At 43.2% G+C, this 60,948-nt stretch overlaps 1 protein-coding gene across 1 annotated transcript; it reads left to right on the top strand.

The window, feature by feature from the left end:
- Positions 1-3,546: 3,546 nt before the first annotated feature.
- Positions 3,547-53,639, top strand: WIF1 (WNT inhibitory factor 1). Its single transcript, XM_068402203.1, has 10 exons — positions 3,547-3,679; positions 3,784-3,923; positions 28,202-28,310; positions 39,350-39,490; positions 43,157-43,252; positions 44,906-45,001; positions 46,383-46,478; positions 50,381-50,476; positions 51,095-51,190; positions 53,518-53,639. The coding sequence occupies exons 1-10, from the start codon at positions 3,547-3,549 to the stop codon at positions 53,637-53,639; spliced, it is 1,125 nt and encodes a 374-aa protein (XP_068258304.1).
- Positions 53,640-60,948: the final 7,309 nt, after the last annotated feature.

Below are 60,948 nucleotides of genomic sequence, written 5' to 3'. Positions count from 1 at the left end.
TAGATTCCGTTCTTTTGGTAGATCTTAAGAAAGCTACTTTAAGTGATAAATAACAATGTAAATAATCGTATTAGAATATACAAAATTCTTACCTATGTTAAGGTCCCATTTTAACCTCTTTCTAAAAGTTTTATAGTTCAGGTAGCATTTTTTCCCCACTACATTTCTTTTTAGTCGCAAACTTAAAATTGCTTGTATATTTTGAAGATAAGAAAAAAATAATCATATTTAATTCTTTAAATCAAAATATTTTTCTGCTTTCTGAAATCAAATCCATTAGTAGCAAACCCCAAAATGTTTAATAGCTGTTCTCTTACACATATGTCAAATCTCCACACGACATAACTTTATTTGGCACGGGTTTTTTCTTTTTAACATCAATTAAAAGCTAATCTCTCTACCTGTTTGTCAGATTATTCAAGGAGGCCCTTGACAGCCCAGCCTGCGGGAGAAGACCCCCGTAACGCTGCCGGAGCGGGGGTGAGCAGGGCCCCGCCCCGGGGCTTGCAGGGGGCGGCTGAGGCCAGCAGAGGGCGCCCTCGCGCCGGCAGCTCCCGGTGTCCCCGCGGCCGGGGGAGCCGCTGCCCCGGAGCGGGCGGGGGGAGGTGGCAGCACCGGCTGGGTGCTTTCGGCAGGCGGGAGGCGTGAATGCGAGAGCAGCCTCGCCCGCGGTTCTCCTTCTGATCGTAGGTACAGTCAGTTAGGGGGAAGCACAGGGGAGTGTGTATGATAAAACACATTTTACACAAAATAAATAATAAAAATAAAAAATAATCACCCTTATCTAATAAGAATCTAAGGGTGGGGTATTTCTGTATATATGTATATTTATATATATACAGAAATATATATATATGTATATATACAGAAATAATATATATATATTTCAGTATATATGCTGACTCCAGCTTTTGGAGCCTAAGCTTTTCTGGCTGGGCAAGTTACTGCGAAACCACCTGAGGATTTAGGAGAACTGTGTTCCCGCCTACATTTATGCAGAATGGTTTTTTTTTTGCTGAATATGAGCCAGCAGTGTGCCCAGGTGGCCAGGAAGGCCAACAGCATCCTAGCCTGTATCAGAAATAGTGCAGCCAGCAGAACTAGGGAAGTGATCGTCCCCCTGTACTCAGCACTGATGAGGCCGCACCTCGAATACTGTGTTCAGTTTTGGGCCCCTCACTGCAAGAAAGACATTGAGGTGCTGGAGAGACTCCAAAGAAGGGCAACAAAGCTGGTGAAGGGTCTAGAGCACAAGTCTTACGAGGAGCGGCTGAGGAAACTGAGGCTGTTCAGTCTGGAGAAAAGGAGGCTCAGGGGAGACCTTATCGCTCTCTACAACTACTTGAAAGGAGGTTGTAGCATGGCAGGTGTCGGCCTCTTCTCCCAAGTAACAAGCGATAGGACAAGAGGAAACAGCCTCAAGTTGTGCCAGGGGAGGTTTAGGTTGGACATCAGGAAAAATTTCTTCACAGAAAGGGTTATCAAACATTGGAACAGGCTGCCCAGGGAAGTGGTGAAGTCACCATCTCTGGAGGTTTTTAAAGAAGGAGTAGATGTGGTGCTTAGGGACATGGTTTAGTGGTGGACTTGGCAGTGTTAGGTTAATGGTTGGACTTGATGATCTTAAAGGTCCTTTCCAACCAAAATGACTCTATGATTCTGTGATTCTACATTTGCCCACAAATGTGCTCCTCGGGTAAACTGGGCAAGTCACTCCCTCCCCCTGTCCCAGCTCCCCACCCCTAAAATGCAGTGAAGCTGGGAGGAAGAGTGTTTGAAAGTGCTGGGAGGTGCACGGGTGCCTTAGGTGTACTTGTGTACGGAAAATGTAGAGATGTCGTTTTAATGTTGTGCTTCATAATTACAGTTTATTTATGAATGTATACATGTATATATACATACACCCTATATGTAAGCATGCATGTTTCTCTCTGGCACGCATGTGTGCTGTTCTGGGGAACTGGACAATAAAATCCTGAGCAGAGAGAACGGCAGAAGTGAGGGAGAGGTACCTGCTCGGGGACAGAAACAGCCGTACAGGATTAGGGAAGTGATCAGTCGATAGCGGCAGAAGATTCCCCAGAAGGAGATGCAGGAAAACTCACAGTACAGCATGTCAGCAGGAGGGTGAGGTTATTTCATGTGATGAACCATAAATGTTTTCCTTAAAAAAATCGCTATTACCAGTTTGGCTATGCTTTTTGGACGTGAAAGTGAAAAATAATGACACAGCTCGGTATCTTTTCCCCGTGTGGAAGCTGACATGGCAAACTCCACTCGAATAGATCTGTCTGGAAGAGCAAGACCAACTTCATGTTGTTTCCCATGACCTGAAGAATTCCGTTTCAGGCAGTTAATCCAGAGGTAACTTTTGCAGTCATACTAACAGGACGGGATAGAGGACAGCACCATCCAAGGCAGCATTCCCAGGCAGAAAATACCCTTCAGCTCCACACAGACAGAAACTTCACTCAAACTTTATCTATCCTGGTTAGTTTTAGCTGAAAAAAAAAAAAAAAAAAAAAAAAAAAAAAAAAAAAAGGCTTGTTTTTTTCTTATCTAAGAAAATAGCAAATTGATAAACAATTTTTTCCTTTAAAAGGCACAACTCCGCTTAAATAACTTTTTGAATAGAAAATTCTTTCAGCGTTACTAAGTTTCTATATTGAGTCAGTTCAAGTTTCTGTGTAAATGGCAACATTTCAGTGTTTTTCAGAGTCTCCACTGCTCTTGAGACCTTTGGACAAACACAAGGGGAAAGCCTTTTCTCTCTTTAGCATGTTGTCACATTCACCGTGCAGTTCCCCAGAGCTGGGAAGAGCTGTCACCGCTGCACCGTCCGGCTGATGGCTCGCTCTGCGGCCTGTCCCACCAGCGCAGGTGGGTGCCTCACCCAGCTTTGCTGGATCCCACTGAGAGCGAAGCCCCTGCCCAACTGCACCCAGGTGCCATTTTGGTGATGCTTCCCCAACGCCTAACTCAAACACCGTGTGTACCAGGTGACCGTTATGGACAAACTTAGTTTCTTCAAGTGGGCATGAGTTTCTTCAACGATGCTCTTGTGACTGCAGTGGTGCCATCTTCATTGCCAGGGTGCCGATGGTGCCCCTGCGGGGTGAACACCGGGAGAGGGGCGGGACACGTGGCACCTCATGCACAGCATGTGGTGGGCACGGCGACCCTGTGGCACGTCTCCCGTGGCAGAGGAGGCGTGGGTCACTCACCGTGTCCCGGCACTCGGCGGTGCCCGTGCAGGAGCGGAGGGCTGACTGCCTCACCGCACCGTCGCTACACGTCGCACCGCCGCGCAGCCGCCGCCGCCGGCGGGGGAAGCAGCGCGCCCGAAGCACTCCGCCCGCACCGAGCCCTTCGCCGCCTGCGACACCGCCCGCCGCTCTCCCCGCGCCCGCCCCGCCCCGCGCCCCCCTCCCGCCGCCGCCGGGGCCACCCCGCGCCTGTGGGCGCGCAGCGGCAGAGGGCAGGCGCGGCCGCAGCGGCAGCGGCAGCCGGCGGGCCCCGGCGCGGCGGGCGGTGGGTGCGCGGAGCATGGCCCCAGCGGGGCGGCTGTGCGCCGCGCTGCTCTGCGGCGCCCTCAGCCTGTGCAGCCTGCGGGCCGCGCCGCGGCAGCCCGACACGCTCTACATGTGGATCGACGCCCAGCAAGCGCGGGTCCTCATCGGTAAGCGGGGCCGCTCCCCCAGCCGGCGGCCGAGCGGGCGCCCGTGCGGAGCGGAGCCCGGCCCGGCGGGGCTGCCGCCCATCGCGTCCCTTTCCCTTTCGCAGGCTTCGAGGAGGATATTCTGATCGTGTCCGAGGGGAAGATGGCCCCGTTCACCCACGACTTCAGGAAAGCCCAGCAGAGGATGCCCGCCATCCCCGTCAGCATCCACGCCCTGAACTTCACCTGGCAGGCAACGGGACGGGTAGGTGCGGAGATGGGGCCGCGGCGAGGGGCAGCTCTTTGAACGCAGGCAGGTGGTTTGGCTTTGGAATAGTTGAGGAACCCCTCTCCGAGGGGGTCGGCTGTGGGTCGCGTGCCGTCGTGCCCCTCGCCGGGCCCGCGGGGGCAGTGCCTTGAAGCCCCGCGGCCGGGGCAGGCGCGGGCAGCGGGAGGCGGAGGGCGGTGGGGGCAGCCGGGACGGCGGGCAGATCGCGGGGAAAGCGTGTCTGAACGTGGGGTTGTGGGGTGCACGGGAGAGGGGATGTCCCGGGCGCTGGAGGACCCGCCGGCAGGCTGGCGCGGCGTGAGCAGCCAGGCAGCGTTCACGGGGACGACCCCCGGTGCCTTTAGTTTAAATAAAATTTTACCTGACAGTCGTTACGTGGATGCAGTTTTCTTTCAACTTTATTTAGTTTGTCGACATATACTACAGGTTATTCATTGATCTCTGTTTACTAAATGTGCACACCTAATGTGTAGTCCTGGTAAATAATAATTCTCTTCTGTAGACTTAATTTTACCAAGTTTGATTGCAAAACAAGGTAAATCTGCAGTGTATTGAATCCCTTTGGATTCTTTTGTTGAAAAGATAAGAATGTGTGACATATTTTCATGAAGAAACATATGGACGATTTGACACACTGACGAACGTATGTTAAATTGCATAAAGCTGAAACACGTTCATGTACGCTATCATGGATACAGAAAAAAAATCTTTGTAACATAAAAACGATGGATAAAATGAATTCATTTTTACAATGATGAACGTTTGACTTTATACAATAAAGAGCTTGATAAAGATGAGGTAGTATTGACCTTCAAATATGCAGTGAAAATTGGTTGTATAATTCAGCTAATTGCAGCTTCACAAATTTGGTTGTGGTTTTGGTTGTTTTAAAATACTCTTCTTAACTACAGAACTTGTTTGGCCTTGAGGTGTTGTCTGTGGCCCTTGTAATTTTTGCTATCCTCGCAAAGCCTTTAAGTTCAGGAAACACTTTACCTCTTCTTTTAGAGAGGGAGGGGAATGTGGAGAGACAAAACTTATTCACAAAGGCTAAGTGACTTGCTCAAGGTCTTTGGCGTGCCAGTCCAGCTTTACAGAGAAAACAACTTCTTACGCCAAGGCTTGGCACTTAAGTAACTAGAAATAATGAGTGTGGTTTGAGACTGTATTTCCTGCTTCATTTCTCTGTCAGCTTCAGTTGCTGTCCATGATAGAACTACCTCTTTGTGGAAAGGACGATTGAGATGTTAGACTGAACCCTGTCCTTCTTCTCTTGTCCTTCTTTCTTGTGCTCTCCTCTCCCTCCTTGGCTGCCTACAGGTAGCTCATTAGGAAAAGATGATTGTAGCACTGATTTCAGTGAGAAGAGTCCCAGACTTAAAGGCAGCACAGGCAAGTGTTCCCCTTGATGCAAATTCCAGGACAAAATCCCTTCTGAGCCGTGGCAAAGCTGTTTAACCCATTATTCTTCCTCCTCTTTGCTGAATTACTGAATTCCTGTTAGACAAAACATAATTAGTAAGTGAAATACCTAAATGGTTAAAGTAACATCATTGCACTACTCAGTTCCTAGAACACTATGTTAACTTTCAGGTATTTATGGGTCAAACTGAGAGATTCTGCATTTGGAGATTTTATAATCCCATATAGCTACTCCTTACAAGTTCATCTGTGTGTACAGTTAATATAAACATTGGCACTCCAGTCTTATGGCTGTGGATATTTAAATACTTATGCAGGTCTGCAGATGAAGAGCAGGATTTCAAACAGCAGCCTGAGCTAAGGAAGGAACTCTCTGGTGTTTCAGGAGTGGGGTAAAAAAATGGGCATACTTAACATCCTAGAGAAAATGTCTAATTTTTGGTAGCACAAACTGTTGTATGGGTTTTTGCATCCCTTAGAGGTGTTTGAGTACAGCTGTCTGTTACTCACAGTTCTTGTCATCGTCTGTGGAAACCAGGGCAGTTATTGCCCTATGCCACCCAGCCCTTTTCCTGATGAGAAGGAACCAGAAAAAACATGAGTGTTTCTCCTGTAGCCCATAGGGCAACAACATCATTGGCATACCTTTTTTATATGTCTTAATTGAGAAATGCCCACAATAGTGTTGCAAATAGAGTGGGGTAAAAGTTATTTGTGGCAAAAGAACACAGTTTCTTTTTCACAGAATTTCCAATATTTTATGAGGGGAAGAAATGAGTAAATTTCAACCTTTTTTTTCAGTGTTCTGTTTTGATTTGAAGTATACAGGTTCTTAGAAGTTTTCACTGACAAGTCCAGGAAAGTACTAAATACTTGTTACCTTTATTCTGGCAGAATACTTTTGTCTGGGAATTTCCTGAGTCAGGGAAGGGGAAGTGGGAAGGGGAAGTAGAGGAGAAGGAGAGGAAAAGGGAGACAAGAGGAGACGTGGGGAAAGGGAGAAGAGAGGCAAGAAAGGAAGTAGGAAAAGAAAAGGAAAAAATACTAGTATCTTTGAAAGAAGAAAGGCATTCAAGATATTAAAGTACTATGCTGATTTCTGTGAAACAACTTTTAACTAGCATACAGTCTGGTAAAACTGAAATAATTTCCTCTCTGAGTCTTGTATCTTGTGCCTTATAGACCTCTTACCCTTGTGTCCCACCTGAGAGCTGAAGATGTTTCTCTAGAGCTCCAAGGTTTTGGGACCTGTCAGTAGCGTATGCCATGGCCTTTAGCAGTAGCTAGACCCCTTTTGGGTCTATCGATATAAGACTTCTCCTGAGCAGATACAGGAGATCCTATCTATGTCATTACATGGTTCCTAGCCCTGATAGCAACAAGACAGGGGAATGAGAGAGTGGCTGGTGGGTGCCTGGCACCCAGCCAAGGTCAACCCACCACACCTGGGATCTTCAACAGGGTAGTACTTAATCTCTCCTCTCATGCATCCCTGTTTACACCTGTGCAAAGTGGGTATAAATATCCTGTGGGTAGATTCCATCTACCTGCTCCTGAGATAAATAATGATCCAAGTTGTGAGTAAATAATCTAACTCAGGGAGTGGCAATAATTCTCAGTCCTGCACTGCTGTGTATGTCCATATTCTTGTTCAAAAATGTCTGTTGAAAGGAACGTTTTAAGGACTAGATTATACCTGTATTCTGTGTAAACTGAAGTGGTAAAAACCCACTACATTTAGATGTTATGTTTCTAATACAGTGGCCTTTGTGCCCTGCATCCATTTTATGTGGAAAAGATTTTGTATGGTAAACAAACAATTGAAGCCATTTTCACTAGAAAACATTAACCAAAGAAAAGTATTCATTGCTTTTAGTCCTTAGTCCATTAGTTCTAATTAATTATTAGGAAATATTGGGGGAAACCCAAAATTTACGGGTCTGAAGGTGCTGAGTACCTACTTTTTCTGGTGAAGTCAGGATGAGCCAGGGGTTATGAGAAGGCTGGAGTACTGCAGAATAGGATTGTTATGTTTTTATGCAGCTTATGTTTTTACCTATGAATTTAAACATAAGATTACAGATGTTATGTTCTCTTTAGAAAAAATGTAATCTGGATAAATTGGTTGTTACAAAGATTGCTCCTTGATTTGAAAGGTTTAAAAAAGCAAAAATCAGTGGTGACACATAGCATACAGTAGGCTTCTGTGTAACCACTAGAGCTCGCTGGTGTGCTTCCTGCTCTTACTCTGTATGGGTTTTGCAAAAGAAAGAATAATTAATTTTGGGGGTCTTGTCCTCTGGGGAAGATTGCACTTAAAGACTTCCCAATGAGAGAGGAATAGACCCTATTATGCCAACTAGTGCTGCAGCATGTTTCACTATGTTCACCAGTGGAAGGTACCAAAGACTGCGGTGATAACATCATCTCTACAGTGTTTAGAAAATTATGACAGGTATTTAAGCTCCAAATCCACAAACACCAATATGTGTGCTTAACTTTCAGTGAGACTTCTGACAGCAAAAGAATTAAGTTCACATGTGAGTGAGTATTGGTGGGAGAGAACCGTATCAAAAAAAAAGGTTGATCAGTGCAGAGGAAGCAAGTGCTCAGCGACAGAGCAGCAGTCAGGTTGATTTAATAGATGGGACGTGAAGAAAGGAACCAAAAAGCAAGCTGGAATTTTTGTTCTGTAGCAGTCTCTGGTTTGATCCACAAAAACAATCAGTCTGGGCCACAGCCTGCCCAGGCTGCTTTCTTCCTTTCAGATATGGGAGAAGTATGTGGGGTCTGATAAACTAATGTAGCAGCTTGCTTCCTGCTCCCAGCTGTCATGAGTACCCCAGGGCTCCTCTCCTGTTGCACAGTTGAATGCGTGCCCATGATGTGACATGGGAATACTCAGTCCTGTGCTGGTGCATGAATGGGATTTGGCCCATGTGACTGGAGGACGCATGTATATATCTCATGGTGCATGGATATTGCACGTGTATTACGTGCTAAAGATGTATCCAGCCTTGTGCTGCTGGATGCGTGCCTTTTTGTGATATGACAGTGGTGGCCCTGCCCTGTGACAGGACAGGTGCATGGGTGCACAAGTGGACCAAGTGCTGGAGAAAGAAAGGCCTTTGGTCTGGGAGAGCTTTTGGTCACAGGAGCACAAGTGTCAGGAGATAAGGAGACATCCCAGCATGTAGTCCTTGGGACCCTTAAAAGAGGCAATTGAACCTGTCCCTGCTGGAAAGGCTGGGTTAATTCTGATCAAAGAGGTATTGATAACCATGAGTAAAGCAGAAAGATGCCCACCTCTTAGGAAGAGGGGATATATGTCATCAGTACATTTTCTAGCATCATTTCTATATTGTAAAGTGGAGCTTAGGAATGGTATATAATTACAGTTCCTGGAGGCTCGTTCTGATCTCAGTAATGTCACCATCAACCCTGAACAGCTCAGTTACTTTCTCTGTCATTACCTTATGTTGCTGAGACGTAGCCTGACCGTGAAGTTAAAATGGAATATCCAGCTATGCCAGGAGAATTTTTGTTTCCTTGTCCAGAGGAAAGCTAACAGACTCCTAATTTTAAGGCGTTGTTGTTGCAATAGGGTGCTCCATTCAAACGTTACTATTTCCTTGATAAACTGAAAGAAAACAAAACCCGTTGAATTTCAACACTAATTCTTCAAAGGAAACTTTTCTTCGAAGAAACTGCTGAACTTTTTGTAAATATCTTATTCATACCCAGTGATTACAGTGATGCTCTTCAGCTTAAAAAATGTCTCATATGCACAATTCAGGTTTTTTTTTCCAATAAAAGTATGGCTGTTCTGGAAGTTTGGTTAAGGCAATCGCATAAACTCGCACTCTTGGGATTTACAGTAGTACCTTCACTGTGGTTTCATGTCACCAAATAGAGGAAATACTTTGTTTTCTGACCTCTGTACCAAAATTTCCATGTGGAATGTGAAGGTGTTTACATACTGTGAGCATGATTTTTACACAGGGGGTTCTCATATCGAGAGCACAGCTCCAAACCTTTAATATTTAGATTCTGCTCAGCTGTGGTATTTTGCGTCTCAGTGTTGTAGACATGCCACCAGGGATCAAAGTAATGCTGTAGAGATCCCACTTTCTTAGTAAAGCAGGCATGTGCCAGCCATCTGTTGTATCTGCTGATAGAAAACAGCAGTAAAGTTTCTCAAAGTTTTGCCAAGAAAAGGGGGGGGGATCTATTGCTCAGCAGAGATGAGTTACAAGGCACCTTGTAGTGTAAGCTACATCTGGTTTCCATAGTAATTTACATGGTGTATGTGCAAACTACACAATTATTCTTTTTACACAGCAGTGTAAAGCTGTGTTAAATAAGCCATTCTTCAAGATTTTCATTGTTTATCCTTTCTATAAATATTCTAATAAATTTTTAACAAAAAAAGCTTAAGTAATAAAATATTTTCACTACTTTTACAGTAGTAGCTGCATTGTACAGCATAACTGTTGAAAAGCACTGGAACTAACAGACACCCTGAGCTTCAAGACTACATTTTGTGAAAACATACAGGTTTTTCTCCCTGTGTTACTAACAGCTTTTCTGACGTATAAAATCCGGGCTGTGTTGCTTTCCTCTTCTTTGTGGAAATGAAAATGTTTTCTGTCCCCATCACCTCTTTTTTGCAGACAGTTTCGTAAGTATGTTTGTAGTGTTCTAAAGTTAATGCCGTTACAAGTAATGGCATGGAGTAAAAAGGAAGAACTAACTGTAACGAGAACTAACTGGAAGAATTTTTAATGTATTTAACTTCTTCTGTTGGTGTCATGCTTTCCAAAGAGTGTGTTTTTTTGGGTAGTTATGAATATGAATGACTTGCTTCTAGCCAAGTGAATTATGTGCATATAAAACAAATGTAAGAAACGACACTCTTCCTAGGGCACGCACGCGTATACGTAAGGAATATGGTGTGACCCAGAGCTTTCAGAACAGTGATACGTGGTAGATATTTGCATCATGTTGAACAGAATTTTAAGTATTTTATACCTTAGCTCAGAGCAGTGAGTTCCTGATTAGTATTTTTAAAGCTTTCCAGAAAATGCATCTCAAAACCTTTTTTGTTTTGCCTTCCTGTGGCTTTACACTTGGCTTGACAGGGTTTGTTCTTTTTTTATTTTCCTTTTTGTGTACAAATTCCACCTTTTGAAAGATGCTGCTTTACTTCTATTAGTCTCTTTTATTCTGCTGTTTAACCATGTTGGATTTTTTGTTTTGCTGGGGTTTTTTTGTTTTCTTTTTAACTGTTTATTTGTGGCCAGACTCTTCACTACATCAGACTGTAGCCCAGACATGGTGGAAAGTGCAGTCACCTGAAATGCAGAGCAAAGAATGGACAGTTACATTGCAGTACTTAGTCTTTCCATAACAAAACACACGGTGCTCTTAGCAGTGCATTTTATGTATAAAATGTAGTAGATGTCTGTTGCTGCAGGTGTATGTTTCAGTAAAATTAGAAGATAGCTTTATTGGTATTTTCTGTTACGTAAATGGCTTTTTTGAAAGTGGTAAATGGAAGAAACACAAAATCAATCACATTTTGGATACGCTGTTGAATGCACAGGTAACTTTGCATTGTTTCCCTTGTGTTTGGTTTGTGGAGACTGACATTCTGAAATCTTAGATGTAATAAACTGTGATTGTAATAAAATATATGTAATAGTGTATGCAATAATATAATGAAAGACTGGTTCTTACACAAAATAAAGTTGAGATCCATGTACAAAAAGCACCTGGGCTATCTGTGACACTTTGAGCTGAGCTAATAGAAGTCCTGCTCAATGGGTACACGTGTGTTGAGATCAGATGTGTTTTCCCCTTAGGTGGCACCCTGGCAGATGATGTGTGTGAGCTGACAGTGCTACAGGGCCTCTGCCTGTGTCACTGGTCCTCCCAATCTCTAGTGAGACCTGTCAGCCTGTAGAAAAACCTGCAAAAGATTCATCTCTTCCCTTACACTTAATTCATAGAAGAAAGAGCTAGATAGGGAAGAAAAGACATGTCCTCAAACTTCTGTGAAGCATGTTCCCGTCCCTTCATGCCCCTTCGCGGGACTCACTCCACTATGTCCGTGTCTCTCTTGCACTGGGGAGCTCAGGACTGGACCCAGCACTCCATGTGTGTCTCACCAGTGCTGAGCACAGGGTAAGGATGAACTCCCTCGACCTGCTGGCAACGCTCTGCCTGATGCAGCCCAGGAGGCTGTTGCTCTTCTTTGCCACAAGGGCACATTGCTGCCTCATGGTCAACTTAGTGTCCACCAGAAACCCCAGGTACTTTTCTGCCAAGCTGTTTTGCAGCTGCTTGGCCCCCAGCATGTACTGGTGCCTGGGGTTGTTCCTCCCCACATGCAGGACTTTGCACTTCCCTTTACTGAACTTCATGAGGTTCCTGTCAGCCCATTCCTCCAGCCTGTTGAGGTCCCTTTGGATGGCAGCACGATGTTCTGCTGTATCAGCCACTCCTCCCAGTCTTGTATCATCTGCAAACTTGCTGAGGGTCACAACGTCCAAGTAATAAAGATGTTAAACAGTATGAGACCTAGTATCAACCCCTGAGGTACACTGTTAGCGACTGGCCTCCAGCTGGACTTTGTGCTGCTGCTGACAACCCACTGAGCCTGGCAGTGCAGCAGTCCACCTCACTTATGTAAATTCTGCTTCCTCACTTCTTCTGTGGGGGTGTTGTGGGAGACAGTGCTTAAAGTCTTGCTAAAGTCAAGGTAAACAAAATCCACTGCTCTCCTCTCATCCCCCAAGCCAGCCATTAACACAAAATGGGCCAGGCAGGAACACAAAACACAGGCTGGCTTGTACAATCACAGCAAAGCAGCAAACCAAAATCTGCCTCAGAAAAAGTAATATAAATAAAGCAAAGACAGTGATACCATTGTACAGAGAAGACTTTATCCAGCTATGATACCTGAAATCCACCATAGTATGTGGATTCATAGTCCATTCATAGAAGACCACTTAGCTGCACAAAAATGCTGAGGAGGAGTTACCCAACAAGTCTGTCTGACTAGGAGAAGAGGCACATGTGGGATAGAAATGCCTTAGTAAAGGCTTACAGAGATTTGGGGTGGATTTGTTTCAACCAAACAACAAGAAAACCCCTGGATTTTTTGCATCTATGTATGAAAGTTTGCTTTGTTTTGCAACCAAGTGGTGGAATCCGGCTTGTTTGGCCATAGAAGGAAAAGTGGGCAATTACCTTCCAGCCGCTTCAACGCTTGCTGCCATCACTGCCAAATACTTTAATAAATAACTTCAAGACCAAACACCGCTTTCAGAGCTGGTCCCACAAATCCTCTGAAGTTACACCTTAGCCTGGATAAACAGCTAGCTAAACCCCACCGATCCTAAAGGAAATAAATATGCCTGACATCAAACCTGGCAATCTCCCAGCCTCAGGTTTTGGCCCATCACCAGGGAAAACAAAATCCCCAAACAGCAGCCCACTAATGAGAAGACCTGTCACCATCTCACAGAAACCAGTAGCAAGAGCAGCAGAGCCAGCCTTGGCAACGATGGCTGGCCAGAGGAAGAGAGGGCAGGCTCTTGGGCCATCCTGACCATCACAACAGAGAATAAGTTCAGAGTTTTCAGTACTGCGATTATGAACCAATTTTTTCTGAGAACATGAGGAAGACATGGAGAGATCACAACTTGTTGATGAGCAGGAGAATATGGGCTGTACCTGCAATGTTTTCTACTTGCTCTCAACTTGCAAATGTGTGAATATTGATATAGTCAATGGGAATCAGATTAAAAACCACACAGGCAAATAATCAAGTCCACTAAACACCTTCAGTAAGGAGTACAAGTACCACCTTCAGCCTGTTCCTTTTAAACTGCAGTAAACATTGCTTTCTTTTTTCCAAGGTTGAGCCTTAGCCAGTTCTCTTTCTTGCAGAGGTTCTGGGGAATAAATTGAACTGTTGAAACAGAGTCCATTTGAGTGACCAGGTTGAAAGAAATTTATTTTTTCCTTGTGAAGCCACAGATATATCAAATAGCTGCAAACAGCTACGTGCCTGCAGTATTCCACCCAGGGACCTTCAGGGAAAACAGGCAGGTTGCACAGCAGAGCACATCGGCATCTGCCAGAGAGGACGGAGAGGCAAAATAAAGTTACCCGGGTCTGTAATCACACACAACAGATGAAATGCATAGCCATATTAAGAGTTGGGAAATAAGTTGCTAGCAGGGCATGTCAACCATTACCTTGGTTGACTTTTTTTTTGTTTGTGCTGGGGTTTTTTCCCCTCTGTCCTTCCAGTTTTGCACAGGAACTTCTATTCAGTGTGCGTAGGCGTGATCAGATTTCTGTATTGGCAAAGGACCGTCACTGAAAGCTTATGACCCAACATGTTACTCCCCTCCAGTCAGAGCTGTGACATGTCAGTATTAGGTACAGGGTGGAGAAGCTTACACTGTCCCTCCCAGACAGAAATTAGAGGCCTTCATCACATCAAGAACCACTTGGGTTTCACATTTTTACTTGATGTAACAGTAGCTTTCTTTTGGTAGGACAAAGTCTGTGCCTTATCCTGCCCCCTAACAGAGTTCACATTTTAACTGTATCAGTATGAATATCCTGTTTAGGTAATGGACCCTTTTTAATTGCCCTGCCAAACATTTGCAGTCAAGTAAACTTCATAATTTATATAGTTGGTGCATGATGCCATTGTTACTATGATTTGTTTAGACAGCAATTAATTGAAACCTAACAGTAGAATTGCAAGATTTAAAACATTTCTAAGTATTTAACTTATAAGACCTTTATTAATCCAAAAGTAAGGTTTTCTCATCCTGTAAAATACAATCAAGCAGTGTAAGTTCATTCAATTAAATTAATGGGGAAATATGTAAAAGGGTGCAGAATCTGAAAGTTTGCTGACAGGGTGAATGGTTACCTGGAGGTATAGAGCTTTCAGCCTCTGCAAGTTCTTGTGAAATCTGTGTTCCTCTACCTCTCCCCAACCTCAACAGAAACTTCTGTCTCTAGGTTTATATTTGTTTTCTTGTCCCTGTCTGCAAAGATCGAGGTAACTGCAGTAAGGTCATTCCCCCCTTTCTTGGTTTAGAGCAGGTGATGGAGTGTACCAGGTCCTTCAGGATTTCTTCCCATCCCCAAGCCAGAGGTCTCATGAAGAATGGGAAGCAGAAAGCCAATTTTGTGAGAGATGGAAAGAAAGGGATGGCCATTGCCCTTCTGTGAAAGTGGTATTGTGAGATTCTTCCCTCCCTGATTCCTTTATAACCACTCCCCATCAAAACAGAAGAGGATCCCCAAACTAACCCTCTCTGCTCTGAGGAGAGAGTTGTGCCAGTCTCCTGCTCGGGCTGTGTCTGGTAATTCCACCCAGGAGAGGGGAAGGTGGAGGAAGCAGCCGATCTGGAGGGGCTTCCCTAAGTGTGGTGAGACATGAGAGTTTGCAGTGCTGTTTCACACATTATTATTATGCCTTGACAACAAATCTGGTTTTGCTACCCCAGCCACATTCACAGGACAGTTTACTTTAAATGCATAAGCATCTACTCTGATGATAATCAAGCAGCAAAGAGATGTTTAGGTGAAGCTTGCATTTTAGCTTGATTATAGACTTCCAGATAAACCAGATTTAGTAATGGTATGCTTAAATTAATTCCTGTGGTAAAGTCTAAGTTATGTTTGGGGTTGTTCAGCCTGGAGAAGAGAAGGCTCCCAGGAGACCTTATAGCAGCCTTCCAGTACCTGAAGGGGGCCTACAGGAAAGCTGGAGAGGGACTTTTTACAAGGGCATGTAGTGATAGGATGAGGAGTAACAGTTTTAAACTGAAAGAGGGTAGATTTAGATTAGATATTAGGAAGAAATTCTTTACTGTGAAGGTGGTGAGACACTGGAACAGGTTGCCCAGAGAAGCTGTGGATGCCCCCTCCCTGGCAGTGTTCAAGGCCAGGTTGGATGGGGCTTTGAGCAACCTGGTTTAGTGGAAAGGTGTCCCTGCCCATTGCAGCGGGGTTGGAACTAGATGATCTTTAAGGTCCCTTCCAACCCAAACCATTCTATGATTCTATGAATCTATGATATTTCTGGCAAGTACAAGATAAGCTACTGACCACTCTCAATGCATAGAAAGTATTTGAAGACATTTCTTTGAAAAAGCAAAAAGCTTTGGATTAAAATTTGTACAACCTGCATGTTGAAAACTCAACCATTAACTAAACATACCTTTCAGTGTATCATGAGAAATGGACCTTTGAACTGAGGTGCTTTGTTCACCTGTTGTCCTTCAGGAGTATGTTAATAGCATACAGATAAATCATAATTTTTCTGAAAACAGATTTCTACTACTTTAAAAATCTGCATTTGAAAACATATGTGGATATTTGCATATGACCAGCATGATTTGGGCTTAAGAGTTTTTTCCATACACATTTCTCCAAAAAACATTTCTAATGAATCTTGTGGTCAGCAAGTTGTGGCATTCCAGTTTCTGCCACCCCTAATTCATATGCATCTCAGTTTGTTAAATACAATTGAAAGGTTACAGAAACAAACTATTAAATTAAGGTAGTTGGCCTTTATGTGCAAGCATATTTTCTCTAGACCTCCTCAGGTCTTGTACCCCACAGCTTGCAACCGTGGGGTTTACTGTGTATCTGCATATTAATGTGTCCATTGACTTAATGGGCCAGGTTTTGAAAGATTACTTAGCGTTTGTAACAGCCATTCGCTCTGAGGAAACCCACAGGACTTCAGCACGTTCAGATCTTTGCCTTTTGCCTGTTTAAGATTTACAGTTATAGAAGAAGCTGCATGATGTTATGTCTTGTAGATGAGAATTAGTATGGGATCATGTACTTAATGAGGTTTTAGTGTCCTGTAAAAAGGAGACAGAGTTAAGTCAGTACATACAGAATTATTCACTGCTATTTCCTGATTTTTGACTGTTTGACTGGATATCATAAATGTTCTTGAAACTTTTTTCTTACTAACACAAGTGTGTTTTGTATAGCATTTCCTCTGTTTCCTTAAACAAATAAAGATTGAAGGGTAGAAACGATTAGGAAAAAAACCCCACTTTGTTCCTCAGAGATGTGAAAGTTGGAAAATAGTTTCCATGTTGCATAAACTTAATCCCGTTGCCTAGACAGCAGTGTGTCTCTTCACTCTGAGCGGAGCAGAGATGGGATCTCATTCCCCGCGCATTGGGGAGGGTGTGGGAGCATCCCTCTTCTGAGCAGAGCTGAAGAAAGCAGGTTGTGTGGTGTCTTCCTCAGCTGCAGCGCTCCCGAGCTGTACTTGTATGGTCCTTCTCTGGTACATCTTAGGAGATCCACAGGAGGGAGCCCATATGCTGTGTGCACCACTGGAGTGGCAAAGGCTGTTGGAGGAGAGTCAGGCTCTCTTGATTCAGGAGTGCACTTGTTCCAGTCTGGTTTGCTTGAGCATCTCATGTGCAAAAGCAGCAGAGCATGGGCCTCACCTTTGCACCAGAACAGCATCGTCCTTAGCTGAGACAGGTCAAGCCCTGGCTAGTGGATTTCCTCAATGGCGAGCACCTACTATACGTACAGTTGGTATGATCACAAAAGCCTTTTGGTGCAGCATCCTTGTCCCCTCTCTTCTGTAACAATCTGTACAACATTTTCCTAAGACATGGCAAGACAGCCACTTGAAAACAGATGTGCAACCTATCCTCAATTCAGCTGCACAGCACACCTAAGTGGCATGCCACAGTCGGAAAGGCGGCACTTGGCATGTGTCTCGCTTTCCTGAGAGGTGTGTCGTATTCCATTTAAAGAGTACAGCTCCCTGGTCCCATTTCAGAAACGTGTGTCTAATCCGGTATTGCTCCAAAGAAACCTGTTAACAGGAGCTGCCTTAAGCTTAAAAACATGACAAACAGGAGTCAACTTGAATTATTCCTGGTGTATAACCTTAATGAACAATTGAAAAGATCGTATTTCTGATGATGGACTCATGTGTTTGGATTTTTCATTTTTCTCAAGAGAAAAAAAGCCTTGTGTCCACATGACAGCTCTGGCAGTGCCATCGGAAATGTGCATGCCCTATTTGGGTCTAGGTTCTGTTGGTTTCAGTAGTGCGTTAGAAGAATCATCATCTCACTGATTATTCTCAGCTTAGTTTCTTCCTCACTCCAGGATAATGAAATTTGAGAGTGCAGTGAGAACAGTGGACATCTGCCAATGGCACTGGAACAATTCACCTCGCTTCCAGTGCCATTCCACAGCAGCTTCAACCAGGCCAGCAGCTGACACCATCCCATCTTCTTTACCATCCCTGGTCACACATTTCCATTCTCTTTCTTGTACCAGTGCTGTGTGGCTGCTCAGGGAGTTGCTCTGGCTGAAAACTAGCCCTTCTGAAAGAAGTGATTAATTTTTAACTTGATCTGCTGTCTTGGCTAGCTCATCACACAGCCACATCTGAAGAGGGTAGGACTGTGACAGCCCAATCTTAGGCTGCCTTGAGCTGCCCTGGTGCTGTCCCGGTACTGCGAGCTACCGAAAATATGCCAAATCAAATCAAAACACAGACACAACTCCCAGACCCCAAGCCTCTTCTAACTGGTAGAAATTCAGGCAGAACCAAACAAAGTTGACTCAGCTGACTGGTATCACAGTGAATCCTGCTGCAGATGGCAGGGAGGGTTTGACCCACAGGCTGCTGTGCTGAGCACTGCATTTCTGTGCCCTGTAGCGATGCAGAGAGCAGAGCTGACAGCTCAGAGAGGTTTGCAGTGCAGGACATCGTTCTGCTCCGGTGTTTCTTTCTTTCTGGAAGTACCATGGACCCCACTCAGCCCAGAGCTACTTGCTTCGTTTCGTCAGTAAAGGCTGATTTGGGGGATTTGGAGAACCTCCAGCAGCCTTTGACTCCAGCAGAAGTTAGGAATTGTCAGCACATCTGGGAAGTATTGAGTGACAAAAAGGACAATTTGGCCTCAGTCTGCAAGAGCAGGCCAGATTTACCGTAGCTGTGCGTCAAGGACTAAATTACATCTCTGATCTTAGCAAAACTCTAATCACAAATGGGGCAGTTATCTCAAAGTAAAGTATAGACTACTGCTGTTGTCAGACTCCTGCTGGTTTTTCATCAGAGGTAAATTTGGGCTTGGAGAGGTCCGCACAAACTGAACTGTCTGAAGGTGAACTGCCCCACTGGCATTTTCTCTAATAAAAATGAGGTTAGAGTCTCTGCAAAACATTATTCTGGGGAACTTTCAGCTGCTGGCCCTCCCTGTCAGGATTTATACTGACAGATGATAGGTCACATTATCCAGAGGGAAAAAAAAAAAACAGAAGGATGTAGCTTTCCCAAAATGAACTTCATGCCTTTCTGAGTAGGACTCATTCCTGTAACCGTGTGCACAGGGTTCGTCTGGAAGCTAAACTTGACCCTGACTGTCATAACTTCCTAATTTCTTTCATCTTCCTCGAATGGAGGATTGCCCTGGTCATGCCAGCACTGCCTGTATTAAAACACTACTTTTGTCTTTCACCAAGTTCATCTGCACAAAACTTTTAACCTAGAAAGTGCCAGGACCATATCTTAATCCTATTGAAGAAAGGGACCGTAGCAGAAGGAGACAAAAGGAAAACCAGCATGGCTCTTTGCCATGTTCATCATCTGAATCCCCTCTAAAGAAAGATTGTGACGAGAAGAAGGGGAAGGCAAAAAAGACAGGCCTTGAAGAGTAGGAAGGGATTTGTACACTAGCAGTGGCTAGGGGCAGAAGGAAGACATTTTTGATGAGAGGATTTCTCCAAATAACTGTTGCTAAAACTCAGTAAAATGGTACCAAGTGCAGAGAGCTGTCTGTGCTCTGCAGCACAGCCCATGTGCCGCAGTGAAATTCAGGTCTCGCCGCCTCTCTGGGGTGTGACTTTGCTAACAAACCAGCTCAGACAAAGTCAGCAGAGTGAGGCCAGGTGAAGATACCTACGCTGCGAATAGCGTTCATCTGCACCAAGGGAGAGAGAGGAAGGCAGTTCAAGACAGCAGGTAAATCAGACTCTGGATGGGCTGAATTTTCTTCTGCCAGTGCTGCTCTCTATCCTCTGAGTGCACAGGAAGTCGAGGATGAGCTGGCTTTAAAGAAGATACTTCATTTAAATGCTGGGAAATACATTGGACCATTCTGGACCTTAACTTGAAAGACTGGACCCTGTGAGACTGGTACAGTAACCCAGGGATGAAGCTGTGCAGACCCTGCCTGTGGAAATAGCCTGACAGAAAAGTTGTTTGTAGAAACTGTTCAGTTTCTCATCAGAAACTGAGGATAAATTAATACTTCCCTGCTTTACTATGAAGATAAGTCCATCTTGCTTTGAGGAGTTCAAACTATAGTTATGGAGTACGTAACTGTATGGTCTGTGTGGTACATGGAAATATTACAGTAATATATGTCCACATACCAGGGTCTTGTCTCAGTAGACAAATCAGTGTTATTTCAGATACAGCAACAAGCACACAAATTCCTTTTCAGATACACTGATCAATCATTCTATTTAAATAATGAATTTAGTTCTTCTTTCATGGTAGTATCTAGAATTTGCTTTGGTCAATGGCAGCCCATAAAACAAGAACAAAATTACTCCGGATATTCACAAAAAAAGGCATTTGAAAAATCCATGCAGCAGATGTTAAAAGAGAGCAGTATTAAGGGAGTCTTTATAACAGCTAGTCAGGAAAGAGCTGAATTTTTTCAAAACCTTTTCACCATATTTTAAACACTTGTTTTCTTGGAATACAAGGCTAAAGACCATTATCTACTGAGCAGTAAATAAAGAAACTCTCACTCCAGAGGTGCTGCAAACTTTCTGTCACTTGAGTATACTAAAGTGGAAGCATCCCCCTCTGAGACCTTAGAAGGACTCCAGTCTGACAGAAGCTGCTGTGAGATTTCATAACTTTTGAGAAAGTTCATTGCTTACATTTTGGGGAGAGATATTTATTACACAGGAGTGCCAGTTAAAGCCGAGTGAAACACATGGACTCAATAAAGGCCCAATTACGTGACCTTTGCTGTTTGCCACGCTTTTAACTTGTGTGAGTTATTGATTACACTTTCATGAGATCATAATCAGAAGGTTGTTCTTTGGTAATGGTGTGCTAGAGGAGCTTTATCCTCAACTTCAAAGCTGTTCCATGAGGCTTAAGAACAAAGGGTTGGAAGTTTGAAGCACGACCAAAATGAATCTGTATGCATTATCCATGTTTACCACCATGCAAGAGGTGGATTAGCTTATTCTTCAGCTGTGAACTTTCTCTTGTCATGTCGGATGAGCCACCATCTCTAAGGTTTACATTCGTGCTTTTAAAAATACTCTGTTTAATTAAATGTAGTGTCTGCTCAGATCTCCATCATAATTAGTCTAAATACTTGTTAGTGCAATCATTTCCCTAATTGTAAAGGTTTTATTGAAATTATTTGACATTTTCTGAAAAGAATTTTCAGGCTAATTTATTAATTATAAACAAATCTATCCAAAGCCTGAAACTGCAAACAGTCGTTAATCTATGTAAAGATGCACTCCCAGGACCAGCCAGCCCAGGTTTTCACTTATTTTTCAAGTTGTGAGGGGAAGAAAATAACCTTACAGTTTACTTTCAATGTAGACAGAGCCACATATATATGTTGCAGATGCCAGCAGCAGACTTGTACAGCATTGTTTTGTTGGAACTAACCTGATGAGACAGTATTTTAGGTTTTTTCCTCTAAGGAGCAGCGATAATTTCCCCCTTTTTTATTAGCCATAGGAAACTGGCTTTTTGGACATCCCTGGTCATGAAATCTGCACTGGAGAGAGCACTGATCTTTTGCTGAGTGACAAAAGAACGAATTAGTGCTTCCTGTGCCGGAAAAAGTAATAACTTTTCAGCAGAAGAGCTTAAATATTTGAAGATAATGAAGGCTTGTGTATCTTTTACTTTTTTTTAATCTGAACTCTCAGTGCTGTTTCTCTCTTTGGTGTACTGCTTGCTTCTCTCCTCTTCCCCAAAGCAGAGTTATCTAATTTTCATCTGTAAGACATAGGAGAAAACAATTTAAAGGAAACTTGTGCACCACGTATACATTCCAGCCGGGTTCATGCTGAGAAATACCTTTCCTTGATAGAGATTTTCAAGATGTAAACAACTGTGCATATTTATCAAAACCCTAATGATTTTCTCTCCTTTTAGCTTAATTTTCTCAAAAGTATCTCTAGTGAAGCAGGAATAAAATATGTTTCAGAAAACCCGTTAAACAAGAAAACTTCTAAATACGGGGAGTTGTGCTCTCTTGCTTTCTGTTGTGTTTCCGAATAAGGCAAGGTAAAGGAGTGAGAAACTCCCAGTCTTTCCTCAATGAGGAGCTGTAAATTTGTTGTGGCTTTGTTTTTTAAGAAATCCTTTGCATGCCACATGCCTTTGTATAAGTGTACATGTACTTACCTGGAAATTGTTGAGGCTGTGTTCATCCATATGTTGCTTTCCAAGACTTTAACCTTGTGGAACAACCCCACCATCCCCACTGCAGTTACCTATTGTGTCAAGGGATTGACTCTGATTTAAACCAAAATCGTGTTTTCATTAGCAGTCTAATGATGGACAGGACCATGCAACAGGCATTTATTTGGCCCTCTGTTTTGGTAGCCTACTTTTCCTGCACGTGAGGTTGAGTTTCAGAGTTAATGCTCTGCTGGTGTACTTCGGTTTGTCTTTTTCACTGGTGTCCCTCTCAAACCCCACTCTTTCTGCCAAGCCCTTCGGCTTCCAGTCTCCAGTTGGTCCCAAATGACCTCTTCAAATGCTAGAGTGCTTCCAGAGCTCAAGGTCTGGTGAGAGAAAATATCATCTCAAAATGACCAGGTAGCCACCCTGTTTCCCATGTCTCCCAAAGAGCAGACAACTGCCAGAAACTCAATTGCTAAATGTAATCTAAATCTGTTACTTTGTGGCCTCACCAAGCTTCTTGACAGTGATTTCTTCATATTGCTTATCTTTACAGAAATTGTTTTCTCATTACTTGAAGGAAAGGCTAATGTATTCTGCAAAGATTTCTTTACATCTCTCCCGTGCAAAGCATTCTTGGAAGCCTGCAGTATCACCTTTCAAAATCTGGGGCTCCTTTTGACAGCAACCAAGAATTTTCTCTTTTCCAGCTTTCTAAATCATTCTGTTGGAGGATCTGATCTGCCATGCACAGTTGCATGCCACAGGACACATTAAGCACCAGTTAGTCGTCTTCCATTGACAAAATCAGAGAGATTTTGTACCATTCTTCTAAAACCATTAAAACCACAAGTGGTTATTGTTGAAAGTTGCATGCAGGGATTCACTCTGTTGTTAAAAAAGTCTTCCTCCTCGTGCATGGATTTTCTTCAGTCTGCCACAGTTTTCTTAACGTGAAGAAAGCAGGCATAAAACAGGCTCTGCAGAGTTGTGTGCATTTTACCACAGCATTGTGTAATTAACACTGTCACGTAATGTATTTTTCTTTGAGATTTCCCATTTTGCTGAATTCTAATTTGGGTCCTTCTTTTTTAGAAACACCAAAATATCTCTATTTTCCCTTTTGTGAGCATTTCTGCTTTTGTTAATCCTGCTGCTCTGGTTCATTCCCATACACTTAGCAGACAGTACTGGAAAACAGGCAGGTTATCCTGTCTTCTGTGTAAACTGGTTTTCTCAGAGTGTGTTTCTGTATCACTTCGTATTGTTAAGCATGCCTCCTACTTTGGGACTACCTCGTGAGGCTGATGGCAAGTCTCTTTGAGTGTCACATTGAGGTGCAAAAAATGGTTTACCCGCTCTGTGACAGGACCAATAGACAGGTAAGGCAAAGCTGCCTTCTCTAGCAGAAAAGTAAAACCTTGTAGGCAGACAGTTTGTTATCTGCTTGTCTAAGGAGACATCATTATGTTGTTCATTACAGCCGTGTCTAGACTGCACTGCAGTAACAAAATGTGCTGCTGACATACATACTCATGCTCTGGCCAGACTCCTTCAATAGCCTGGTACACGCAGTACAGCTACAGCCTCCCCTCTTTGTTGAAATTCATCTCATTTTGCTTCATGCTTCATCTTGGAACATAGATGGACCAACTTCTCTGACCTAATGCAGTTAATATCTTGGAGAAGAAATGGTCCATGCTGTAAACACCTGACAAACACATACATTGCCTTCGTGATTTTATTTATGGCATATGCAGCTGTGAGCATCTGCTATGGATAAAGCATGATAGAATCTTCTAGTGTGTGCATAGCCAGAAATATCCATGGATCTGGGATAAAAAGGAACTTTTTTGATGAGTTTCTTTCTTTAAATGTAGAAAATTTGCATTAGGGTATATTTGTCATTTAATTGATAACAGAATAGAATGTGCAGCACTGATCTCTAAAATAATGAGAAGAAAATACAGTTAATTTCTTACATCTACTTGCAAAGCTAACACACATTCTCTTTTCTTTGTTAGAAAGGCTGCAGATTTCCTTAGGTTATTGAGCTGTGACATACAACAGTTTAAGCTACTCTACTTTGCTTTCAGGTACTACCATTACTTCTAATCCTACATCTTTCATGTAAAATGAAGAAAACATAAAGCACATTCCTGTGAATGCTTTGATTAAATGTGAAACAAAAACAAGGTATGCGCAACATAGCATCTGAGTAGTAAGAAAACTAACGCAGTAGATGTTGTGCTGAGGAGTGGAGGTCTGTAGGAATTTAAGTGTATATCATTTAAAACCAAACTGCCGACATGTTTGCTACAATACTTGTTAGAGGGCTTCGTTATTTTTATAACCTTTTAAATTCCTCTGATTTATAGAAAACAGCCATTTAAAGTCCGTAAAAGTTAATCCCGACCATGGAATTATTTGCCTAAAATGAAATTTCCTCCCTTTGCTGAGGGCTTTGACCACATGGGGAACTGTTAAAGGGCAGCTGCGTGGGGCTACCTGCTGCCTGAAGGCACCGAGTCCCCAGGCTGTTCACACAAGGTCTGCAGGGGCCCTTGCCTCAGTTTCCGAGGGTGTCAAACAAAGTGTTTACACAAAAGTAAAATGTATTCTTCCTTGAATGCTTCCTGAAGTCAAGCCAAAACCAAAAAGACTTCCATGCTTGCAGAGTATGCAGTTGTCAAAGATCAACATTTTATCTCAAACCCCGTTTCCTCCATCACCTCTAACACCATTCCTCTAAGATTTAGCTTTGATACCAAATTTTGCCCCTCACGTACCAGGCAGTTCATAAGCTGACTTAAAAAAAATAAGTCAAAAGAATGTTTTTATAATGGAAAAGGGATTATAGATTATGGGGTTTTCCCCTTTATCTCTCAACTATATCCAAGGAAATTTTGTTCTCACTACCAGGTCACTCACAATGACCACTTACAGCACAAATTGTGGTACTCACTAGACAGTATTTTAATTGCACATACCTGTCTCTTCAATTAACCATCATGACTAAATTTCATGCTAGGCTGGAGCATGGTAAATATTTGCTGAGAGTGTGTTGTTTGCTTTTCAGTCATGATGATTAATGCAAGTTAATAGGCAATCAACTCAAATTACAGCAGGACAATAATGGAGACTGGATGTAGGGATTGTGTCAAGATAGAATTTTTTCAAATAGATAGGATTTATGGCAGCCAAGTCTTGTTTCGGATTTTCAGGTTTGAGAAGTTAAACTACTCTGCTCTACTGTGCAGCCTCTCTAGACTGTGATTTTTGCATATAATTTTTATATCAAAATTTAACCAACTCTGTCCAGCACACGTGATTTGCAAACCTACTCTGCACCACATGTCTTCATAACTTTTAAGTAATACTAGCTGGATCTACTTGAGGTGTTTCAGATCTTCTTAGATACTATCGTTTCAAGAAGTTCGTTTTTTGTCAACTCAGCAGATGTACAAACCTTTGTACAGAAATGGTGAGAGCAGGTATCTCCCCCAGTGCAATGCGTGGCTTTCCTCCTGAGCAGCCTGATGCTTGTGCAACATCTGTTCCCATCTATTTAACGTGTGAGCAGAACGTACTCCTGCCTCAGGCACTAATCCCTGCTACGCCTCTACTCTGGTTAGAGGAATTCCTTCCTTGAAAGGTGGTGAGTATTGTGGCTCATGTAGCAATCAGTCCTCTTTCCCACAGTCAACTTTCTTTTTGTCTTTGTCCTTAGGCATCATTTCGACTCTAGAAAATGGGATTCCAGTTCCTTTCCTACAAATCAGGGCTCTGGCTCACAAGCTGACCTGCTACAACAGCGTGGTTGGAATGGAAATAGGGGAGTGGAGCTATTTGGTCTCGTTACCAGTTGTTGTTTACTAGAATAGTAAGAACATAATGTTTTAATATCCCAACCCATTATGACCTGGTTTAGATATAACCAAACATCAAAGCTAACCAATGAGAAACAGACAGTACAGCATTGACTCACTCACTGTACTATTGTATAGAAGTGTAGAGACATGTAATTATTTTTCTGAACCGAAGTTTTATTTGAAAACAAAAATGTTCACAATCTGACTTTATGTCTTGTTTTCATATTTTGGCATGGTACATTGTATTGGAAAAAGAAGTCTTTAATTAAAAGCAGCCTTTTGAACATTACCCCAGACTTCAATTTTCATCTCCTGTTTTACTGCTTCTCTCCATGTCCCCTCTCCCTCCCACATATATTCCATGTGTTTAACCCACTCTTAAAAACTTTCATCGCTTCCTTCCCTATTGCTTTGCAAGTCCTCCTCTGAGGTCTCCGTGCCTACACAACACCCTCTGAAGACTGTCTGTGCAGAGTGTAGCCCCTGCATGCTGTTTGGGTTCTCCTTGCTGTCCCCACAGACTGAGTGGATGTGCTGCCCGGGCTGATCAGGAATTTCATAACGTCCTTTCTACCCAGCTTATGGGTACTTTTCTGGTGTCACCAGGAGCTAAAGGGAGATGGTCTCTCACACACTGCCAGAGCTTCTGCTCAAGTTAACAGAGCACAGCATCGCAGAAGGGCTGAGGCTGATCTGAGACCAGACAGTCTGCTCTTGAGATGATCTAGTCCACCTCTCTGCTCGAACAGGGTGACCTAAAGCCGCTTGCCCAGGACTGTGTTGAGTTGGGTTTTGAATATCTTCACAGATGGAAGCTCCACAACATCTCTGGGCAACCAGTGCCAGTGCTCAGTCACCCACTCAGTAACAAGGTGTTTTCTCAGGTTCAGACAGAGTTTTCTGTATTGTGCCCCTTGCTTCCTGACCTGTCACTGGGCACTGCTGAGCAGAGCCTGGCTTCATCTTCTTTGCCCCCCCCCCATCACTATTTGTACACATTGATTAGATGGCCCCTCAGCTGAATGGGGCCAGGCTGAATGGTCCCAGCTCTCTTAGCATCTCCCTGTATGTCAGACACTCTAGTCCCTTGATCATCTTTGTGGCCCTTCACTGGTCTCACTCCAGTAAGTCCACATCTTCTTTGTACTAGGGAGCCAGGATATTACAGGAGAAAAAGGACAGTCTTCTGGTTAAGGACATTGACTGCCATCTTGTAGACGTAAATGAACTACCATTTATCAGCCCAAAGTTCTCATAAAATTTTGGCCTAATCTGTCTTTGTTTCACTATTTTAGCTAAAAAGCAGACATAACAATACTGTCTACTATCATTGAGTTGCTCGATGAAGACACATTTTTGCCAGTGCCCATGCTAAGGTCTCAAATGCTTTTCTGAGAGCAGCAGGTACAATTACCTGTGATCCCTCATATGCTGCAGGGTAAATGAGAAGGCAGACTTTAGGGGAAAGGTTCATTTCCACTTGGTCTGCACACCTGCAGCCGTGCCATTGACAGTAGTGGAAGTCTCCTGCTAAGATGCACACACCTCAGGGGTACGTGGTGTGTACAACTACGCTGCAGGCTCATGACAGCACTTTGCATCGCATATGAAGAAATACTGAACAAATGACTCAATAGAGAGGCCAGGGTCCCATGGAAGAAAGTACCAAAGCGTGCAATCTGTGCCAAAATGCAGGTGCTTATCAGGAGTAGGATGAAGGTAGTGGAAAGTAGTTTTTAAATCATGCCAACACCTTTTGAGGATCGCCAAAACAAATCACTTATGTTGCAGTTAATAATGAGTGACATGAAGCCAACTCTGTAGGAAAGCTTTCAGCTCCACCCTTGGAACAATTTAATGAACTGAGGTTGAACAAGGCAGTGTCAGAGCTGTAACCAAGATATGTGTCCTAGCATGGCACTCCAGTAAGGTGGCTATTCATTGCCTGGCGCTGTTTCCCCAAGGCAATGTGCCGTGCTGTGCAAATCAACCAAGAGCAAGCTTGGATATTCCTACGCCACAGTTGCATCACGCATGTGAGTATGTCCTAAAGCTTGTGGTGCAGGCAGGTCAGCCAGGCTCACCAGTCGGTTCCAGCAGGATTCTGCCCAAAAAACAGCTTTAAGAATTAGCTTGCTGTTCATACATTTCTTGTAGTCTGCCAGATAAAAGGTGTGGGTTGTAAAAAATGTCGCCTCTGTATAACATTTATTTGCTGTTTGCATGTCTTTTTCCTTGCTGTTGTGCTGTGTTCTGATTACTGTATGGTCACTTGCAGTCTCTGACATAAGAGGAAAAGATCTGAAAGTTATGCTTAGGTGAAGAAGCACTCAAGCAAATAATAGAAACAAATCCAGCGAACAACATAATGAAAAGTAGGATTTTTCTGCTGTAGTTTATATGCTAAATAGTTTGCTTCTGTGAATGCAATCAAAATACATATCGATTTTTCATTTATTTTGTTATAGGCTGAGTACTTCTATGAGTTCCTGTCTTTGCGCTCTTTGGATAAAGGCATAATGGCTGATCCAACTATAAATATCCCTCTGCTTGGAACAGTTCCTCATAAAGCATCAGGTTTGTGCTGTTGATATTATAAATTGTGTTCCTGTAAAAAATATTGCGCAGTCAGTAAAGTCTAAATATTTTGTTATGAATTGTAGTTCTGAAGTTTATTGCTAAAAAAATGCTTGTCACAGTGCTTGACACTGAACAGTTTGTGAGTGCCTTGCCTGACTACAGCAGCATATTTTGTCTGAGCCAAGTCACGTGAAGCTTTTATGTGTAGATAAATCAGCAGAAGCTTGTGCAAAATTGTTGCATAAAATTCATGTGCGTGAATATTATTACTTAAGTTGTGCAACTTATGGAAAACAAAATCTTTGATCACTATAAGGAATAGTTATAAAATTATTCTGTTTCTCAGAGGTTGCAGTTTGTGGATGTTTTACTTTTAGTTGGGGTCAGCTCTTGTCCCTGGACATTCAGCTCAAAGACACAAGTTCTAGTTTAGGATATTATCATTTACAACTTTTCCCTTACTTGTGCATTCTCAGTCCTTCACTGGAGCTTATAGCTCCACAGCGGAGGCTGAGGCCAAGCCAACATGAGTTCTCCAGAAGCACCGTGGTGCACAGTGAGCCAAGTGGGGTAAAACAGCTTTCCATGAGAGCTTATCTAATCCGCTTTGCTCTGAAGTGGATGAATAACAGTCTACGTATCTGTTCCAGGGCCAATATATGGTAGCCTCTGGCAGAAAGGCAGAAATGTACATCTGGGTGACAGTAGTGTCTTAGAGATCATGGTTTCATGATCAGCCTTAGCCAACCAAAGACCATGTGAGAATAATGGGAAAGAAGTGAGAAAAGGAATGAGAGGATGGGGCTACATGTGGATCCAAGTGTAGCACTGATACACAGGTTTACATCTTTGGTCGTTCTTTCTCTTCTCTTTTTTTTAATGTATAAATTCTGAAAGTTTGTGTTTGATATCTTCCATTTTCGGCTTGTAGTAGAATGGTGTTGAAGTAATATTGCAGCACAGCTTTTTGGAATTTAACATTAATGATTGGTCTCTCCATTCACTGTGTATTGAATGGGTGGTATTGAAAATGGATTTGGATGAAGACTGCTATAATATTTGCACCATAATTACTGCAATTGAATTGATTGCAAGCCAAATAAATTGGCAAGTAAAGACATTTACTCTAAATGTAACTAAAAAGGTCACAAAAGCAAAGTTCTTGTTAAGCATGAGATTAATTCCACCTCTACATAAAGCAGGTGAAATATGTGGGAAGCTCTGCACTCAGCATCCTCTAATATAAGCTACTTTCTCCTTTAATTTTTAGCTATCTAGAAAGGCTAGACCAAAGTGACCTGCTTCTGATTGTGTTTAGGAAAACATATAATCTACAAGTGAAGGGAGGCTGGAGATGAGATCTCACAGTTCTAGCAGAAGGTCTGTTAACCATCATGATAGGAGGTCTGATTAAAGCCAAAAAGGACTTACCCTGTTTGCAGAACTGGTACCTCATTTCCAAGACTAATATGGGCATGTCCATGGTGTTTTCCTACGTGGAGCATGTGCAGTGCACCACTGCATTTAGTATATATAAGCTGTATTTAAGTTCTCTTTGGCATTATAGTGAGTCTGGTGTTTAACAGTGATTCATAATCAGTACACGTACAGTATTTGAAGCATGTACACTATTTAACAGTGAGCCAGTAGCACGATGGTGGTTTTTTTACGCTGACTGCTAGCAGGCCAAAATTCACTAGGTAGCCTTAAATAAATACATGCTATAAAAATAGTGAATGGTGGCCACTTTGTAGTTATTTCTAGAATTTACATGTTCACAAAACTGTTCTGACAAATCTAGGCTAGTTTGGCTCAATCTATTGCATTACCAAATAATTTTTCTACACGTATGCATGTCAGAAGAAATTCAGTGACAAGCTTGTATTTAGGAACAGATCAAGAGTAGTAAGTTATTTCTTGAAAAAGCATTTTTGCCCGGAAGATTACACTAAAAACAATTAAAGAGGAATAAAAGAGGAAAGATAGCTGTATTAGACATGAGAGTGGGAAACAAGAAAGAGGATTAACAGTTAGATGGGGTAGTTGAACCCAGTGATCTTGTCAAAATCAGTGGACTTTTAAAACTTCTTTGAGGATATTTGCCTATCACCAATAAAGCATAAGGATGTCTTTAGTGCTTTAAGGCCTGCCTAGCCTGCATTTTATCTTATGGCCAACACTGGCCATAAGAAGACCTGTGGAAGAGCAAGGGGAGGGCAAGCATATGTGATACTTCTGTTTACCGTCTCATCTCTGACTAGCTTCAGCTCAGAACATTTCCTGAGTCTTAAATGATTTGTCTTTTTTATAACCCCACATGGGTTACAAATCTCTCTTTCCCGTACTTAACCAGGCTCTTCTTGAGTCCATATATTCTTCTGGTATCTCCAGTGGCTTTGGCAAGGAGTTCACTGCCTCCCATTACATGAAGATCCCCCTCCTGTTTTTTCGAGTCTGTCTGCAACAGCTTCATCTGATGGTGTCCTGGTTTGGCTCAAACCAGGCCAAATAGTCTTAGAGAACCCAAGGTCACTGCTTACGAGTAAAGAGCCGAAGGGGGTTGTACCTGCAGGGAGTAGTGGACGGGGCAGGTGACCCAGGATTGACCAGCAAGGTATTCCATCCCATACATGTCATTCTCACTTTCCTGTTTATCACTAACCCACTGCCTCCTGGAGGTGGGGCCCAGGAGGGAGGGGCCCTCCTGTCTCCCACTGATTGGTACCAGCTTTGCCAAATCTCCAGTTAAAAGCCTGCAGGTGTGATGGCAGTGGAGCTACTGCATTTTGCTCTCTGTCTGTGCTGGGGGGAGGTACTGCCTTTTCCCCCTCTGCCTGTACTGGGGGGAGCAACTCTGCCTGAGGAGGATTTCCAAGCTCTTGATCTTGGTTTTGTACATATTTGTATATATTTGGTTATTTCTATTATTATTGTTATTATACTCTTTTTCATTATTATAGTTTATTAAAACTGTTTTAACTTTCCAACCCATAAGTCTCTCTCCCTTTTCCCTTTCCCTTGGGGGGGGGAAGAGGGTTAACAGAGAGCATCTGGCACCTGGTTAATAGCCAGCCCAGCTTTAAACCGTGACAGATTTATTGGCGCCCAACGTGGGGCTCGAGAGAAGCTCCAACAGGTTGCTCTGATAAGTCGAATCCTGGCTCTGGTGGGAGGAGACCTGGAGAGCTCAGCTGAGAGAATATCAGATTTCTTCCTTTGAGATTTACGAGGGGTTGGAAAGTTAAAACAGATAGTGAAGATGGTGATGTCATTTTTGAATGCTGTGTTATCTCATCTTTTTATGGAGGCTCTTTCACAATTGAGTATTGCAATGATGCCTTACCTGCCGTGGGCACTGTGTTATTGCTTGCTTCTTATGAATGTTTACATGCAGTTTAGCAGTGGGCGCTGGTCGAAATGTATTGTTTTGGTATGGGGTTTGATACTGATTTATGCTGTGATAAACTGGGCAGTTAATATTCCGATCTCTTATCTCTATGACACAATGATGGGCAGCTTTAATCGCGAATCAGTAGCAGCAACTTCATCTGCACGCTCCAGGCGCCCTTTAGCTGATTCTGTTAATGATTACACTTCCAGTTTTACTTTGGGAAATAGTACCTTCTCCTTTTCTGCCAAGCTGATTCCACTAGATTTTGCGAAATTAGGATGGTGCTGTCTAGGTGGCATGTTTTTATTTTTGGTTGTCCTGAATGTGTTTCTGATGTGGGATAAGATTAAATATCAGTGCAGGGACAGTTGTAGGTGTCATGCAGCCACCTCAGATCCTACAGTGTGTACTGCTGCTACAGCCACTAAACCCACTGAAACCTCGGCAGCCTGTACCACAGCTGCTACACCCCCCAAGATGGCCACTGTAGCTACTCAGACTCTCAGCACTCCCACGACAGCCACTGCATCTACTCAGACTCCAGCATCTATCGAATCTCTACCAATTGCTCCTGTAACCAGGAAGAAATACCAAAAGAAATCAGCTCGTGAAGTGAAGGATGATGACTCAGAGCCTTCTAAGGCAGAGCCATCATATAACCCAGGTGAGGGCCCTTCTCAGGCAGAGTTAGGGCCTGACACAGATGGGGGTTTCCTCGATCGTCCTTTTAAAACAGACCCATCACAGAAGAAAGGCCCTTCTAAAGCAGAACTATCACAAGAGGAGGACTCAGACGTAGAGATAACCTACCACTCCTTATCCCTGAAGGACCTGAGAAATATAAGGAAAGACTTCAGCCGTTATGACGGTGAACCTATTATTACCTGGTTGCTCCGATGCTGGGATAATGGGGCAGACAGCATGCAATTGGATGGCAGAGAAGCCAGACAGCTGGGATCCCTGTCCAGAGATGGTGGTATTGATAAGGCGCTCGCAAGAAAGTCAAACACTATCAGTCTCTGGAGGCGACTCCTGTCAGCTGTAAAGAGCAGGTATCCCTATAAAGATGATGTTATGAGTCACCTAAGCAAATGGACCACTATAGAAAAAGGTATTAACTACCTTAGAGAACTGGCTGTGCAAGAGATCATTTATAGACACCCACGGAACATTGTAGATCCTGTAGATCCTGATGAAGTGGAATGCAACCGATCCATGTTCCGGAAGGTTGTGAAGAATGCTCCACCGACATATACCCATACATTGTCAATATTAGTATGGGGAGAAGATGATATGGCACATTCTACTGTGGGCAAAATGGCTAACTGTATGCGACAGTATGAAGATAGTATTTCTTCCCCACTGCAGACACGCATCTCGGCTGTGGAAAAACTGACTAAGGAGAACAAGGACTCATTTAAACAACTGTCAGACAAACTGTCCAAGATCGAGAATAAACTTGACTCTCTACCTACACAGGCGCGCGTTGCAGCCGTTAGGAGAAAACGCTCTCCTACAGGACCAGCTCAAAGGAAACAGAACACATCACGAGGTATCCTGTGGTTTGCCCTGCGTGGTTATGGGGAGGACATGAGCAGATGGCATGGACAACCTACCAGTACCCTACAGGCACGAGTACGTGAGTTGCAAGCTAAAAGAAATACCAGAGAGAATTTTTCTAGGAGGATGGCTGCTCCAGTTACCAGTGAGCAGGACCCCAGTCAGGGGAGATGGGCCTCAAATCACTTTTTCCCAAGTGTGAATAGGAGAAATGAAGGTCCAGTCCCTGTGAGCAGCATGAATCCATTTCTTAATTAGGGGGGCCCTGCCTCCAGCCAGGTGGAGGAGAGGGACAACCGGATTTATTGGACTGTGTGGATTCGATGGCCTGGCACATTAAAACCACAAAGGTATCGAGCCCTGGTAGACACTGGTGCACAGTGCACCCTAATGCCATCGGATCATAAAGGGGCAGAATCTATCAGCATTTCAGGAGTAACAGGAGGATCTCAAGTGTTATCTGTATTGGAGGCCGAAGTGAGCCTAACTAAAAATGAATGGAAAAAGCACCCCATTGTGACTGGCCCAGATGCTCCGTGCATCCTTGGCATAGACTACCTCAAGAGAGGGTATTTTAAGGACCCAAAAGGGTACAGATGGGCCTTTGGTATAGCAGCTGTAGAGACTGAGGACATTAAACAGCTGTCTACCTTGCCTGGCCTCTCAGAAGATCCTTCTGTTGTGGGGTTGCTGAAGGTTGAAGAACAACAGGTGCCAATTGCTACTACCACGGTGCACCGACGACAATATCGCACCAATCGAGACTCCCTGATCCCCATTCATAAACTGATTAGACAATTAGAAAATCAAGGAGTGATTACCAAGACTCGCTCACCCTTTAATAGTCCTATATGGCCAGTGCGAAAGTCTGATGGAGAATGGAGATTAACTGTGGACTATCGTGGCCTAAATGAAGTTACACCACCGCTGAGTGCTGCTGTGCCAGACATGCTAGAACTTCAATACGAACTGGAGTCAAAGGCAGCCAAGTGGTACGCCACCATAGACATTGCTAATGCATTTTTCTCTATTCCTTTGGCACCAAAGTGCAGGCCACAGTTTGCTTTTACCTGGAGAGGTATCCAGTACACCTGGAATCGACTGCCCCAGGGGTGGAAACACAGTCCTACTATTTGCCATGGACTGATCCAGACTGCACTAGAAAAGGGTGGAGCTCCAGAACATTTGCAATACATTGATGACATCATTGTGTGGGGTGATACATCAGCAGAAGTTTTTGACAAAGGGGAGAAAATAATCCAAATTCTTCTGAAAGCTGGTTTTGCCATAAAAAGGGGCAAGGTCAAGGGACCTGCCCGGGAGATCCAGTTTTTAGGGATTAAATGGCAAGATGGGCGTCGCCAGATCCCGATAGAGGTGATCAACAAAATAACAGCTATGTCCCCACCAACTAACAAAAAGGAAACACAAGCTACCTGGTTAGTTAACACCAGGGGATCTATCAATCGAGCTGGCCCTGCTCAGTCAGACCTTCTACATACAGTAGAAGGAGATAAAGTCCCGGTGGTGCATGAAAGGAATCTATTGGGAAAAACTGTCTGGATTCTTCCTGTAACGGGCAAAGGTAAACCCATTCGTGGGATTGCTTTTGCTCAGGGACCTGGATGTACTTGGTGGGTGATGTTGCAAGATGGTGAAGTCCGATGTGTCCCTGAAGGTGATCTGATTATGGGTGAGACTACTTAAGTCTGAACTGCATGTTGTTGCTGCATAAGTGTCTTTTAGGTTAAGACAGTGGTGATGCGACCGGAGCTAGCTTCATCAAGTGGCGTCCAGTAACCTCCTCGAGTCTGACATCTTTAACCTGCAACCCGTGGGCACGAACCATGACAAAAGAGAGACTGCTAGCCAGAAAGACTGCTGAGAGACTGCTAACCAGATGCAAACCCACAATCCTGAACCAAATGAACTTGATGGACTTTTTGCATAAAGATGAATCATAGACTAGTGATATGTATATATATATTTGAAAATGAAAAGGTAGTGGTGATCTGAGTATGACATGAATGGTATGGAATAAGGGGTGGAATGTCCTGGTTTGGCTCAAACCAGGCCAAATAGTCTTAGAGAACCCAAGGTCACTGCTTACGAGTAAAGAGCCGAAGGGGGTTGTACCTGCAGGGAGTAGTGGACGGGGCAGGTGACCCAGGATTGACCAGCAAGGTATTCCATCCCATACATGTCATTCTCACTTTCCTGTTTATCACTAACCCACTGCCTCCTGGAGGTGGGGCCCAGGAGGGAGGGGCCCTCCTGTCTCCCACTGATTGGTACCAGCTTTGCCAAATCTCCAGTTAAAAGCCTGCAGGTGTGATGGCAGTGGAGCTACTGCATTTTGCTCTCTGTCTGTGCTGGGGGGAGGTACTGCCTTTTCCCCCTCTGCCTGTACTGGGGGGAGCAACTCTGCCTGAGGAGGATTTCCAAGCTCTTGATCTTGGTTTTGTACATATTTGTATATATTTGGTTATTTCTATTATTATTGTTATTATACTCTTTTTCATTATTATAGTTTATTAAAACTGTTTTAACTTTCCAACCCATAAGTCTCTCTCCCTTTTCCCTTTCCCTTGGGGGGGGGAAGAGGGTTAACAGAGAGCATCTGGCACCTGGTTAATAGCCAGCCCAGCTTTAAACCGTGACACTAGTCCTTGTACTGGTAGAGACAGAAGTCAGACCATACTGTTGGTCCTGTCCATGCCAGTCATGATTTTGTAGATGTCTATTATGTCCCCCCTAATTCTTCTCTTTGTTGGGCTGAAGAGTCACAGCCTACTCAGTTGTTCCTCATTGCATGCAGCCTTGTTGTCCTCTCAACTTTCTCTAATCCAGTAGATCCTTAATGAGATGAAGTATCAAATTGTCCTCAAATTTAAATTAGATTTAAATCACTTACGTTCCTTAGACACATTTGAAAATCCCATCCCCAAATCCCAGGATTGCTACCTGATTCAGTGCTCGCAACACTGAATTGTTGCACCTAGCCACACAGTAAGATGTTAATATATGGTGAGAGGGCTGGAGAAGACGCTTTTCAGTGAGAGCTTAAAGAGCAAAGACTGCTCAGCTTGTCCAAAAGAAGATGTTTGAGTGGAGTGTGGGTACCTCTCCAAAGAGAAGAGGCTGGCTGCTCATTTTACAGGGGAAAGCCTGCAAAGATCCAGTGGTTCAAACTGAGGTCAGCAAGTTCAAAACGAAGTCAGGAGTTTTGGGTAGTGGCAGTGATGAACACCTTGAACACCACACTGAGGAACATCAAGCCATCTATTTTCTGTGCCCAGAAGAAGTGTACTGACCTGTGACTGAGAAGGATCTGGCTTCTCCTGTCCCAGTCTGCACCAACCAACGCAGTGCCATGCTGGTGCCACTGGTGCAAGCTGACGTGCCCAAGCTGCTGGCACAGCTCTACCTCATGTGGGTCACACAGCCGCCCCAACCCACTGTCCAGGCTCAGGACACCTCCTCTCCCTGCCCACCGTTGGTGTTGACACATTGAAATGTATGTGCTGAACAACGAACGGTGCTGAAACTCTCTCCAGGCTCAGTGGGAGAAACCGGTCCCTTCTCTGGGTGCAGCAGCATCTATGCTCACTCTGCCACACTGATAGAGAGGGACAGTGGGCTGTGGGGCTGTGCATGGACTCCCATTCTTCTCCAGACCCTGCATGCCTGCTTCTACTGGGACTGGTAATTCAGGGATGTCCCTTAAGTAATCCCCACCCTGAGACTGTAGGTGGCTTTTGGTGGTGGCTTTTGCATATTAGCCAAGGGGATAAAGCAGTTGCCTACAAACTTGAAGAGCTGTGCAGACACACAGGAGTTACTCTCAACCTGCCTCTACTGGAGACAATTTAGGGAACCTTGATTCAGGAACCTGAACAGAAGGAAAAGGCATGAGCTCCCAGTCAAAAGGGATTCAACCTGCATCCACCACATCCCAGGAGAGCATTCTAATTACTAGCTAAAATTAAATTAGATGTAAATCACTAGGTTCCTTTTCAAATTAGTTATATTTTCCTCACACCTGCTAGAGCCATCTGCTCTGCAGCCCTGGGTGCAAGTACTCCAGGGGATGCTGAAATACAAATGTGCAGGAGAGGCAATTGTGTGGCCTTGTGGTGGGATGATGGCTGGCAGAGAGAAGTCCTGAGCTGTGATTCCCTGTCCTTGTTTTTAGCCAGTGATGGGCAAATGTAAACTGCATCCTGAATTTGGGAAGCAGGGACCAGACCTAAGGTTTGCCCTGCCACAGCCCTGCTCAGCGCTTCACGGGAGCTCATGGCTGTGGTTCTGGATGCAAGGGACTTTTGCTCTGTGCTTTGTTTTGACTGTAGTGCTGTTGGTGCGTGCTTAGCCTTAGTCAAACACGCATAAAAAGGCAGGGATTCAGGCAGAGTTTAGGGACTTTATTTCAGCTATGAACCACCACATAGCTCAGCCAGGTTCCAAGTGCTTATTGCTCACAGGAGCATTTCTGCATTTCTGTGTGCCTAGGAGTTCGGACATATGGAAAGTCCAAAAATACGGATGCTTCCAGAGTGAGGAGGGCTGCAATAAGGGGTTTCTGACCTGTCCCCTCAGACTTTAGCCCTAAGAGATGCATGCCTGGTCTTTGTCTTACACATTTAAACTCACAGCCAAATCTCAGGGAAGATGAGGGGGTTGCTACCGATTCAGTGAAGTCTAGATATGACTATAGTGCCATCATTAAACTTCTGCCATATCTTCCTCCTCATAACAATCTGCTCAGCTAAGTCACACATATCCCAATAAAAGCACTGACTTCCTGCACTTGTGCTGTAAGGAGGTTACTACAGTTTAAGAAGTTCACTGCATTTAAACTGTATTTAATCCGCTGTAAGAGTTTCCTTCTTACCACATGGTTACATGCTTTTTGTAACAGTCTTTTAAAAGATTAGTGTAAAAGTGCTTCAACAATGAAATTGCTTTATAATGAAAACTGCAACAGACCTTTCAATCTGTAGGACTTACCAGAAGCAGAATGTGTTTCAGCAATAAATTATTCCGTATTATACCAAGGCAATAAATAACAAAAATGGCCCAATTATGACTTGTAAAATTTTTTATAACAAGCAATTTAAAACAAACCAAATGTAGGGCTGTTAGCTCAATATTTGTTTCTGAAATCTCAGGCCAGCTTTGGAAGAAATGCATTAACAACTTCTATTAGCTGGATCTAACTTACAAAGCAGCTAAGAAGAGCCAATTTTGAAGAGAAGAGATAAAATCATTTAAACTGAAGATTGTTTAAGATCACTTGTGACAATCACAGAGGAGCATTCCATAGCTCTGAGGTATCGGGCTTGCTTTCTCATTAAAATACTCCAGATTTACTGGCCTTAATTATTTACTTAAACTCTTTGTAATTCAAAAGTGTTTGAATACTTTTCCTGGAAAGGCAATCTCCAAATATTGCTGCACTTAACAAGTTCTGTTGGAGTGATGTGTCTCTGTCTTCTTTTTAAATATTTGCACCATGGTCTTATTTATCAAGTGTACCATCTTGCCAGCACTTTATGGAGTAATTTTTGAATAAATCTTATTTAAGTATTAATTGCAATATCCAAACCATCAAAACATATCTAAAGTAACTTTTTTTTTTTCCAAAATGTGTAAGATGTTTTTGCAAAAGTCATATGAGAGCCTCCAAAATTTGAACTCAGAAGTGATCATCTCAGCTTAGAAAATTAAGTGTAGGCTTCCAGCTTGTTGTGGTATATCCTTAGATACCTCCACATGAGTAATCACCTTGTCTGCAAGCCAAAGTATGTTTGCATTAAGATCTCTGTCTGTGCTGCAGACTGTTGGGGTTATGTCAGTAAATGAGCAGAGGCTCATTTCCTGTGCTGCTGTACTTCTAGTTCTGGAGCCGCCTATGAATAACGTGATCTGTGTATCTCTGTGTTACGGGTTTTCATCAATGGCATTACTCTAAAGCTTAAATATAAATATTATCTACATTTTTTAGTATTTCAATGTATGCTTTTATATGTATATAGATATATGCATGTAAATATAATTATTATTGTTATTATTCTCCTTTAAGTTGTTCAGGTTGGATTTCCTTGCCTTGGAAAACAAGATGGGGTTGCTGCATTTGAAGTGAATGTGATCATAATGAATTCAGAAGGCAATATTATTCTCCAAACCCCTCAGAACGCCATCTTCTTTAAAACCTGTCAGCAAGGTAACGCTAAAGAGAGGACATGCCGAAATACCATTAGACCTGGTCACCTAACTTTCTGATGTTTCATTCAGGATAGTGACTATAGGAGATGGAAATAAAGTGGTCACGCATTGGTGGTGAATGTCAGGCTGTTCTGGCTCTGTCTGTGGATTTGCTGTATAGTTACTACGTTTACTAATCTTTTTCTTACTGTCTGCTACGTCACCCTTAGCAGATTGGGTTGGAGGCATTTCTTCTTCTGTTCGTAGCTGATCACATCAAGGACATTAATAGAAATGTATTGCATGAGAAGCACCTGTTAGCAAATGATTTGAGGTGCTTGGAGGAGAGCTAGTTCTGTGAAAACAAGCTGAGGCTAATGTTTCCAGAAATGGCACATAATTTGGAGAACTGAGCTTCTGGGATCTGTAGTGGGGACACTGACTTCAGTTAATACCGTTTGGTGCCTTAGTTCAACAGTTCCTTAAGTCTCAACTTGCGCATCCAAACCAAATGCAAAAATCCTAAATCAGAATATTTTTGCAAAATTTTACCTTCTCTGGAGCTCAGGTGGCAGCCTCTTGGTTTTGGATACAGGTGAGGTGGTGGAAGCTGGTCCTCAATACTTGCAGTCATCAAGCAGTAAACACACAGAGGATGCGCTGGTAGAAGAAGGGCAGCATGAGGTTATTGCAGTGGTTACTTGGAAAGGAGGGAACCTGTTTAATCAACCAATCTATGAACCATAAACACTATGTAATAAGACTTTCTCGATTAATTTGATACACTGCAAACAACTATAATTATCACTCTAAACTGGGGCTGTGGAAATCGAAAAATCAGTATCTAAGGTAAGGCAGTTTTCCCCTGTCATGTGCGATTGTATCAAGTTAACCCATGACAGGGCTGATGTACAAAGAGTGAGATTTTTATTCTTCTCCTGTTAAATCTTCGTTCCCAGTCCCACACTTTCTTCTTTGGGCTCTTTTCTCTGAGCTAATTGGCTGTAGTGTGGCTTCAAAGAGCGAGAAGCAGGAGCAGGAGCTGTTTTTCTTTGAAATCCCACTACACCTAAATAGCAAAGCTGCTTGTCTCCCTTGAAGCCTTGCTGCTGCCAATTAGCCCAGGGAAAGTGGAGGAGGGGGAGAAGAAGTGGGCAGAGAAACAGGAAGGAAAATGGGGGCTTAATGGAAGTAAAATCAATCAGATCTCCTGTACGAAGCTGTGTGTCTGATGTAAATACGACACTATACATTTACTATCTTTTTCTTTGCAGTTCTGTTCAAAGATACTGAACTTAATAAACTTTGGAAATAGTGTTACATGAGATGGACACTACAGTGTTTTGGGACAGATGCTGAGAAGGATGAGAATGTCCTTACCAGTAGTTGTTAGAGTAGGGATGAGTTTCCTTCCTTTGAAAGATGTCGTTTGTGGCAAGGAGCTCTGATTCCTCCTGCCAGGGCCCTGGTCACTGTTTCCAGTCATTCTTAGCTATCCAGAAGGGCCCCCACCAGAGGAAGTGAGGGGAGCAAGGGAGCAATTTTGTGGGAGAGGAGAGGCTTTCTTGTGGCTAAGAGGTGGCCACACAAAAAATTGTTTTCCTGTTTTTCTGTTTGAAATGGTATGTATTTAAGCATGCATTTTCTGTAATGAATAGCAGCTCTGCACTCGGGTGCAAAGAGAGAAACATTTCCAGAAAGAGTCCTAGAGTACAGTGTTGGAACACAGTAAGACCGAAAAGCCTTTACCACTGTTACTACTGCTATAAACAGCTTTACTTTCAAAGCAATGCTTTTTGCTTCATGTATCTAAGGCCTTGGACAGAAGAGCATTTTAAAATTACACCTTTCCTCCTCTCTCTTTCCTGTTTGTTTGACAGTTGTACACAATATCCAGCCACCTGACCAGTACACCAGATTTTCTTTCCTTTTGTTTAGTCTCGGAGTTACCCTTCATATCTCACCAAGTAGAGAGCTATTCACAGAATCACAGAATCAATCAGGTTGGAAGAGACCTCTGGGATCATCGAGTCCAACCATTGCTCTGACACTACCATGTCAACTAGACCATGGCACTAAGTGCCATGTCCAGTCTTTTCACAAATTACATGAATTTTACACGAATGCAGCAGAATACTGCTCGTAGTTATAGCAGCAATCATTTCCTGTGGCTGTACTCAGCTATTAAATAAATTTTCAAAACCAAAAATTTATTTATGTATGAATTCAACTAACAGATATGTCACCTGACTCAAATATTAGAAGAAGGGAGAATAATTCAAATTTTTTAAGTCCAGGATTATGTTTTCCTCTGTATTAATAGGAGTTACAATTTAAAGAATCTGTGGGCTGCAAAAATGTCTCAGGCAACCTGACCCTCCTGAATTTATAGACATCCTGCTACTCCTTGCCACTTTAAACAAGTGCACCTTAAAGGCTATAACTGCTTCAGTTTGAACTCAGGTATTACTCAGTTGGGAATCAGTGTGAATCCATGGTACATCTTCACAGCTTAGGGATGGTAGGTGCCAGCACCTCCTGATGAGGCAGTGGAGACGAGGTAAGGATGCTGTTGGCAGGTGTTGTCAGTCAGGTATGTTTACAGCGCTGTTACACTAAAGGAGAAAAAAAAGACGTGATGCCAACATTACAGCCAGTTGCTGTCTAATAGATGGCCTTCGAGTTTGGGTTGAGACATATTGGTCTACCTCAGAGTTTTTGAACCTTGTCTAGAGTGTCATCCAGCATAACATCAAGATGAGAAGGTGATGCTTACTCTCCTATTGCTGCCCTATGGCCATGGAATCACTGATCACAAGTGATGTTCACTTTTTCTAATGGGAGTAGGCAGCCTCTCCTGCCTGCCGCCTTCTCTGTGAGAGATCTAGGAAGGTGTTTTTGAGCAATTGTTTTTCTACCCAACAGTCATGTTTTCATGGGGCTCCATAGGGATCAATCTGTTTTGTCTCTTATTTGATGGACTCTGGTGTTTTGAGGATGGTGTTGGTACCCAGAGGTATTTCTCATTCTTGCATAATGCAGCCAGTGTTGCTAAATGCTTTAACCAGTACTTGATCGATAGTTGAGATGTGAATGAGTTGGATGATGATATAGGACTACTGCATAGGAGTGCTTTCATCTTCCTTTCTGACCTTTCATCTAGCCTTGAAGCTGATGCTTTCATTTGAATACAGATTTCATCACTTTGTCACCTCAGTAGTAACAGATGTAGTAATTAGTGCAATGCAAGTTGCAGTGCAGTCTAATTAAGGCTGCAGAAATTGAAACTGGTCCTGTGTACTAAGGGCAGGTCTAACCAGCGATGCAAGTCCTGCATTGGCTGCCTGCTCGTTTCCACATGGAGGAGAAAGTGCTAGGTTGGGCAGAGCATCCACATTGCTCATGCACTTACAGAACAGCAGAGCAATGGAAACGCACTGTCTGTCAACAAGCACATCGTGCATTTGTCTGAACGTGTGATGAAACCTCTATTTGAGGACTAACAAAAAAGAAACTAATTTATCTTGAGGAGGTCTTAGCTGAACTTCCATTTTTGCCAGCATTTGCCTGTCTGTCAGCAAATATTTTTACTGTTGTGTCAAAGGAATATATTGATCCTACCGAGAGCTGGCTGACAGCTGAAGTATATAATATCCAATTAAGATTGTCATTATATTTTATGAAGCGGAGTGTCCAGGAGGATGCAGAAATGGAGGGTTTTGCAACGAAAGACATGTCTGTGAATGTCCAGATGGATTTTACGGGCCTCACTGTGAGAAAGGTAATTTAAAAAAAATCTTCTCAATTATATTCTTTACCATAATCTCAGCAAAACTGTAGCTACTGCACTGTAGCCTCTCCTAAAAATAAGAATGGCCTATTCTGAAGATTTCATACATTTTGAGTCCACACTATCATCTTCCATGGTCTAATGGAAACATTAGTTGCTTACATGAAAGATGTTTTCTCTCTAAGAGGTTGCTCTTAACAAAAACGAATGCAATAGTTAAGTGATCCTTAATCACAGGGAAGCCATCAGGCAAAAAGATTAAATAAAATTCTTCTACTAATGAGGACTAGCTGGAAAACAAAGCACAGGACTTCAGTTGTTCTGTGTTTGTTTATTTGTAGATAATATCTAATTTGGAGATAAGATCTAATTTGGAGGCAAGCTGACAACGAAGATGGGAAGATGAAGGAAGGAGTCTCCTTTTCATTTCCATTAGTGACTAATAGCCCCAAATGACATTTCCAGGAGTGAGGGACCAAGAAATTGAGTGACTTGAGGAGGAAACTCGCTCTTCTTCCTATCTCATCCAGACCCTCCCCAGGGTGACTTGAGATGGAGCAAACCAACCCCATGAGCATCCTATTCCAATGCCATCCTTCACCGAGCCCCAACACACTCTGGCTACATCCAAAATATTAAGTACAAAAGATTAGGGACTGTTCTCTGGCCTGGAGGCCAACTGGCACAGTGCAGTTTGCATTCATATGTTTAATGAATGAACTCTCTTACCCTCCAAAAAAATGCTCTCCAAACTCCCTGCTGGGAGGAGGTCATGGCTGCTGCTCGCCCCAGGGCCATGCCCAGGAGGGTTTGCTGCTCAGCCAGGGACAAAGCCATGCCAGAAACAGCACCAACAATTGCACAAGATGGATGATCCTATGCTCCGACTTGGCCTCGTGCCCGGGTGCTGTTTAACTCACTAGTACAGACCCAGCCTCGCTGCATGTACCAGTTGTGGGCAACCACAAAAAGAAACATTGCTTCCTGACATGCCTCCCTGAAAGAGCCTTGTGGGGTGGCCACAAGTGCAGAGAGGTCTTGGGAGAGCACAGGGGCTCTGGAGAAATTTCAGGGGGAACATGCAGGACAGTTTGGCCACCAAACCAGGCCATGCAGCAGGCTTCCCTAGCCTAAATTAGGTATCCATGCTTATGCTTAGGTATGGAGAGGGAGAAGGAAGGGTTCGTTGTAATGCCTGCCTGGGAATGCCACTGAATTATTGACACCTCTGAGCGCAGCCCCTCAAGAGACAGTCCTGTCTACAGAGCAGAGGCATCAGCTGCAGCACCGAAGTCCTGTTGTAGAGAGGACTGGTCTGAAGGGACTTCAAATATCCAGAGGGTGTAGGTGGGCACTTTTCTGTCCCCACTTTGGAATTAAACTGTACAAGAGGCAATTTCTGCTTACATATGGAACCAGGTTTGAACTTAATTTAGTCTTCACTTTTTTAGTAACACTATGTACAAATTGCCAGATACGAACCAGAGATGTAACTGATTTAACCCACTTGCAAAGATGCTTTGCAAAGGTGACTTGTTACATTCAGCAGAAGGAAGAGTAGCTTAAGGAGACAATGTGCTGTGTACTCAAATAGCCAGTTGCTGTCACACTAGTGATGTTTTTTCTGTTCTTCCTGCTCCTCAGCGCTGTGTGCTCCTCGCTGCATGAATGGTGGGCTCTGCATTACACCCGGCCTCTGCATTTGCCCCCTGGGCTTCTACGGCATCAACTGCAACAAAGGTAACTGCCGGCTAAAACCCCCTGGGCTCCGTATCCAGCAGCTTCTCTTTGTTCCCCTGTGTTAGTTTCACTCTAGAAGTGGATTTTGGGAAGTCAGGCAAGTGACAAAGTAAGTTTTAAAAGATGTCGTTTCGTGATTCTTCAAATAGATGCTTTAGCACAACCTGGGAGCTGCTGGAAGTGCTTTCACAGCTGGACATGCAGGCATCCATATACACCAGCTCAGTGAAAGGTAATTTAGATAATCTCTTTAGCTGATCCGTTGAAAGCTGTGGGACCTACCACAAAATTCACTTATATTTCCAGCGTAGGAAAAAAAAAGATCACTATTTGAACTCTAGTTTCCTGGAGTAAAATTAGTTTTACGAATTAGTTAGTACATTAATATGCTGCATCTGGACACATGAAAAAAATAAGTGGTCTGTTCATTTTTGTTGCTGCGTTGTGGCTCAGGAAGGATAAAAAGGAACAATCAGTTGTTCAGAACAGTAATTTGGAACAGTCCAAGCTACCACATAGGAAAAACCAAGTAGTTTCCTGCAGAAATATAACAGACCTGCTCATGGCAGAGAAGATTACAGAACATCACGCTGCATTTATTGTTGCAGAACTATATGAAGTAATGACTAAATGCAAAAGGTCCTTGCGGACTTTCCAGCAAAATAATGGGAACCTTCCTAGGCCTTTAGGTATGCTTGCACAAACTGTTGCGGCCAAAGTCCTTCTGACTTGTATCTAGTCCTTGATGAGACCTTTACTGTATTTTAAAAATGTTTCCAAAGTGCACTGTAATGAAATGCTCCCAATGTCTTGAACTGTAAGATTAATATGAATCCCAGCTGTTTGGTGAAGAGTCATGTCTAATACAATGTGAGTAACTTGGCAGGTGAGAGACACAGCATTTACATCTATGTCACCACATAGCAAAAACTTATAAAGGTTTCTTTCTAGTTAAACCTCAAATCTTCCAAGGCATTAATTAAGAACTATAGTGAAGTATCCTCTTGTAGAAGTAACTTCCAGTCCTGGGTTGTGCTCCTTTTATCAGACACTGCAGTTTCAATAGCAGTAGTGACTTCATCCCTCAACAAACTTTACATGTGAGAATTGATAAAGATGTAACTCAGTTTATCCTTGGGGATCTCATTGCTGTGTTGTTCACTTGTCTCTTTCTATATTGACTTGTGTGTGTGCCCATGTAAAGTAGTATGTAGGAAAAACCGCATTTCAGTCTTCCTTTGTAAACCAGATGAAAAGATGGCAATGCAACTTTTTAAAACCTGCTTAATGTTTATTTATGATGAGCAGCAGAAAACATTAAGGCCAAGTCAGACTGAGTTCATATTAGTGACTTAGTTCATTCCTGTTTTATTTGTTTCAGCAAACTGTACAACAACCTGTTTCAATGGAGGAACGTGTTTCTATCTGGGAAAGTGCATTTGTCCTTCAGGCTATGAAGGAGACCAATGTGAAATTAGTAAGTAGCATCTCGGTGTGCTTGCTTTCACTTACATCAGCTTCTTCTAGTGTCAGTGTCTGAATGATGATGTGCAGCCTGCCTCTGCTGGGCTCACAGTGAGAGTCTCACATGGCAGGTTGGTGCCCTCAAAGCCAAGTGCCTCCAAATGAGTTCCTTACTGATAAGTTTGACTCATTGCTAGACCGTCTCTTCCCCTGCCTTGTTTTGGCTTTACTACTAACAGGGCTTAGTAACAGCCCTCAAGCCGTAAGTATGCAAGCAATGCTCTGTGGCAGACAGATGTGCTGCTGTGCCAAGCCTGTGTGGAGCAGCTCATTTCAAAAGTTACAGCAATTCGCATTTGGGCACAGCAGATTACGTTTGAGCCTGCACCTCTGAAAGGGCTACCATAAGCTGGGAATGGAAGGGTTTGGGGTAAAGGGAGGACTGAACTGTAAGAGATGAGAACTTTCACTTAATGTATTAAGTTACATTCACATGGCAACTTGAAAATCTGTGTCACAAACATCAAAAGACTTGCTATTTTCAGAAGTTTAGCATCAAAGCAATTCAAAATATTTTAGCTCATGGTTGATCTAAGTGTGCTGTGTAAAGCTGGGGATGGAGATATGACCAGGCTGGAACAGACCTGGGAGGTCAGCTGTCAAGTATTTGATCTCAGTAAAAGAAGAGTTTTCTCACAGCTCTGTTAAATTGGATTAATTCTATAGTTCCCCACACTTGAATAGAGTGTGAGCATTTCAGTTTTGAGAACATATGCCCAGGTCATTCTTTCTGGGCTTAAAGCCTCTAACAGGACACTGTGCGAGGAGATTCCCCTGCTGTAAATAATCTCACTGACATTTCCTAGTGCCTTCACAGGAGCATGGAGAGCAGCATTTAGCCTGGGATATGTAAGAACTGATTTCTTGATATGTATCAGTAGGGACAGGCTCTTCTCACAGTTATGAAATTTGTATCATCAAATAATTTGGAAACACATGGCAATAAACTCTAATGCCAATACAGGACAATAAATTAATTACTGTGCAAAGAAAGAACGCAAATACTGTAGATCTACATTCTGCACAGTATTTACATATAGATAAACAGCAGATGCATGTACATGTTTCACCAAGTTCAAATTTGACACTGACAGAACCTTGTTTCTTTCTTCAATCCCCAATAAGTCAACTTTGTTGGTACTTCTCAAATAATAAATAAGGCTTGGTTCAAAGTTTGAGAAGCATGTATTTTATGTCAGTGGTGTTTTCTTGAGGACAATTCTTAAGATTGATATTACAGCACGTATAATTAAGGGTGCTTCACTTAACTGGTCTGTCCCAGGGGCTCTTGAGCTCATGTTTTACTGCTATTTGGGATAGGTACAACTGACTTTGGCTTCTTGCAAAGGCTTACCTGTGCAACTCAAATTAAGTGAATTAAAATACAGGCAGTAAACTAGCTTCTGTATAAAAGAAAGAAAAAAAATTTCAGGATCAGAGTATGCTAAGAGCTAAACTGGGATCATGTTGATGAGAGCAAGGCAAGCTATGTACTTGCCTTAGCTTTTGTAAAGCTGGGACGGCAGTTGTTAGGCCGTGATTGATGGCTGCTACTACCTCTGGGCACTGCACCAGTGCCAGCACAGCAGTGGAAGACTGCAAGAAATGCTAGACGAGGCTTAGAAACATCAGAGGAGACACACAACTCATTCTCTTTTCTTAGATCCATGGCCAGCTACATTCAGTCATGGGGGTCTTGAAATAACAAGGGGAGAAAACCTTTCAACAGGCGGAAAGCCATCTTCTGAAAACTGCAAGTTGTTTTGTTTTTTTTTTGTAATGCTGTTTAAAGATTTTGAGTGCTTGTCTAATAGTTGAATCGCTCTCTAAGACTCCTGGGAAATGTACTGGACCCAGTCTACAATACTAACAAGCATTCACAGTCTTCCAGATTTTTTTGTAGCTATAGTTATGCATTGTCTTTAATTAGTGTTTCAGTTTGAGTCCAGAGAGTTTTATTTTGTTTTGGATTCTTCCCCCATTTGTCACCACCTCTTTTGTTGCTTTTTCCATTTCTCAGTCAATAACAGAAAGAGTTATTACTCTTTCCTTCATTCTGTGAAAATACCTTAGTCCAAAGTTAGTTGATCTGTGCTGAGCCACATGCTTGCCTAATGCAACTCTATGGAAGTTGGTTTGACCAATATTCTCCAGATTTCCTTCAAGAACTAGGAAAATTCCTGGATTTCCTTAACATTGCTCCTTTGGGTCATTAATTACTTGGGATCCAAATGCTTGCAAATTAGAATACCTAAAGGTTCCCTCTGCAGAGGCTCCTGTGGGGAAATTGTGCTTTTGTAGAAACTCTCCTTAGCATGGTTTGTTCCGTTGGCTGGTTATGAAGCTTGTTTCAGGGCTATTAAAATAATTATGCACATTAGGAACGAATGTTTCTTTTATATTGACAATACACACATGCATTGCAGAAGTCTACTGGGTCTGAGAGCTAAGCAGGCGCTACCTGGGGTATTGAACTCCCAAGGGGGCTGTCAGTGGTCATGAGATGAGTGCATTTGGTGAGGTTTTCAGCACAGCAAGCCAGTGTTGATGCTTAAATTATCATGTGCAGGTCTCAGTTAACATCCATTTTTTTAAAAAAAAGGAAAGGAAGCAGTTTGCTGTCCCAGGTTCCAGTTTTTGTTTGCTCACAGACTCAGGTAAATATTAGTGCTAAATCTAGGAGGGTTTTTTTTTTGTCTTTTCTGAAGAATCTAGAAAATGTTGTGGGAATAGAAAAGAAGGAAAAAGGTTCTGGATGACAGTGAGGAAAGCTGCACTGGTACATATGGCCACAGAGGAGGCAAGAGGCTGAGGGTGTGATTCCTGATGGCCGGAGAGTGCCCAGGGATGTGTCAGTGAGCCTCACCCGGCCTGGGGGTGACCTAGCTCATGGGCATTGTGCTTGCCCTTCCTAGAGGTGAGTAAAGATTTAATTAGTTCAATAATGCAGACAAATTCTAACAAGTGATTGACAGTCTGGTGATGGGAGACTTGACATTAAGTTTGAAGAAGGTCCTTGGTGTGAGTCAGGCCCAGCAGGAACTTGAGTATGTATCTCCTCTGTCAGCATGGACCTCCTCCCTCCCAGGCAAGTCAGGGACAAACCAACCTTCCTACAACGGTGCCGTCAGACCCAGCCTTGTCCTCTGGCAAAGTGTGAATGTGAGGCAAAGTAATTGATGGACCAAAAGCCTTGAAAAATGTCTGCCCATTCTAATTACTGTTGTGTTCTGTTCTTTGCAAACTGGAAAGAAGGGCATGGTTTTTTAATGTGTCTTTAGTTTCTGAGCTGTGGTGTGGGACAGCCCTCATTGCACCATCCACAGCACCGTGGTGCTCCACAGCCACGAGCTGGCAGGCCCAGCCACTCTATTTATTGTCTGCAAATACAGCCCTACCTGTCAGCTCCCGAGCTTCCTAGTGCTTAAAATCTCTCTCGGATGCTACCAGATTTTCTTCTGCTTGTGCCCCTGGGTATGGATCCCACTCTTTTTGCAAACATGAAGTCTGGACAGTGCTGCCTCCCCCGCGAAGGGTGAGGAGAGCAGGAGGCAATACTGACCGATGGCATGGGGGCTCTGCGGAGTCTGAGTGGCACAAATCCGGGCAAAAGCTGCGTGGACACACAGGCTCTGGCCATGACAAATTATTGTCATATTTTCAAAGCAGAAGAATGCGTATACATTGGAAGCACAGTCTTGCAGCAGAATCTTCCTGACAGTGCATGCATCCATAGTGCATGCTCTTACACCAGCATCCAATGAGGTTTTTTGGGCACAAGACAGGCTTCTCAGGCACTTGTCTCCAGTAGGTGCAGGGGACTAAGACCATTGTTTTCATGTTTTCGATTTCTAGGTAAATGCCATCAGCCCTGTCGAAATGGAGGCAAATGTACTGGTAAGAATAAATGCAAGTGCTCCAAAGGCTACCAGGGAGACCTGTGTTCAAAGCGTAAGTACCAAAGCCACTCCGTCAGTCCTTGTTGCAGGAGCATCAAGCTGGCTGTACAGTATCTTTTTACATAATGTCAGCACTAATTGTTTGTTGTCAAAGTATTTCAGGTTAATTTACTTCCTGAACATACAGCACACACCAGACTTAAGGGAATTGTGAAACCAGAAATGTTTTTTTACAAAAGCCTCCTCACAATCTCTTCTGTATTCTGAGTTTCAATGAAACAGCAATGTGTCAGCCCAGTAATAGCAGTTTAATAATAGAGAAATGCTTAATAAAACGTCAATACATTGCAACATTAAAATCCAATGGGAGCACTTCGTGTGATGGATGCTGGGGGCTACCCTGCTCTCCCGCTGGTTCTGGTGTATGCTCAGCTCTGCTGTTCCACCTGCTTCTCTCTGCCAGACACTGAGCCAGACCTTGCAGGGGAATTGGGGGGTGAAACGTTTTGGGGCTCTGCACACCCTCAGTGCAAATTCACAGATTTACTGTGAGAGCCCCAGCCCATGCCAGGACCAACCCATCATGAGGAACTGCAGGGAAAGCAAATATGCAGCTCTGTCTCTGGATGAAATGTCAAGAGGTCAGGCGTATGTGATTGCCTTCTTACAGCTGTCTGCGAACCCGGCTGTGGCCTGTACGGCACCTGCGCTGAGCCCAACAAATGCCAGTGCAAAGAAGGCTGGCACGGGAGACACTGCAATAAAAGTAAGTGAGAAAAAAACCTCAAGAGTCCATATTGGGGGTCTTACACATCCGATGCCATACAGAAATGACTGCTTCAAGAGCCTTTCCAGTATCACTGATGATACCACACTCCGTTTTTTCTAATCTTTAATCCAAACAATAAACCAAAGATTTTCAATACTCCATAATTTTAACTACTGAAGAAAAACCTCAGAATCATATAAAAGTGTTTCGCCAAGATCACCCTTGTATTAGAAATTCCAGAATCTAGTATCAACCAGATTTCTAGGTGACCTCATGTGTCGTCCACCCATGGTATGGAAGGGATCTAAAGTCCTTCAGTACTCCTCAGTAATGCCAGCTGTCTTTAAAATGTGGGGTAGGCATTTTTATAAATTGGGTAGGCATTTTATAAATTTATTTTTATAAAATAAAAGTCTATCAGTTTTTTTAAAGATGATTAAAACTTAGAAAAAACAAAATGTCCTTTACAAACTTTGGGGAAAACTTGAAGAGTTATGCAAGATCTATGCTTACCGACTTCCGAGTTTTCTCCTTCTCTTCCCCACCCATCCTCCACAGACCAGAAAAGATATTCTCCCAAAGCAAAGTTAACGTCCTTAAAATGAATTTCTGTTGTGCTTATTGACCCATTTGACACCCAGTGACGTAACTGATCATTTCACTGAGTGTAGAATAGCACTATAAAATTATTTAAAAGGCAATTGGATATATCCGGTAAGAACTTCAGGTTTATTTTTATATCTCATGTGCAATACTGCTGTAACAGCAGATCTTCAAGAGACATTGTGTACATTCTCCCATGAAGTATTAATGTTTAACTTAAACACTGCTACCTAATGATTCACATGTAATGTTTTAAGTGTCAATAATAAAAAAAAGTTGAAAAAATTTGCAGCTATAAAACCTACCGATTAGCCATAAGAAATATGAAACTTACATTGCAGCATCAACTGAATGATCATTTTTATTAAATGCTGTTGATGTCTGTGATTTGTATCACATTAAAATGTCTTAGAATAAATATAGTTGTTTCATTTAAAAATTAGTATTATCTAACTAAAATGGATTATGTGTGAAAATTAGGTTTGGGGAGTCCACTTCTCTGCTGTTAGCTAGTGGACCTGTATTTAAGTATTTATGTCATTCCCTGAAGGAGAAATACCATTAATATAAGTTATGGTTAGAAAAAATTGAAGTCAATATGAACTTCAATTCATAAGTTCAATATGAACTTTTTCTTCTTGTAATACTCTTCTTATAAAGAACTGAGATAGCAAGTGAAAAAAATATGTACTATGGATGAACATCCCCAAAGAAGTAACTACCTGTACAACAAAACCAGAACTCATAACTGCCACGTTATGAGGAGTCAATAGCCACACTTCATTGTCAGCTCTGAGGTTTTCCATCCTTAATTGCTTGAAGTTTGGGTACAGTCCTGCTGTGTTTAACACTGCAGAAGTCTCTTTGTATTCAGAAAAGAAACTGATAATAGGCCATTTGGGTAAAATTCACCCCCATTTTAAGTGCCCACGTAGGGCTTAAATTGCACATACAAGTCTGCATGCAATGCAATTCACTCTTTTCAACTAAAACCAAACATCTCCTGATCTGGAGAGGAGATTTATAGTTCATTTAAGAGACTTGCTTCATACCCCATCAAATGAATTGCTCCTCTGTAAAGCTGTTTTCTTAAGAAGAAGTGGTTAAAAAAAATGAACATAGGACTCAGGTTTCCAGAGTCATTTCCATGAGCTTTAAGTAATGAGATGGGTAAATGAAACTATAAATAATTACAACATAATACTTTGAATTCCATTTTTATTGTTCGTTTTCATTTTCCACAACAAAGCAGCTCTGCTAAGCCGGTTTCAGACTGCTTTTTTTTTTTCCCCTGAGGTGTTTATTGTCGCTGGTGTTCTTTGTCTTTGCATTCAGCCATAAACCAAAGCCAAGCTCAGGTAGCTGGCGCAGATTCTCCCTAGGGGAAGACTTACGCCCCTCTTTAGAGCCATTTGCTGATAGATCAGCATGACTCGCCCACCAGTATGGGCTGTGCACTTGTGAACCCGGGGCTGAGTGACAGCTTGGGTGCACTGATGGTCCCCTGGGCTCCCTGGAGAGGCAAGAGCATCTATCTTCGATTAAACCCATCTGGCAGCACCTCGTCCATCCCAGGGGGCACAGAGAGGGGCGAGCGCTTGCATAAGGAGTAGCAAAATCCTTTGTTCAAATGGGGTGGACGCTTTCTACTTGAAATATTAGCAGTGGATCGCAAGCCCACTTCTGTGGTTTCTTTTCTCTTGAACTGCATAATTTTCCAGGGTACAGAGCCAGTGGTCTAAGTGCCCTGAGGCCAGCAGGCAGCAAGCACAGGCAGCACACGCCTTCGCCGAAAAAGGCCGAGGAGAACCATGTTCCACCCGAATCCAATTATATCTGGTGAACTCCAACATCTGAAATGGTTCGTGTTACACGAAGTTCATAGCCTTCATTAACCTCTCATGGATTGAATGTTAAAACGCTGTTCATTACAGTTAAGATTACTGGCTGGAATTTTATTAGCTTCATTATAAACCACTGAGCTGATATTTACTATTTCTTTTAAGTTTTATAAATACTTCTATAGCATGATTATATAGTCTGCTTCTTTCAGTGCTTTGGATGGTGTTTTGTACTATACTTCAGTTATGTTTAAACTTCTTTTTTTGATTATATAGCTGCAAATATTTTCCAAAAATTAAGTAACAATGTTCAAGCAGAAAACCTCGTAGATGCTAACCTGAATCATTTCAATGACTATGGATTTAATTTGCGTAAGACAAACGAAAGGTGCCTTTTACATTTTTGCTATTGTGTATTTCAACTTTTCCCTAAGAAAAAAAAATAAATAAGTTACCTAATTTAAAGACTGAATAACTCAATTCAATGTTATTTTTGGCCTTACAGTTTTGCACAGTACTGTCTATTAAAAATACACTGCGGTGGTGCCATTTAAGCAACATAATATGTTATAAACAAAGTAGAACTATAACGTATGAACTTTCTGCATCGGCTTGAAGCAATATAATGTATTGCAAACAAAACAGCTCTTATATAATAAACTTTTTATACTGACGGTTATGTATAAAATAAAGATACTGCTTTAGTTTTTCGAGTACTACTCTGTGTGGCCTGCTCCGGTCTCATCAGTGCTGTGTTGGGATGATGGCTTCTCTAGAGCACCCTCATAAAACAGTGGCAGAGTTGTATTGGTTGCCCTGTCTCTGCTTTTAGCCCCACAGCTCTTAAAAACATTTCAGAAGAGCAACTTCTTGTGCCTTTGCAAAAGGAGAGAATAGCACCAAAGGGCAGGTGTTTCTCTCCCTGTATTTGCCCTCCACCACGTCCTCCTTCCCTCCCTGTGCTGCCAGCTGGCCATGCCAAGCTGGTGCGCCCTGTCCGTGGCACCTCCAGTATCTGGGATCTTCTCCTCAGAGCCTCTGTCCAAGCAGATAACAGTTCAGCCCTGGCGATGTTTCCTGTTCAAGGGTGATGCTCCCATGTTGTGTAGCCTTCAGACTGTAGAAGGTTTGGGTGCTGCCTCTTGTGACACCCATGTGCCACACAGTTTGTAATGTGCTGTGAATAGGAAGGAATGAAAATGGTTTCTGTCTGCGCTGAAGAGCAATATCCACTTCAACAAATGGTTACTGGCCCTTGCTATACTGCAGTTCTGGGAACCTTATTATCTGGGAGATAAATAAAAAAAAACCAAAAACAAAAACATAATTTGGGGCATAAAATTAATCTTAATGACTGAGAGGTTTTGAGTTACAAAGGAGAAGGTCTAGTTTATTAACCTGACCTTGCTGATCTTATTTAGTCAAGGGACCCATAGGCCAAGTAAAAAGACTTGCTTAGGCCAGAGAGAGGTAGGACAGCTCTCTAAGGATACATTTTTTTATTGTGCTTTGTGCGGTGGGACTGTAGATGCTGCCCAGAAGGCCTGATCCCACAGGAGACTGACCCCTCATTGCCATGCACGGCTGCAGCCCTCCAGTCCGGTGCAGGAGAAACATGGCTGGGGAAGGAGGGCAGGGCCAGGCCAGCCCCCCCGTTACAGCCAGAACAAGGTGATTTGTCTGCTTACCTGATATCCTTCCCTGGGATGGCAGTAACACAGCTCAGGTTTGCTGAAGAAGAGCTTTCTTAGCGTGGATGTGTATAACAACTATGGCTGGTGGGCTCCAACGTGGTGGTCCCCCAGCCCTCAGGCTCAGGCCTCCCGTGGGATCCCCAGCACCTCCCCGACCTCCTAGGGGACTGGGGGGAGGCTGGGGCACGGGGCATGCTGCATCGCTGTGCTGCAGGGGATTTTGAAGAGCAACCCTCAGTCCCCATAGCAGCCCCCATACTCTTTACCTATGTCCTGGCAACCTGTGTATCTCTCCCCCCACACCAAGGCTGCGGTTAATTGTGGTGAGATCAGCTTTCCTTTAAAAAGGATAATCTGCTGTATCTACAGGTAAGAAGGCAAAATACCAGCTGCTGGTGTGAGCGGGGCTTTTCCCTTCACCAGGGCCAGCAAAGGGGGTGATGGGGCAGGAAAGGAGCTCGGCCTCCACCCTGTCACTGCGCTCCCAAAAGTGCCCTCTTCAAGTCAAAAGAGGATGGAAAACAGGGAACCCGAGGCACAGGAGAAGACGCTTGGGTGATGAAAACCCAGGGCAGGGAAATGAGGATGGAAACATTTTTTGAGATTTTCCTTAAAACTGATGAAAGAAGGAGATTAATATTAGACTGAGGTTAAACGTTTAAGTGCTCTGTATCTCCAGGAATGCCCCAGGAGCTGTTTATAAACACCGATGTCACATTTGCTAGCTTTTTGCTCTTTCTGTAGCAAAGATTGGCTTAAGGGATTGGTCACACGCTACAGTAAAAAGCACAGAAATTTCTTACTTCAAATTCCACAGATATTTTGGCTGAACTTTTTCTGCCTCTGTCAATATCTTAGAAAGTGCTTCCTTAAAAATAGCAAGTGTATTTCCTTAAAAATAACAAGTGTATTCTTTTACATAGAGTAATTTATTTTGCTACTTGTTCCAAAGATACTAAATGCTGTTGCTTTGTTCTCTGAGTTTCACCACTGATTTTTGGAAAGATCGTTAATCATGAGAAGTATATGATCAGAAAGGCTACGAAAGGAAAAAAAACATTCCTCAAAGTGCACACTGTAACATAACTCTTTTTCTTAAATAACATCAACTTTCTACACACAAATTTTCCACCAGTTTGCCTTTAATGCCAGCGTGAGCACAAAGCTTCCTGTGTAGAGGTAGTTCCCCACGTCAGAGAAGTTTTAAGTCAAAGTCCGTGATATCTGACAATGCTAAAAGAAGATATTAATTCCTCAGGAAAAGTCCAGTAGAAAGTTGGAAGCAATTTTGCCATTAGAAAATAAACTACAGAGTTTATCACACCCTCTCACTGGACAGGACGTATGTATGGGAAAAAAAAAAAATGTATGTGCCATGGATGAAAATCAGCTAAAGAAAAATAACAAGAAGAGTCAAAATACCAATCTACTACAGTAGGTCAGACAGAAACTGCCTTTTCAACAACATTTGGAAAGTTTGTAGTTAGCCAGAGCGAGATGCCAAACCTTGCACTTGTGAGCAGCAATGAAGAGATGATCAAAACTGGTAAAAGAACATAAAATGTTAAATCACTATAGCTCTATCCCAGAAATCCCAATTTAACTGACAAAATTATAACATTATAAAGTGCTTCTAATAGTGGTCGATAATTTGGATATCTAATATTAGTATCCTGTGAAGTCCAGATGTGCACAGCAGTTCAAAGGACAAATACATAAGGCACAGAAGGAAAGCAGAGACAGAAGCCCTAAGGGCAAACTGCCCGTTTTGTACTGCTGTCATTAGCAAACCAATGCACATGCTTTTTTGGGGGGGTAATCTACAGTTTAGGTTAGTATCCCCTTATACTCCGGCTATGCCGTATGATTTGAATGTATCACTTTTAATGCTCTGTGGAAGCTGGAGAGAATTTGGGCCTTTTCTTGTTTGTGCTCTGCGTGAATTAGCAGCATAACTGCGTTACCGCCTGCAAAGCAAGCTGTGGGGCTGTGTGGCTGGGGTAGCAGGGGCCGGCACCACCGTGCACACTGGGAGGTGCTCACAGGGTGTCTCTGACCAGGCGGCAGCACTGGTTGGAGGCCTGTCATGCTTTCCCCATGTGGTGTGAATGCGTGGTCCAGTTGTTCTTCTCCCAGCTTCAGCTGCATTGAAGGAATATTAAGGAAGAAAAGTGATAAAAAAAATCCAAAGCTGTTCCAGGTGGCTCGCTGCCTGTAAGACTCAAACTCCAAAAGCCAGGCTCAAAGCTTTGACCAGACCTAGTGCTGTTAGTTCTAACACTGCAGCTTTGTTCCTGATGGACAGATTTGTTACCTTTCCCTCACTCTCACTTCTCTACATCACCTGGTTTATTGAGGATGCCCACTATGGAAAAAAACCCTACTTGCAGATACTAAGGGGAGATGTGGCAGCAGCAGAGCAGGAGCTGCCTGAAACAGCTTGAAGTTACGCCAGGATTTCTCTGGTGCCTGCCTTCCCCATGGCACTGCATCGGGGGCATGTCAAGGCATCGCGCGGAGCCGCAGCTTCCCAGCAGCTACGGGCCGTGCAGTCATTTCAGCTCAAATATAGAGAAACTGCATCAACCAAAAGTGCTCTCATCCATAACAGGGATTAAATCCTACTAAATCCCACAGGTCTTGCGGTGTGGATATGACTTCATGTTCAGCGAGGTGACGATGTGTTATGATTAGCCAGGCTGTACCCAAACCTTAAGATCATTAGACCAGAGACACCCTCTCCAACTGTAAACTCTGCCAGCAAGATTTGCTCAGATGATGCTTTAAACCAATAAGCATCTAGTTAAAAATTCTCAATTGAAATGAGCCCCAGTTGTTGTTGTTTATTTTTTCTTTTAGCCCTCTGACAGGGTGGCTGCTGAGCTACAGGCCAGTCACTCGTGCGTGGCCCTCAGCACCCAGCTCCTGATGGAGCACGGCTACTTCCACACTCCTCAGTGCCCTGCTGGAGGCAGCTGCCCAGCCCAACTGTGCAAGTTCACTGATGCTGAAAAACGATGCAAAACTGAACTGGGCACAGAACAAATGGGCTAGGAGAATGGCAGGGTTTGGAAAGTGCATGCATGCAGATCTGAGCAGATTTATTGCTTACCTCTGCGGCTTTCTAAAGTTCACAACATTCAGACAATGTTAATTTAAATGAACGATCACAATTTAAAGTTGGAAGAAAAAACACTCTGTATTTTTGGCTTAGAACAACATAATCTATTATTCATACTAGTTACAGAAATTGCATTTTAATCTCTTTCCACATAGCCCATCAGAGGACAGGAACAGCCTTGCTGCACAAATCTTTCCATGGAAATGTGAATTTTTCAGAGGGTTTAGCACACATACACTGTCTGGCCAAGCCGCAGCTCATAAGCAGTTCAGATGCTTGTGAGGGACATCCTCAAAAGTCCTTTCTAACACTTTCTCTCCTGGTGTACGCTTGCAGTATCATATGGCTGGGGAGGGAGCAGAGGCCAGCCTGTGCTTTAAGCACATACTTTGCAGAAGGGACCTCTCCCACCAGGTCTAGAGGGACAAGCTCAAGTGCCAGGCACACTTGGTGACCAGCTGCTTCAGCACACATGTGCCCCAAAATGACAGAGAAGCTGTGAAACACCGTACTTTCTTCAGTATCTGGCCTTGCTGGTGCTACCTGGGGACAGCCTGGGTGGAGGAGGAGGTAAGGCTGCCCGCAGCCAGCAAGGAATGGGGCCCCGGAGTATCCAAAAAGAGAAACCAAAGAGAAACACCTCTTTAAAAGCTTGCTTTTCTTTAGAACCATCTAAATATTTGTCAGGGTGTCTAAATCAAAAGCCTAAATGTCCCAGGAGAAGGAAAAAGGTCTGCGCTGAAGACCAGCAGTGCTTCCAAAACAGGTTTTGGATCCAAAACATGTTTTGGATATTTAAAGTCCACGTAGATTTTATTGGGTGAACGAGGTGTCAGCTTGAACTTGCAGTGACACCACTGACACTGCCTGTTGGCTCAACACACCCCGCCATGCCTGAAAAGCAGAACATGAAACCAGTGTGTCATGCAAACAGCAGCTCCAGTGAGTACACCACCTTGTAAACCCACTCAGCACAATGATGGGGTTTCAGATACCTTCCTTCTGGGTCTCTGCTTATGCAGATCCTGCATGTAATGGACATGATGGGGTAGCAGCACACTGACCACTTGTACTGAAGAGCTAAATGTTTGCAAAATCAAACTGCAGGTCAATGTTTCTTGTACCGCCGGGTTTTGCAAAGAATGTGTTTGAGTCAGACCCCCATCTTTGCCTCCTCTTGGTCTGCGCAACATGGCATCGTGTCAGCCTGTGATTCCAGAAGCAAACCCTGCAGCATCGCAGCACAGTCCTTGAGTGAGTGTTTCCTAATACACCCCACCCATTGCATCTGCAGTGTTAAAGGTACAAATCCAGAGTCGCTGCACCCAGGCATCACTCTTTCCCAGGCTCCTTCTAGCCATGTACACTCTACACATGCAGAACCCCCACTTTTGGAGTGGCACCTTTGGCTTGCAAGAAAGGTGCTTCCACCCATGTTTAATCATCCTGCCCATCCTGTGCCCTGGGTTACAACTGTACGCGCATTTATGCATAGTCTCGTTTCTATTACACGTAAAACCTTGCACTGAAAGAACATAATTTGCATTGCAAAGTCAAACACTCAAGAGCAGCCAGAGCCAGCTGGCTCTGTAAACCCCATGCAGCTCCCCCCAGCAGCTAGGTATATGCCCCAGTGGTGTCCCTACTGTATGAGGACCCCTGTGTCATGTGCTGATATACATCCCTTAATCAGCACATTCCTGTTGTGCTGCTTCCTGCCTGCCCAGCGTCCCCAGTGAGCCTCACATGTAGGCGAGGACCAGCAGGAGTCCATGAATTCTCCAGCAGGCAGTATTTGGAAAGGCCACCCCACACTGTTTATACCTTGTGCATCACATTTCATCATCTTCAGTGTTATTCATCATGCTCAGCTGGCAGGAGCCTTGCCCAAGCGGAGCTCACTATGACCCTGGCCTGGCATTTTCCCCAGTCCTCATACTACTGATTACCAGATTTTATTGGACAAACTTGGCTACTATGTGAACTCCTTGTGTGCTGGACTCTGGTTTACTTCAAATTAGGCTAATCCAGCTGAAATCAGAGTGCTCAATTAAAGGCCTGGCTATTTTCAGCATGCACAATTCCATCCTTCAACAAGAGGGTGGTTGCTGTGGGTACCACCTCTCCCCTGGTCTATCTGGAGAGACTGCCCCACCTATACATCTCCCAGATGGTGCCGCTATTAAAAAAGTTAAGTGAATGCTCAGCACAATTCAAGTCAATTTTTTAAACTGCTTTATTATGTAAAGGAGTAAAGATTTCTCCCTTTTTACAGTTACAGGCACAATGAAGATGGTATTTTCTGAACCAGAAACTTGGTATTGACTGTACTGCTTCACTTTATTTATCACATATAAGACAGTGATTCAGTAGCAATGTTCCACCTCCAAGGCTTATTCTTAAAAGGAATCTACTGTGTTTAAAATGCAGCTGAAATGCTGACCTAGTTTGACACTTTCTGCCACCTCAAAAATGACCAGAGCTCCTGAGTGTTTC

The sequence above is a fragment of the Nyctibius grandis genome, chromosome 5, assembly GCF_013368605.1.
Source record: "Nyctibius grandis isolate bNycGra1 chromosome 5, bNycGra1.pri, whole genome shotgun sequence".
NCBI classification, from domain to species: domain Eukaryota; kingdom Metazoa; phylum Chordata; class Aves; order Nyctibiiformes; family Nyctibiidae; genus Nyctibius; species Nyctibius grandis.
The sequence above is the reverse complement of the archived record's forward strand: the minus strand, read 5'-3'. Positions and strand labels throughout refer to the sequence as shown.

What these genes read in the sequence shown, in the direction of transcription:
- WIF1 (XM_068402203.1), top strand. Translation starts at nt 3,547, where the DNA reads ATGGCCCCAGCGGGGCGGCTGTGCGCCGCGCTGCTCTGCGGCGCCCTC. An exon ending in AGTTCCTCATAAAGCATCAG is followed by an intron (nt 28,311 to 39,349) that starts GTTTGTGCTGTT and finishes TTCTCCTTTAAG; the next exon opens with TTGTTCAGGTTGGATTTCCT. An exon ending in CTTTAAAACCTGTCAGCAAG is followed by an intron (nt 39,491 to 43,156) that starts GTAACGCTAAAG and finishes TATTTTATGAAG; the next exon opens with CGGAGTGTCCAGGAGGATGC.